This window comes from Lepidochelys olivacea (assembly GCF_965140295.1).
Source record: "Lepidochelys olivacea isolate rLepOli2 genome assembly, chromosome: 8".
NCBI classification, from domain to species: Eukaryota; Metazoa; Chordata; order Testudines; family Cheloniidae; genus Lepidochelys; species Lepidochelys olivacea.
The window spans coordinates 1,829,165-1,899,256 of record NC_140418.1 but is presented as its reverse complement, the minus strand read 5'-3'; the positions used below and the strand labels follow the sequence as shown (position 1 = coordinate 1,899,256).

The 70,092-nt window shown below is 54.4% G+C and overlaps 2 protein-coding genes across 7 annotated transcripts; one reads left to right on the top strand and one right to left on the bottom strand.

Annotated features, from left to right (window-relative positions):
* The first annotated feature begins 16,964 nt into the window (after positions 1 to 16,964).
* HRH2 (histamine receptor H2) lies at positions 16,965 to 47,478 on the top strand. Of its 6 annotated transcripts, none has more exons than XM_084636740.1 (3): positions 16,965 to 16,986; positions 29,542 to 31,216; positions 42,912 to 43,983. In XM_084636740.1, the coding sequence occupies exons 2-3, from the start codon at positions 30,111 to 30,113 to the stop codon at positions 43,096 to 43,098; spliced, it is 1,293 nt and encodes a 430-aa protein (XP_084492866.1). In that variant the 5' UTR covers positions 16,965 to 16,986; positions 29,542 to 30,110; the 3' UTR covers positions 43,099 to 43,983. The 6 variants fall into 6 exon arrangements, with proteins under 6 accessions (XP_084492866.1, XP_084492868.1, XP_084492863.1 ...); XM_084636742.1 differs by lacking the exons at positions 16,965 to 16,986; positions 42,912 to 43,983 and adding exons at positions 18,508 to 18,604; positions 47,367 to 47,478; XM_084636737.1 differs by lacking the exon at positions 16,965 to 16,986 and adding an exon at positions 18,508 to 18,604.
* On the bottom strand, positions 37,474 to 47,450 carry LOC311525026 (uncharacterized protein; the record flags this gene model as incomplete). Its single annotated transcript, XM_084636749.1, has 3 exons — positions 37,474 to 38,064; positions 46,604 to 46,696; positions 47,189 to 47,450. 3 exons carry the CDS (start codon positions 47,448 to 47,450, stop codon positions 37,841 to 37,843), a joined length of 579 nt encoding a protein of 192 aa, XP_084492875.1. The 3' UTR covers positions 37,474 to 37,840.
* Positions 47,479 to 70,092: the final 22,614 nt, after the last annotated feature.

The window sequence follows — 70,092 nt, the reverse complement described above, 5'->3', positions numbered from 1 at the left end:
CCAGGGCACGTGTGGTCCATAGACCTTTTGCTGGCCCTCTGTGCCAGGCTAAATGTGGCCTTCCGTGCACAGAACAAGTACAGCTGGAGTGGCAGTGTGAGCACCCCCATATTCTCCTGCCTCTGGGTCTGAGCCCTCACCCCACTGACTCTGAATAGTTCAGTCTCCGAGTTCCCTTCAGTGCTAAACCAGCTGACAAGCCAACCAGCTGTGCTGCAGGATGTGGACTGCGGCCAGTAGTTAGTTTCACACTGGTCACTACACTGCTGTAACCCTGGGCCAGTTCTGAACCAGCACGGTGGGAAGCGAAGGATCTTTACCAAGCTCCCGGTCCCCCGAGCCTTCTGCTTCCCCAGCCTGCACGGCAGAGCTATTCTACCGCACTGATCTCCTCCCACTCACCAGCCTCAATGTTAATAAGATCTTACCACATGATGGCAAATGGGAATTTTGCAGTTAAGCCCCTGAGAAAACCTCACTCAGATCTGGGTCGGAAGTGTGAAGCATTAAACCAGCTTGACCTCTGAACACTCCCTCTTTGTCCAGAATAACCAGCCCTTCTTCTCTGTCCTTCCCTGAGCACTCCGGACTTCTACCTAATCTCTTGTTTATACGTGATAGTGGGGTGGCACTACGGGCTGTGTCCTGCTCTGAACTCACTGGGCACGTGGCCAGAGACAGGAGCACAGAGTCAGGCCCCCTGTCTGCGTGGGTATTCCGGTCACAGAGGCTGTGTAGACACTTGTGTATTGCTTGAAATGCCCCGCTGCGGCTCTCGAGCCCATACCAGAAGCCGCTGGGAGCGCTAGGATAGACCGTGCACCAGGGTGACGAGCCTCACCCTGCACACAGCTGGTCTCTGTGAGATGGTGGTTAGCACGTCTGCATGACAGCTCCCATGGTCACTACACCCCCTGGAAACAATGCTTGCCACCCCCACCCCCCCTACGATGGATGGCGCCTCATCCCAGAGGATGCCTCCAGGGACCTGTGTCTAATGGGACTGAAAAAAGCATATTATCCAGAATCTTGTAATGGTCACTTTGGGCCGTTTTCCACATGCTGAGCAATTATAGCTCCGAGCCTGACCTGCGTAATACTCTGGGGGAAGGAAAAGGCAGATGCCGCTCTGGGGCAGGGCTCAGTGTTGAGTAGCTAAGCTCTGCAGCTAACAGAGGAGGTAACAAAGCTAGCACCCGAGGGCACATAAGGCCACGCCGGTCCCAGAGCAGGTCAGGAGATCTGCTTCCCACCCCAGATCCAGCCAAAAGCAAACCCTTCTTCCCTACATGTGCATTGTAATGTTGAATAATTCAGCAAGTTGAAACTGATCTGTGGTTTTCCTGTGCTCATTCCCATTTATAGCCAAGTCACCACGCCGATTTTACACGTTTTCACTTCTCAGCTCTCCCCGAGCCCCTGCACCATAAATAAGGGGATGATGGTCTGCAACTGAATAGACTCCATCTTGCTCTGTCTTTCTGTTCCCCACTGTCTGTGTAGACCAAAGGGGGGCAAACTATGGCCCGTGGGACCGCCCTGCCCAGCCCCTGAGCTCCCCGCCAGGGAGGCTACCCCCAGCCCCTTCTCTGCTGTCCCCCCTCCCCCGCCGCCACGCCGCCACGTGGGCAGTGGGGCCGCAAGCTCCTGCCACTCTGAGCAGCATGGTAAGGGGGCATGCGGCAGTGGGGGAGTTAGGTAGGCGGGTCCCAGGGGACAGGGAGCAGGGGGCGGTTAGCGGCGGGAGGTCCCGGGGGGCAGTCAGGGGAGAGGGAGCAGGGGAGGTTGGATGGGGCAGAGGTTCTGGGGTGGGGCGGTCAGGGGTTGGGGAACAGGGGATGTTGGATAGGGTGTGGGAGTCCTGGGGGGCCTGTTGGGAGGCAGGGGGTAGTCAGGGGACAGGGAGCAAGGGGGGATCTCGGGGGGGCGGTTTGGGGCAGGGGACAAGGAGCAGGGGGGTTTGGATGGGTCAGGGGTTCTGAGGGGGACGGGAAGTGGGTGGGGCAGATAGGGGGCGGGGGCCAGGCTGTTTGGGGGGCACAGCCTTCCTTGCCTGGCCCTCCATACAGTTTCGCACCCCAAAGTGGCTCTCGGGCCAAAAGGTTTGCTCACCCCTGGTTTAGACTGTCAACTCGTTCAGGCAGGGAAAGTCTTTGTACAGTGCCCAGCCCGATCCGCTTCTGATCTTGGCTGGGGTTGCTTGGTGCTCTCCTAAAACTACTAGCAATAATCATTCTACAGCGGTGGTGCCTTGCAGGAGCAGAGTTCAGAGGCTGGATTTAAAACAAAAAAACCCTAACCACTTCCTGCTTTTGCCTAAATGGGAACCCTGGAGCTGCTGCTGACTCAACTAAATTGATCATGTCTCAAGGGCTTGCTGCAAATAGTCAGGTCCCCACAGCCCCTCAGGACTATTCCTCGGAACTCCGCACTTCTCAAGGGCAGGCTCTCAGTCTCATTGCAACCAAACTGTCCACACCATTCTTGCTGGCACTCACGCTCCAGTCAGCAGACTACAATCTCCTCCCAGTTAGCAGGAATGGATCGCTTCTCAGCTGGCAGGAACTTTTCCTGGACTTCTCAGACTTCTTGAGAAGTGTGTCCTTGCCAATTTCACATCATGGGGAGAGCGGAGTTCACTTTGCTTTTCCAAGGGCACTGGCTTTCTTCATCCCCCACATACTGATGAGCCTCCTGCCTGAGAAGTGAGGGACAGAGTGCATGGAGAGGGTGCAGGGAAGAGAAGACCGCAGGGACTAGAGACGGTTCGCATCCAGCTTTGAGGCCAGTCCAGTGCATAGGTGGGGGACCGTACTGACTATTAGTGCTTGGATCAGGCTTCGTGACGGCAATGAGCTAATTCATCCTCACTCAGCACCACGGGGTCATAGGTCCCTTTTAGTGTCCCCTGGTGCCCAAGGGGAAAGAGCCTTCCCATGCCTCCCTGCACAGGGGGTGGGCACAGGGAGGCTGGGAAGCCCACACACTGCACATGGGTACCAGTGCCAACATGCCTGTCAACAGCGAACATATGATCTTGCAAAACATTTCCATCTTACTGAGTCAGCCTTTTCCAATGAAAAATCATTTCATCAGAAAACTCTAGGCAGGAAGTCCCAAAAATCCCCCAATGGCAAGTGAACGGAAGATTTCAACTGAGCAGCCCTTGCCCGGCCAGTGTAGGGAAGGGGGACCAGCGATGGACCTGCAGCAGGGGAGAAGAGAACTGGTGGCAAAAGGCATCACACTGCTCTCCAAACCACCATCAGACTCACTTCTCAGTCTGAAAATGGCTCTTCTTTCTAATTAAAGCTTGATCACATTTCCACTGTAACGAATAGCAGCACGCTCGCTGGCTGCGGAGAGAGCAGGGTCCAAGCCAGCCATGAGCACATCACTGGGGAATCAGGCAACAGCTGCAAATTCCAGAGCTGAACTTTTCTAAAAGCTTTGAAGATTTTGGATATGGGACTGGGTTTCAGGCCTTTTTCTAATCCAGGGGTGGCCATCGTGAGCTTGAGAAGGAGCCAGAATTTACCAATGTACATGGCCAAAGAGCCCCAGTAATAGGTCAGCAGCCCCCCATCAGCAACCCGCTCCGCTCCCAGAGCCTCCCACCCCTCCCAACCCCACCGATCAGCGCCTCCCCCTCTCTCCCGAGCAGCTGTTTCATGGCGTGCAGGAGGCTCTGGGGAGAAGCGAGGGCACGGCAGGCTCAGGGGAGGGCATGGGAAGGAGGGGTGGAGTGGGGGCAGAGCCAGGGGTTGAGCAGGGAGCACCCCCCCAGCACACTGGAAAGTTGGCGCCTGTAACTCCAGCCCCGGAGTCGGTGCCTCGACAAGGAGCCGCCCAGTAACTTGTGAAGAGCCGCGTGTGGCTCCGGAGCCCCAGGCTGGCCACCCCTGATCTAATCATTGAACTGTTTGGAGGAAAGATGCCCTCAGACTGACCTCAGGTTTCCATTTCCAGCACTATCCTGGACCAGTCAGAGGGACTCCAAGAACCACAAGTCCAGCATGCATTTCATGATCCTTTCCCGCCCTATCCCAGCAAATTTTGGGGGTAAAAATAGACCAAATCCAGCCTTGGGAAGGGCTGGTGCTGTTTATTTCTGCTTTGTCACGACAAACTTAGGACACGACATGACTTTAAAACAAAACCTGTCTGCTACTGAGCATGGAATAGAAGCCAAGACACTGTCATTAATCTACTGGCTGAGACATGGCACTGAACAGCGCTTCATACCCACAGATCCTACCAGAAAGGAAGTACCAGGGAACAAGATAAAAATATACACTCCAGTCCAAATCTGCACCTCGCATAGCCCGAGAGGAACACTGCTACCTCTATAGGCTTCCACACCCCGGCCAGGCTATTAGCAATGGGCCAGCTTCTGCCAGCTACTGTCCCCCCTGGCGAAAGGGGGAAGAATCATCCCAGCCCGATTAGAACAGGGTACGCCCCACTCTAATTCCTGAACACCTGCCTGGTTTTGTATTTGAAAGGCCCTCCTTGGAGGATGGGTGGCCGGCAAGGACCTTGGTTTCATCATCTGCAGAAAAGAGCAACCCCATCATCTTGGCTTGGGGATCGTCAGCTACTGAATAACCAGTGGCACTGCCTGTAGGAGGTGCTTGTCTTGGAAGGTGTCCCATCCACACATGGCCCAAGCCGAACCCTGTTTAGGTTGTGAAGACTGAGAAGAAAAAGAAATGCAGACAAAAAATCATGAAACTACCTATAAAGATCACTATTAAACCCTAAGAACATAAGAACAGCCAGACTGGGTCAGACCAAGGGTCCATCTAGCCCAGTAGCCTGTCCGCCGACAGTGGCCAGTTCCAGGTGCTTCAGAGGGAATGTACAGAACAGGGAATCATCAAGTGATCCATCCCCTGTTGCCCATTTCCAGCTTCTGACAAACAGAGACTAGGGACACCATCCCCGCCCATCCTGGCTAATAGCCATTGATGGACCTATCCTCCCTGAATTTATCTAGCTTTTTTTTTTTAACGCTGTTATAGTTTTGGCCTTCACAACATCCTCTGGCAAGGAGTTCCACAGGTTGACTGTGCATTGTGTGAAGAAATACTTCCTGTTTGTCTTAAACCTGCAGCCTCTTAATTTCATTTGGTGACCCCTAGTTTTTGTGTTATGAGAAAGTATAAATAACAACACTTCCTTATTTACTTTCTCCACCCCATCCATCATAATTATATAGACCTCTGTCATATCCCCCCTTAGTTGTCTCTTTTCCAAGCTGAAAAGTCCCAGTCTTATTAATCTCTCCTCATATGGAAGCCGATCCATACCCCTAATCATTTTTTGTTGCCCTTTTCTGAACCTTTTCCAATTCCAATAGATCTTTTTTGAGATGGGACGACCACATCTGCAAACAGTATTCAAGATGTGAGTGTACTATGGATTTAAATAGAGGCAACATGATATTTTCTCTCCTATTATATCTCCCTTTCTTAATGATTCCCAGCATTCTGTTTGCCGTTTTGACTGCCGCTGCACACTGAGTGGATGTTTACAGAGAACTATCCACAATGACTCCAAGATCTCTTTCCTGAGTGATAATCCTGCTCTGCTTTACCCTCCTTTATTTCTGTGTGGTGTTTTCAGCTTGCAAGCTGACTGGGGTCTTGCCCCAGAGCCAGTCAGATGCTGCAAACATGCCTTGTTTGACCATGTTCCTACTGTTAAATTGACCGAGGTCTAGGAGGCCGACCCTGGTTGGGACCTCAGCTGTTGGAATCTAGGTGAAAGTCCAGCAGATGTTACAATAACCCAGGACAATAGAAAGGCATGACCAGGAGACAGAGGCTGGAGTCACATAAACAGGAAAAGGCTCCAGGGCTCCTGATCTGATCTGATCTGACCCTGTCCCTGACCCTGACCCTCACCCGAGGGCTGTGTGGAGGTTGTGTCTTGTCAACAAGAGGGGATTAGAGCAGGAAAATGAAGGATCACAAATGGCCTGGCAGAAACGGGGCCTTGTGGGCAGGAGGGTGAGGTGCTGGCCTATTCCACACTTTTGGGACACCTTCAGAAAGAGACTCTGGGGAGCAAAAATGTGGCCAACTGAAGGAGTCCGTGGGGAAAGGCCAACAGGCCTCCGCTTTGGTCAGGAGACTTTGCCCTTCACTGGTGAGCCTCAAGGATCATCCGAGAGAGCCAAAGCTCTCCACACCAGTGGTTGCCATGCTTGCCAGCCCAGTGAGGACCCCAGGTTGAAAACCATGAGACTGTCCTCTGTCTTCCCTTCCCTCCTATGTTCCCTTCTATTGTCGTTCCCCGCCCCCCGCACCTCAATCTTCCTCCTGTATCCTTTCTCTTGCAGCTTTTGACCTGATCCTGAGACCAGCTGCATCTCCTGGCACCAGCAGGGCCGGCCCACCCCATTCTGCTCAGCCTGGGAAGGACCGGTGAGAGACAGGGACCTGTTGAGGCCAGCCAGATGATGTCCCAGACTGGGGAAGCAAGCCAGGGTCCACAGCAACAGCTGTTGTGTCTGACCTGCCAGCCCACAGCATCCGTCTCTGACTGACCAGCCACTTTGAGTCTTCGCCTTTGTCACAGTTCAGGGCAACTGCCCCTGTATTTCCCATCAGTGGTCTAGCTCTCAGGCTGCCAGCTCCTGGGTGGAGACGTAAGTCCCTCTCTCTTCATCACAGCTTCAACTCAGAACAGGCATGCTCATAACCTGGTTAGTCCACCCTCGATACAGTTCAGGACTCTTTGATCTGGAGTTTCCAGGAGTGGGTCATTTGCATTCCCCAGGTACTTCCTAGGAAATCCACTTTACAGGTAGAGATCCTTTGATGTTCCTAAGACCTTCCAAAAATTGCGTTAGTCAGTCTCCTAGAGCAGGTACATACAGACAATTCCACAAGAACACCATTGCATTTTAAATACAATGGACCCCAAAGATGCTAAACTTAATTCAGTAAAGTTTCATTTAATTCAATGAAGTTCTTTCAGGATATTGCACCTCCTCCCCCATCCCCAAACCCTTTTGTGTCTGTCTGTTAGGTGGATGAGGTGAGATCTTTTATTGGACCAACTTTTGTTGGTGAAAGAGAGAAGCTTCCAAGCCACACAGAGCTCTTCTGCAGATCTGGGAAAGGTACTTGGACTGTCACCACTAGACAGAGGTGGAACAGATAAGGAGTTATCACATGTTGCAAGAGACCAAGGTGAAGTGGCCTGTTAACATCTCTACGGTCACAGGACAAAGGGGGCCTAGTGGGTTACAGATCATTGTGATGAGCCCTAAATCCAGGGTCTTTATTAAATCCATTATTTTTGTTCTAGCAGAGTTTCTAATTTAAGCTCCCAGGGTTGTCTTTTGAAGGTGTTGTGCAGGTTTCCTTTGAGGACGAGGACTGAGTGGTCAGATATGAAGTGATCACTTTGTGAGAAGTATTCACCCCCAGGTGATGGGGTGTGTTTGTCTTTTACCATTTTTCTGAGTGAATTCATTCAAGAGTGTAGTGATGGTCTCATTTCACCCAAAAAGCAGGCGTGACCGTAAATCTTACAGCTGAGCTGAGTTAAAATCCAACGGCACAAACTAACCCTTTCTTCCCCACCCTGAAAAACTGATGAAATAAGGAACTCTAACCAACAGCCTTTCTCTGAAAAGGACTTTGATTGGTTTTGATGAAGTGTGTATTGTCTAACCCTTGGGTTCCAGTTCCAAAACGCTTTATGCCTTGTTTGGGATTCTTTTCCTTTGATGTATCCTAATCAATACATTTCCAAGCTTCGGCATGAGTTTTCTCATGTGTTTGCCATGGGACGAAGCAGGCCAAGGTCTCTGTACTTGAAACCCCGAACCTCGTTTAACTGTTCAGTGGTTGTACAGTGACAGGATCAACACCTCTGGCTCTCTCACCCCCTCATTCCACTGCACCCTTCCTAGTCACTGTTTGAGAAGACTGGTGGGATTGGGGCACTTTGTCTGCGCGGCTGAGGGGAATAGCTGTCCTTCATGCAAGGGCCCCTCCTCCCATGCAGACAAGGCTCTTCATGCTCACAGAAAAGCACTGATGTTTCATTGCTTGAAGGAGCGTTTGAAATGCACCTCCTCATCCCCCAGCCTTGTTCATCTTGGCTTCACGTGTAGCTCTCGCTCTTCTCCTCAAATTCCTGGGAGATTTTCTAGCAAAAGCCCCCGCTCTGCATCAGTGCAAAGCTGGGCCCGTAGCATGCGGTAATCAGCTAAGCCAATGGTTTTATGACCATACAGCAGGTCCCATTTCTAACTGACAACCACTGTAGGCTCCAGCCGTACTGTCATTTTGTTCACTTGGGGCATGATACCTTTGAATCACTCAGACTCCCTGCAGCGAGCAAACGATACCATCACTGGACATATTCCACACTTGATTACACTTCTCGTGCATTTCTAAGGCCAGCTTAGAGGACTGTAAGCAGCCAAGTGCTGAAGGGAAGGATAGCTTGAGTATTGCGGAGAGGAAGCTTTAGGAAGGGACAAATGGGCTTGAGAGGCCTTGGGAATTTTAGAGGCCAAATAGCTCAATTTCCCCTGTCAGCCGGTTTTACCTACACTCTGCAGAGGGTATTTTTTCAAAGTGAACCAAGTTGGATTGTTTCCAGCTGAGCCTCCTCAGCACTGGGCTCCTCGTCCTCTGACCCCAGTCTCCAAACAGAGCAAGACTTCCTTCTGGTGTGTTCGCCTCGTGTGCACCAGCAGGCTAAGGCCCCGGGGGCCCTTTCCCCTTTTTGGATCTCTCTGATAGACGCATTAGAGCAGGGCAGGAAATTCTTTCCCCAGCCTGTGAGCATCTGAGATTTCTAACTGGTTTCCCCTCCTGAACTGGGGCAAAACCTCTCACATTGTCGCAACCTGATAATCTGGAAAAAACAAACAAATATGCGGAGCCACGTCAATTGAAAAGTACCGGTTTGCTGGTTTCTGAACATTTTGAACTTGACTTTTTTTTCCCACTGTAACTAAACTGTAACTGACATTTCGAGACAAAGTTCTTTTGAAGCAGACAACAAAAGGTTTCACGTCCAAAATGTCAAAATGGGGCATTTAGACCATTTAAAAACTTCTTTTAATTTTTTTTTTTTTTGAAGTAGGCGATTTGTCAAAAGTGACTGGCAGTTTTGGTTTTGACAAGTCAACATTCTTCAGTGGGGAAAAGCAGGGTCGTTAGAACCTTCCTGACCTGTTCTAGTATCTGTGGGCACCCAGGACTAGTGCTTGGTGCTGCTAGCTCACCCGTCAGTCACGCAGGGTCTGTCTACACTGCAGTTAAATACCCACAGCTGGCCTGGGCCAGCTGACTCAGGCTCATGGAGCTCGGGCTAAGGAGCTGTCTCATGGCGGTGTAGATGTGGGCTGCAGCAAAGTGGGAGGGTCTCAGAGCTCAGGCCGCAGGCATAGCCCAAACGTCTACACCGCATTCAATCAGCCTGGGAAGCCCAAGTTAGCTGGCACGGGCCAGCCACAGTCTTCAGCTGCAGTGTAGAAAGGCCCTGAATGACCCAGTGCTGGAGTGCAGCTGGACTGGAAGGTGGTGCTGATTAAAGATCTCCTTCCCAAGCCATGGTGCTTGTTGCCCCTGGAATCCCTAATGACCGAACCCATTTTATTAGGTGATCGTCTCTCCCATTGCGGAGATGTGGCAAGACCAATCTGCAGAGGGATTATCACTACTCAACGGGTAGTGATCAATGGCTCCATGTCTAGTTGGCAGCCAGTATCAAGTGGAGTGCACCAAGGGTCGGTCCTGGGGCCGGTTTTATTCAATATCTTCATAAATGATCTGGAGGATGGTGTGGATTGCACTCTCAGCAAATTTGCGGATGATACTAAACTGGGAGGAGTGGTAGATACGCTGGAGGGGAGGGATAGGATACAGAAGGACCTAGACCAATTGGAAGATTGGGCCAAAAGGAATCTGATGAGGTTCAATAAGGATAAGTGCAGGGTCCTGCACTTAGGACGGAAGAACCCAATGCACAGCTACAGACTAGGGACCGAATGGCTAGGCAGCAGTTCTGCGGAAAAGGACCTAGGGGTGACAGTGGACGAGAAGCTGGATATGAGTCAGCAGTGTGCCCTTGTTGCCAAGAAGGCCAATGGCATTTTGGGATGTATAAGTAGGGGCATAGCGAGCAGATCGAGGGACGTGATCGTTCCCCTCTATTCGACATTGGTGAGGCCTCATCTGGAGTACTGTGTCCAGTTTTGGGCCCCACACTTCAAGAAGGATGTGGATAAATTGGAGAGAGTCCAGCGAAGGGCAACAAAAATGATTAGGGGACTGGAACACATGACTTATGAGGAGAGGCTGAGGGAGCTGGGATTGTTTAGCCTGCAGAAGAGAAGAATGAGGGGGGATTTGATAGCTGCTTTCAACTACCTGAAAGGGGGTTCCAAAGAGGATGGCTCTAGACTGTTCTCAATGGTAGCAGATGACAGAACGAGGAGTAATGGTCTCAAGTTGCAGTGGGGGAGGTTTAGATTGGATATTAGAAAAAACTTTTTCACTAAGAGGGTGGTGAAACACTGGAATGCGTTACCTAGGGAGGTGGTAGAATCTCCTTCCTTAGAGGTTTTTAAGGTCAGGCTTGACAAAGCCCTGGCTGGGATTATTTAACTGGGAATTGGTCCTGCTTTGAGCAGGGGGTTGGACTAGATGACCTTCTGGGGTCCCTTCCAACCCTGATATTCTATGATTCTATGATTCTAGGGAGGAGCGACGGCAGGGCACCGGGAGCTGTTCAGGCTACAAACTGCAGACCAGGTGCTTGTCTCCGAGGCCGCTACAGGAATACCTTGTGCTGCTCTGAGGCCGAGCCATGTGGGGACCTCCTGGTAAAGGCCGAAGCTGTTGCCTAGGGCTATCGGGAGAGGCATTTGGTCTTGAAGGGAGAATGTGCGTGATACGAAACCGCCACATGGTGTCCAATTCTCTCTGACTGATACAAGTATCAGACTTTAAAGGGGATCCGATGCTGCCCTGGAGCTATATTGCTCCCCAAAACTACACACTACAATCACTTTACTCACCACTGAAGTGCAGCCACTTCTGGATGCAACCCAGCAATTGTTTTATCGGTACACAATAACGGTACAGCATAGGAAGAGAAGATTAGCCTGTTGGTTATTCTGCCAACACTGATCTCCATTTTATTACTCCACTCTCTTGGCAGACTGTACTCCTCTCACAGTTAATGTAATGTTGTCCATTTATTTAAGAAAACGCTAGAAACATCTCAGATCTGTGCACACAACTCAAAGCGTGTGGGCTTCCTACAATAGTTTACCTAGGGAACTTTACCGCTCTCACCCTTATCTTTCTCACACCAAGTCCTTCACTTCCAACTCTCACATACACTCCTGTTCCTATCTCTTGTTGGCCTTGATCTGATTTATATTCAGTGGGAATTCTCGCATACTCACCGTGAGCATGGGCTACAGAATCCGGCCTTACATTGCAAGCTCCCAGGGCAGGGACTTGCCTGTTTAATTGTCTGTCATGCACTGTGCACACTTGGAACTAATAACTACTTGCATGTGGGGAGAAAATAATTGTCTCGATCAAAATTTGCACATGACACTGTCAGACGGTGAGTTACCACAGCCTGTGAGGACATTGGTTTCATATCGTCACTGAAAGACCGCACCTCCAGCGGCACAGTGACCCGTAACACTGCACTCAGCAGGCATCGCCAAAATCATTCCCACCCACCAGCTGGGCTCTCATTAGCAGGCTCCCAGCCAAATCCTCCTTAGCTTTGGGATCGCAGGCCTACACAGTGTAGCACCAGGCCAACAGGGTCATTCAGCCGGGCGATGGGGAAATAAATTGTTATACCGTTAACAGCATTGCCTAGATTATCTCAAGCATATTTATCAGGAATCTTCTGAGAATTTTGCAAAGCTGTCTCTCATTACTCGAATTGTTCTTGAACGGTCCCTTCTGACGCCGAGCTGTTGGGCTTTGCAGAAAGCATTCTCTCAAAAGAGAGCACACTTCTCTTTTTGTCAAACCAGCAAACATTGCCTCTAAATTAAGATCATCTGTTTCAAGCCTCCTAATTTTGATCAGTTGCATTTTCTCCAGATTAAGAGCTATGCAAGGAATAGGTGAGTAGCTGCTCCAAATTAAAAGCCACTTCTTGCTTAGCAAATTCTCTATCTGCAATAATTAATTGATCAGGGAGAATTCACAGCCCAAGGGTTTTGGACTGGTTCCAGATACTGGAAGATAGGGAGCAGAAAATATTTTGCAATTTATCACTTCGCCCGGTCAACCCTGAAGCCTGAGGCACCCCTTTGTACAAGGCCACTCTGAGAATTCTACCTGCTTATAGTGAATTCCAGCCCTGGGTTTCTTTTGCAAGCACAATTGTAATTGAATGGATACAAGATACACAATGAACATAAGATGAAACATATATGTTGCACATAGGGAAGTTATCCATAGGTGCTCAAATAAATGCAGCTAGTCACATCATTTAAGGGAAGTTTTTAAATCAGCAGGTGCAGATAACTTGCCTACAAGAGTTATAAAAGATCTGGCTCAGGAGCTCATTGGACCATTAATGCTGGTTTTCAATAAGACTTGGAACACTGGGGAAGTTCCAGAAGACTGAAAGAAAGCTAATGTTGTGCCATATTTAAAAAGGGTAAACGGGACGACCCAGGTAATTATAGGCCTGTCAGTCTGACGTTGATTCTGAGCAAGATAATGGAGCAGCTGATACATGAACCAGTTAATTAAAAATTAAAGGATGGTAATGTAATTTTAACGCCAATCAACATAGGTTTAGGGAAAATAGATCCTCTCAAATGAACGTGAGATATATATATATATTTGAGAGTACAAGTTTAGCTGGAAAAGGTAATATAGTGTTAATGTAATACATTTAGATTTCTGTAAAGCGTTTGACATGGTACCACACAAAATTTTGATTTAAAAATGAGAATGATATAAAATTAACGTATGTTGTATACAGGGTAGTTGTGGCCATGTCGGTCCCAGGATTTTAGAGAGACAAGGTGGATGAGATAATATCTTGTATTGGACCAACTTTTGTCAATGAGAGAGACACGCTTTTGAGCCACACACAGCTGACCTGAAGAAGAGCTCTGTGTGGTTTGAAGGCTTGTCTCTCCCACCAACAGAAGTTGGTCCAATAAAAGATATTCCCTCACCCTCCTTGTCTGTAAAAAATTAACATGACACATATTAAATGAATTTAAAACTGGCTGATGATTCTCTGCTTATAGTTACATTTTGAGACGTATCATCATGCGGCTGTGTTTCTACTGGGGTCCCACAGGGATTGGTTCTTGGCCCTATGCTATTTAACTTGGCTGGAGGAAAACATAAAATCATCACTACTAAAGTTTGCAGATGAAACAAAAATTGGAAGAATGGTAAATAATGTAGAGGACAGGTCACTGGATCTCTTGGTAAACTGGGTGCAAGCAAACAATATGTGTCTTAATATGTGGCTAAATGTATTCATCAGGGAGCAAAGAATGTTGGCCTTATATACAGGATGGCGGACACCCTCTTGGGAAGCAATGACAGAAAAAGAGTTTGGGGTCATGGTGGAGAACCAGCTGAACACGAGCTCCCAGTGTGACTGTGGCCAAAAGGGCAACTGCCATCCTGAGATGCATAAAAACAGGGGATCTAAATAGAAGTGGAGAGGTTATTTTACCTCTACATTTGGCACTGGTGCAACGGCTGCTGGAATCCCGGGTCCACTTCTAGTACCCACAATTCAAGAAGGATGTTGGTAAACCGGAGCGGGTTCAGAGAAGAGCCAGGAGACAGATTACAGGATTAGAAAACCTGCCTTATAGCAATTGACTCAAAGAGCTCCATCTATTTAGCTTAACAAAGAGAAGGTTAAGGGGTGAATTGATTCCAGTCTATAAGTACCTACATTGGGAACAGGTTTATGTATTGGGCTCTTCAATCTAGCAGAGAAAGACTGATCCAATGGCTAGAAGTTGAAGCTAGACAAATTCAGACTGGAAATTAGGTGTAGATTTTTAACAGGGAGGGTAAATAATCACCTGAACAATTTATCAAGGGTTGTGGTGGATTCTCTGTCACTGATCATTTTTAAATCAAGGGTTTTCCTAAAAGCTCTGCTCTAGGAATTACGGTGGGGCAGGTCTCTGGCCTGTTACGCATGAGGTCAGACTAGATGATCACCGCGGTCCCTTCTGGCCTTGGAATCCATGAATCTATGTAGTGGTACGGTTAGGATACTGATCCAAAGCCCAGCGAACTCAGTGGACAGACTCCCATTGACTTCGCTGGGGTTTATTCCCAGACCTCAGTGCACTAACTGGATAGCCCCGACCTGTCAGTTTGGTGGATCCTACCCTTCTCCCTTGTGGACATTTGCCCACGTCACAGAAACTCCTCACAGTCTGACAATGCCACAGCCAACAGCAGCTCAGCTCTGACTGGGCTCAGCAGAGCCTTTCCTTAATTCTCCCCCCGAACTCAACTGCCCTTCCAGCCCCCTCCAAGCCACGCCTGTCACTCGCGTGCCAAGCAGAACAGAATCCGCATGCTGCACAGCACAGGCCCTGGCGGGGAGCAGGGGTTATTCAGTTAACCAGCCCGTGTGATGCCTGCTTCTTGATTGAACAGTCTGGCCTTTCTTGCTGGCTCCCACGCCTAGCGGGGATGCGCCCTGCCTGCACCTTTGTAGCTGAGCTGCTGGCTAGCACTTTGTTAATCCTTTTTAGTGCTCAGCCCAGATGCTGTGGCTGGCTGGGGCTTTGCTAATGGCTTTAAAAGGAAGCAAACTCCATGAACCCAGTAAGGATAGGTAACTTTCTGTCCAGCAGCCTGAGTGTCTGATCCTTGGCGGGGTGGGGGTGGATCTGGGGCTTGGGGTGATCATAGCAGCCTCTGGTTTATGAGGAGCAATGTGGAAGATCTTCTATAACTGGGGAAAGAGGGGTTGGGGCTGATCTTTGAGCTGGCCAGAATCAGGCCTCCTCGGGTAGCAGACCTCAGCCCAGACAGCGTGAGGTTCTCCTCTAGCTGGCACTGGTCTAAAGCAGGGGTGATACACTATTGGATATGAGAGAGATCAGACTCAGGACTCCACCGGGTTGTACGGCTTATTAGAAACTCGTGAGCCATGACCCTGCCCCACGCCCAGCCAGCCGCTGCCCTGCCCTGCAGAGCCTGTCCCAGGAAGGCGGCTGGAGACGAGATTCCAGTGTCCGGTTCACCTGCTTGGTAGTGAAAAGCAGCACCAGAGCCCAGCTCCAACCACCCCTTGTAGCTAGTGAGCTGGGAACCCTGCAGCCTGTTCCCGCCCAAGAGAGCAGCCATCCGCACAAAATTGCCCAGGAACATATCCCACCCCCACATAGGCTTGTAATCCCCTCCCCCGGGCTCTAGGGTGATGCTGGGCTCGAGTGGGGCCGTGGGGCTCCTGTTTCAAGGAACAGAGCGTACTGATGAGTAAGGGAAGGAAACAGGCATCCTCAATTCATTGGTCTCATAAAGCCAGCCTGTGCCAGGCCATGAAGAGAGGCTCTCAGGAAGGTTCCCATGTCTACCTGGATACGACGGGATTTGAATGGGCTCCAGGTGAAGATACTGGCCAGGCCTTGTGTTAGCAGCAGTCGATAATATGATACAAACTCACCAGCTGCCTACTGAAGGTACAGCCCAAGCACCCTGTGTACTGTTCTTGTGGCCACATTCACCTGGTTGGCTAGCCCGGCTTGGCTGGCCAGAGTGAGCTGGTTTGGAATGAAATTCTAGATCAGTTCCAGGCTAGCCAATGACTTGCAAGCATTGATTTGCCCCACCCAGGCCAGCCCAGCCTGTTAGGACCTTCTGACCCCCGATTAAACATGGCTCCTAAACACAGTAAAAACTCCAGAGCAGACAGGACCTCAGAACTTGTAGAAAGGACCTCTCACCTGAGAAGGGACATCTAATTCCTCTAGAGACTGGCCAGTCAGACTCAGGGAAAGCTATAACAGACAACCAAGGGGCCAGGGATTGAAAAGATTGGACTACTTGGAGTAGGGAGGAAATGAACAGATACCTGAGGGACTGACAGTAATGAATGGATGCTCCTCTGAAGCCCTTCTCCTAGCACAAGAACAACCAGAAAAACAGCACACTTAAAACCGATGGAAGGAAATACTTTGCACAACACAAAGGTAGCCTGTGGAACTCCTTGTCACAAGATCATGGCAGCTGAAAACCCCATTGAGGCTAACGCTGTGGTTTACAGCTAATCCTGCTGGGAACAAATCGGGTCAACATAGCTTAAAAGGAGGGTCCTCAGCTGAAAACCAGCCATCATTAGGTCTCCCGGCATTGCAAACAGCTGTGGAGTTGAAGCAGGGCTAGGGAAGATCGAGCCTTATGGTCCTTCATCTCTGCAGGCCATTGTCACAGCCACATTATTTCACAACTCCAAGGGCATCAGGAGCTGTTACGGGACTGGGCGGGACTCGTGCCAGCAGTGACTGCCTGGCCCCCAAAGAAAAGGCAGCTTCTCAGGACTACGTGTCAGGAGGGTTCCTGGACAGGGCATTGCTCTGCCTACAACCCACACAGTGTGTCGAGCATTTTGCACTGGCCAGGGAACACTCTTCCACTGGCAAATGCTCCATGGCATTGCTGAATTCGAAATGGTTTGCAGGAGTGGATCGATTTCATCGAAATCCGATGACAGACTTTCAAAGCATTTTGATGGAGCGTTTCGACCTTAGCAAAAGAAGCGTCTCCGTCTGGCCCGTGGCTGCTGGCCTGACCCCTCGGCCAGGAGAGAGGGGCACTGCGCCCAGCATCCAGTTCAGGCCCCTTTCTCAGTGCTTCAGCTTTATTTCTTCCCAATAGAGCTCGTACAGCACATCAGTCCTCCCTTCCCTCTGCACAGGGTCTTCTGCAAGGGCCTATCGGTTTCCACTCTACAGGCCACTTCTCTGTGAGTCCCCCTGTTCCAGGGCCTCCTACAGGAGCCAGCCTGCTTCCTGTACCTCCCCCTTTTACCCACAGGCTTCCTGCCACAGCCTCTCCATTCCTGGCAGCACTTCCCCCAACAGGGCCACATGCTGGCTTTTCCAGTCCCCTGCTCCTTACCTGATCAGTCCCTGCTGGGACTCGGGAGGTAGCTGATCTGTCACAGGCGAGGCTGGGCCCAGCCTCCCTTAAATTTCTAAATGAAATTTTGTGGGAAATGTCAAATGTTTGATGGCCTGTTCCAATCTGGGATGAAAGGACATTTTGCAATGTCGACATCTCCCGCGGAACGGAGATTCTGCCCTTCGATTGGAATCCACAGCTCATGCCCAGCCCAAGGTCCCACTGTCTGCCTCACCAGCTCCCTGCAGGCAAAATCCTTCTAGTGGGTGTGACAGAGACGGGTCCCAAGGGCCTTAAACCTGGCCTAGAACTGGCCATTTGAGCGTTGGCCTGCTAAACCCAGGGTTGTGAGTTCAATCCTTGAGGGGGCCATTTAGGGACATGGGGCAAAAGTTGGGGATTGGTCCTGCTTTGAGCAGGGGGTTGGACTAGATGACCTCCTGAGGTCCCTTCCAACCCTGATCTTCTATGATAAGCATGGGTTAGAGCAGCCCTGAGGCTTCTCTAACATGCTGGGGGCCAGGCAGGCACCTGCCTACTCAGTGACGAGGAGGAGCACAAAGCCTAAAGCCACACACCCCTCTGGTTCCTGAGCTGAGCAAAGGAACAGAGGAGCTGAGAACTGGGTGTCCCACGGGGTCTTTTGCTTTGCAGCTCAGACTTGGTGATGCAATCTGTACAAAGGAATCTGGTCAGTATATTCATGTTTCCTATCTACCGCAGGCCAGGCAGTAGCATGCCTTAACCCCCCGGGGCTGCCTACAATGTGTTAAACCCCAGCATGGGGGGCTTTGCAGGTGACGCTTTTGCATGGGGATTAATAGTCTATTTCTCCAGGAAACCCCAGTCAAGCTGCCAGGCCTGGTGAAAAGGCAGGGGAAGGATCAGGCAAAGGGGCTGCATTTGAGGATTACACACTAATCACCTTAACACTCTGCTGGCACATCGCACCCTTTCCCCCTGGCACTGCCCGCTCTAATGCCCCCTTCCACCAGGGGTTCAACCCCACAGCCCCGACCTCTCCCGCTTGCACTCCAGGAGGAATTGCTTCAGCTCTCAGCAGTAGTAGGCCATTATCCTTCAGCTGGCCCAGAGGTGAGACCTGGCCCGGAGCCGCAGCTCCGCGCGGTAGGCGTGCGCCAGGAGTCTCCGGGAGCTCTGTGCTTCGGGCCGGGCAGACCCAGACCCACCTTGGACCGAGAGGGAGCCCGCTGCCTGCCCGGCGCTTGGAGATCCGCCGGCGAGGGCGCTGCTGTCACTGCTGGATGCTCAGCGGCTCGGCCCCTCTCCCCCATCACGTGGGCGGGGAAGGCGCCCTGCTCCCGGCGGAGCGCGGCTCGCTGCGCTTAGTTCAAACCTGCCGCGGAGCCGCGAGCCTGGCGAGCTCCGCGCCCCGCTCCCACCCGCCCCACGCCGGCTGCGGGGCCGGCCAGCAGCGCCCCGGGTCCGCGGGCAGCCAGGTAGGGTCTCCGCGGGGCGGGGCGCGCTGCAGCGGGGGCTGGGCTCGGTCCCGTTCGCCCCCCGAGCCCATCCCCGGGGTATCGGGGCCGCAGCGGGTCGGGGCCGGGCAAAGCCCTGGGCTCGGCCCGGGGCGGGGGGAGAGGACGGAGCCCGCCGCCGGGGACCCTGCACTTCCTTCTGGCCCCCCCCTCCGCCCGGAGAATCAGCCCCCCGGCTCCGCAGCCACCCCCCAATGTCTGGCCCAGCAGAGCCTGGTGCTCTGCACCCCTGGGTACCGCTGCCTGCGACACCCCAGAGGCGGGTCCCGCAGCCTGGACACCCCCCCCGCCTTGTGCCCCTGCCCCGGCAAGCGCCCCAAAGGTGCTTCCCAGAGCTGCACAGGAAGGGGAGCTTGCCATGGGGGTGTTAGGGTGGCATCAGCCCCGACTCTAGTTTACGGCTGGGCTGAGATTTGCCCATGGAGAAGATTAACCCCCCCCCCCTGCTACGCCCCACCTTTGAGCTGTGTCTCCCCCTGGCCACAGCAGCATTGTCCATGACAAACCGATTCTGCCCTGGGCAGAGGAGCCCTCTGAACATTCGGCTCGAACAGACACTTGGCCGGGGTTTCATCCCATGTCTTTGGGGTCCTCTGGCCCCCCGCCAGCTGGGACCCTCCTCCCCTAGAGCATTGTGCCAAGGCCAGGGTGCCCACAACAGCCCTCTGGTGAAACAAACGACGGGCCCAGGCATCCTGCTGACCTCCCCCGGGCACTGCCAGGGGTCCCTGGAGGAGGGGAGCTGCTCCAAGCCAGCAGCCACTTCTGTTCCCCCTGACGTACTCACAGGAACGGGGCAGTTTTGTTTCTGCTTTTCTTTGTGTTGTGATTGTCTGAGCACCTCGCCCTGCTCTAGCCCTGGCTCCCTGCAGTGCCTCTGGGGGCCGGGGGGGTGGCCCTGCCTATGGGGCACAGAGCTTGCCGAGGAGGGGCTTGAGCAGGTGGGGGAGAGAGAGACTTGGGAGGGGGTGTATTGCCGCTGTGCAGGTGCTCGGCAGGGGGGAGATTCCAGCGTGTCCCAGATCATCCCCCACCCCAGCTCCCTCCTCATCCTCTCTTGCCCCACTCCATTTTCCCTAGCTCACCATGCAGGAACTGCCCAGAGAGCACCGGTGGGGTGAGTGGCCATGCAGAAGGGACGTGGAGGGGAGCTGGGTTGTGGCAGGGCCATGAGCTGCACAGTGCCCATGGGGGGGTGCAGGAAAGTTGCGCTGAGCAGCGATGGGGAGACGTGGGCCAGCAGTGGAAGGGAGGGGAGCTGTCCCCTGACAAAGCCCCTCTGGCGGATTTCTGCCAAAAGGCCGCAGGTTGGGGCAGTTGAGAATGTGTGCAGCAGGGCTCAGCGTGGAGGTGACCCTGTGACATTGACCACCAGCTGGAGACAGTGGTTTCCACCCCAGCTGCATGAGATTTTGTTTTTGTTGACATCCTCTTTCAGATCGCTTGGTGGTGGTAAATTCAAGTCTTGTTCAGATGTGAGAAGGACAAAGGGTTTGGTCGGGAAGCTGGAAACAGTGCTGTCAAAGGGTTCCTGTTAGACACACGGAAAGTCACTGCTCTGGGGTCAGTTCAATCTTTCAGGCCAGAAGGGACTGTTGTGATTACCCACTCTGAGCTCCTGCAGAGCACGGGCCAGGGGACCTCACCCCCGGATTCCTGCCACCAGCCCAATCGTTTCTGGCTGAGCTAGAGCTGGTCTATTAGAAAGAGAGTTACAGAGCTCCAGGGAGGGAGTATCCGCCAGGCCCCTGGGTTATGCCCCCGGTTAATGACCCTTGCTTAAAAATGTGCAACTGACTAAGTGCAACACCAAAGACCGACCCCGCAGGTCTCTGCCCCAGGGACGGACCATCCTCCCAGGACAGGGCTATGCATTGTGCTTGAAGTCTGATTCCCCTGTCCAGTTCACCATCCCTGATCCGGCAACAGCTAACCACTAGCCTGGCAGAGCCCAGTCGGGGAGAGAACCTCTGAGTGAGCTGGAGAACTTGCCAAGGCCCTGCTGCTCTGAAAAGGGTTCCCTAAGGGAGCCTGCTGCACTCGGAAACCAAGGCTCCCCCTCTACCTCCAAACCACGCAAATGTGAGGGGCTGTTGTCTCCTTACTAACAGGCAGTGGAGTGTTTTGGTTGCTGGCTCCCAGTACCAAAAGAAAGGGGAAGGGTCAATGGGAAATCAAGACCCTGAGACTGACAGTCCCCAGGAACAATGGGGAGAGGCCAATGCTCCAGGTTAGCCTGATTAGGGTGACCAGATGTCCTGATTTTATAGGGACAGTCCCGATATTTGGGCCTTTTTTTGTATGGGCTCCTATTACCTGCTACCCCCTGTCCTGATTTTTCACACTTGCTATCTGGTCACCCTAAGCCTGATAGACAGGGCGGGCAGGCTAATGAGGGAGTCAGGAGGCCAGGAGGTCCTGTCCTCCCTGTGAGCTGGAATTGTCTGGATCAGTCAGGGTGGGGCCAAGCTAAGGAGAGAGCAGGGGCCCGAGCTGAGCCGGGGAGCAGAGCTTGGGCAGATCCAGAGGGGCCAGAAAAGCAGCCCAGGAAGCAGGTCAGGGCTGGGAGCAGCGTTACATTAGCAGCCCACAGAGCAGACCCTGTCCTGGGAGCAGAGCTGTAGCAACCAGATCCGGAGGGGCCAGAAAAGCAGCCCACGAAGCAGGTCTGTGCTGGGAGCGGAGTCACAGAAGCAGCCCACAGAGCAGACCTGTCCTGGGAGCAGAGCTGCAGCAACCAGAGCCAGAGGGGCCAGAGAAGCAGCCCAGGGGGCTGGAGGCAGAGCAGCAGCAGCAGCCATGCTGGGGCTGGAGCCATCCAGAGCTGGGTGTGGTGAGCAGCTGGGGAGAGCGAGGGGGGACCCTGGGCAGCAGGCCCAGCGCAGGGAGACGCCCCAGCCAAGAGGCTCTGCAGGCCACACTTGGGGGGGATCGTAACCCCGACGGGACAGGGGCGACACTGGGAAGAAGGGTCTTGCCAGCTAGAGCCTGAGGGCATGTGGCCACCGCCAGAGCAAGTGTCCGACCCGCAGCCTCCCTGCAGCACGGCCAGGGCCTGGGCAGGGGCCTGGGACGTGGGAGGGACAGTCTGAACTGCCCTGACATCCCAGAGATGCTGGCTGTGACGTCCCCAGGCCACAGAGCGGGGTGACGGGTTTTCCTTTAACCTTCCCCATTTTTCCCTTATTTTTTTACATGGATTGCTGTTTAATAAACTGTGTTTGCTTAGAGCTGTAGGTAATGATCAGCGGGTCAGGGAAGCATCCAGTGCAGAGAGAGCACCCAGAGTGGGGACACCCTATACCCTGCTCTAAGTGACCATGACAAGGTGGGGGGTCGAGCTCCCCAGGAATCCGGGGCCCAGCCTTGTTGGGGGTTACGAGGACTCTTGCCCACAGGAGAGTGGGAGGGGAGCCCTCGAGGTCAGGCAGGGCTCTGGGTAAAGGAAGGGGGAGCGAGGACTCAGATCGTAGTGTAGAAGCCAGGAAAGTTCCCCACAATAGTGGGACTGTCCCCTGCTTACACAAATAATACCTGACTTAGTGGCTTAAGTGCATGTGTTGTGAGCAATTCACATTTGGCAGCCTCAGCTGCATTCTTTTCTCCTTGACCCCTTCCCCCATAAAGCCACCCTGTGTGCGCAGGGCCGGGAGTGTTCAGTGACTTGTCCTGGATCAAAGGGAGAGTCATGGGGAACAGCTACAGGGTGATCACACAGCAGGGAGGGGAAGAGGCTGCCTTTCCTGTGCTGGCTTTCCTCCCTGGGGTTCACAGCTCCAAGCAGCTGCATCCTGCAAACTCCCATGTCCCTGGAGGACGGCTCAAGCTGCCTGCTCTTTGCTGGGCCCTTTGAATTGAGGAGGTGATGGCCCGGTGCTTGCAGTCCAGCTTCCCAGGTTCAAGCCAGGAGATGCGTAGGTTCTGTAGGGATGCAGAGGAGGGTTGAAATGAAAATATCCTTGGCCCAAACTCTGCCCAGGCCCCACCGCTTTCCTGGGACACCCGCTGAATTCCAGAATCTCCCTTTTCTTCTTTGGCTCTGTGTTTTCCAGTGTCGATGGGATGGGAAACAGCTGTGACCCCGCCCAGAGCAGAGACTCTCCCCATCATTCTGACAGGGAGCCCATTCTCAGGAAATTGCCCTGCGGAAGAGATTCGGGTACCCGCTGCAGGCCTGTGCTCATGCCGCAGGGTGGATGGAGCCTTCCCTTCCTCTTGCGCCTCTGTGCCAGGGCTGGGTGCAATCCAAGGCTTGGCAGTGCACAAGAACCAGTGAGTGCAGTGCCTTTCCCCTGCGCTCCTGCATGTGTTGTTGCCTACCGGGGGCCCCCAGCAGCTGTGCCTGGGACAGGTGCTTTCTACCCCATCCCTACTGCGAACATCGAGAGCCCTGAACTTTTGCATGCTTAGCTGGCATCCTGGCCCTTTGAGGCTCTCATGTAGCAGAGAGGGACACTGGCTTCCCCTAGGTTAAAGAGACCCAACTCCTTCCTGGTTGCATTGTGAAATGTGTTCTGCTCCCACTCTGATGCAGGAATGTAATTAACAAAGCAAGGAGACTCGCCTTCTTGTTTGTAATCCTGAACTAATTAGCAAAGCACCAGAGATGAACCTGTTAAAAGATGTTAACAGCCAGGTCAGCAGCCCATAGGTCCATGGAGCTGCAGCTTTAGGGCGGGTGGAGTTGAAATGTTGGTCTGGGAAGGAGGAGGTTACCCCATGCCAGCCTAATCTAGCCTCCCCAAGCCTAGGCTGGATTCCCCACATTGCTGAACTAATTACAGGCCTCTTGGATATTCAGAGTCTAACTGTTCCTTGTCAATTGTCTTCATGGCACTGATGTAATGATGGCTTCTGCACAGGTCATCCTCGGGGTTTGAACTCAGTCCCTTCAGCACCACCCTCTCCTGCTTGAGCTGAAGGAGTAAATCTGTTAGCTGCTAGCAGTAGTAGGGTATTATCCTCTAGTGGATAACGGGGTGTGACACGTACATGCTGTTTCAGTGTGGTACACTGAATTTGACTTATCCTGCCACTGCCAGTTGGTTGTTGGTAGCAGGGAAAACGAGCTTTTCCCTTGGAAAAACCTTTCGGTAGGAGCAAGCCACCCTCCTCCTCCCACCAGTCAGCAGGTAGATTGTTATTAAGAGTGCTTTGCTTCCTGCCTTAAACTTACTGCCTGCTGTTGCTATGCGCTGTTAAAAAACTGCAGCGTTCCAACCTAGAGAAGGCTGCTTTTCAGTGGCAGGTGAAGTGTTCACCGTGTATAGCTGTGTAGCGACATCCATAAAACTCTTTGGAATGGCAGGTTCTGCAGCAGCTGTGACGATGAACGTTGGTCGCTCACCAGTACAGCTGCTGAAACGTGATCAGAGATGCTCTTCCCCCACCCCAAGGGCTGAGGGTGTTGCTGCCATGCCCCTGGTGTGTCTCTGGGATGAAAGGGCTAATCTTCGCACCCAGGTTCACTCGATGCACTGAGCTCCCACTCTTGTGCCATGCAGGCCCATTCATCACCTTCTCGTACGTCTACAGAATCTTCCCTTCCACGTCTTCCCCACAGCCAGATCGTTTCCCTGGGGAAAACGGGGACGTGGCCCACGCCGAGCTGGGCCACAGGTGCAGCACGCTTGCCCTATGTGCGCCCTAGCCCAGAGCTCGTTGCTTCGGCCTCCATTTTTCCATCATGCAGCACCAGGAAATCTGTGAATTATTTACTCATCTTATCTCTCAACTCCGCCCTGTGCTTGGCTCTGGTATTTTTGACCTACTGCCAGTGCTATAAAGCATCTCTTTATGAATTTTACATTTTAATTGGATCTGTTTTGTTTTTTCCTGGCAGAGAGATTGAATTGGAGCATGAAAATTTACCTCAATCATCTCCCTGATCTAGCACGTTTAAACACCTGGAGTTACTGCTCTTGCTTCATCTCTGCAGTAACTTTCCAAGGCTTCTCCAGTAACTGGGGTTCTGGGGCCAGGTCTTTGTGCTCTCTGCATGTGCATGGATTGCAGAGAGCCTCTTCCCATTTACACTCGGTAACTCTGTCCGCTTCAGTGGAGTTACCCAGGCCTGGGTCTCTCATTCTGTCCGCAGGTGGAAGTCTGTCCAGGCCCCTGGTCGTTTCCACGTGGAACATACCCATCTGGGGAGAGAAGGAAGGAGGACGTATTGTCCTCTTCAAACCCAGTCCGTCTGAAAAGACTTGAGGAAAGGGGGTCACTGCGCAATGTGTGAGATCACACGTTCACTTTTTCTTAAGTCAGCGGATCTCGAAAAGGAGTGCACATACCCCTGGGGGTATGCAGAGGTCTTCCAGGGATACATCAACTTATCTAGAGATTTGTCTACTTTTACAACAGGCTGCATAAAAAGCAGTAGCGAAGTCAGTACAGACTAATATCTCATACAGACAATGACCTGTTCGTACTGCTCTGTGTACGATACACTGACATGTAAGCACAATATTTCTATTCCAGTAGATTTATTTTATTTTTATACAGTAAAACGAGAAAGTCAGCAATTTGTCAGTAATAGTGTGGCTGTGACACTTTTGTATTTTTATGTCTGATTTTGTAAGCAGGTGGTTCTTAGGTGAGGTGAAATTTGGGGATACGCAAGACAAATCAGTCTCCTGAAAGGGGTACCGTAGTCTGGAAAGGTTGAGAGCCACTCTCTTAAATATTCAGTGATACAAACCATTTCCTGGGAGGGAGGGAAATAGGTGAATCCTAGGGTTGGAAACTGGGAAGTCCTGAGTTCTAATCCTGATTCTGACTTCCTCTGTGGCTTTGGACAAATGGGAGCTGCTTCCTGCCTCGGTGCCTCAGTTTCCCCTTCTGGAGGGAGATAAATAATGCTGCTTGGCTGCCACTCAGGGGATTGCAAGGGTCCATTAGCTCAAGTTTCAAAGTGCTTTGGAGACAAATCCCATGATGATCAGCTGCCAAACACTCTCTTGTGTTGTAGGGGTTTATTAGTGTTATCTTTACCCTATCTATTTCTGCTCTCCAAGTGAAGGACACTTCATTGTTTAGAGATTGTCAAGCCAGCCAGACACAGACCCTTCTACTGGCTTCTCCCAGGGGACAGTTCAGTAAGAGAAGGTTGTTTTCTGTTTCACTACACCAGAGCGCAAGGAAAACATTGCTTCCTTTTCATGGTAATGGTATTTTTCAGACAGGACTCTTGTGGGGACTTATTTATAAAATAGCCACACGCCAGCAGAAATGATCTTTCATCCGAGTGTAATTCTTGTTTCATTTTTAATCATAATAGAGTTTCATAGAATCACAGAATATCAGGGTTGGAAGGGACCCCAGGAGGTCATCTAGTCCCACCCCCTGCTCAAAGCAGGACCAATCCCCAACTAAATCATCCCAGCCAGGGCTTTGTCAAGCCTGACCTTAAAAATTCCTAAGGAAGGAGATTCCACCACCTCCCTAGGTAACCCATTCCAGTGCTTCACCACCCTCCTAGTGAAAAAGTTTTTTCCTAATATCCAACCTAAATCTCCCCCACTGCAACTTGAGACCATTACTCCTTGTTCTGTCATCTGCTACCACTGAGAACAGTCTAGATCCATCCTCTTTGGAACCCCCTTTCAGGTAGTTGAAAGCAGCTATCAAATCCCCCCTCATTCTTCTCTTCCGTAGACTAAACATCCCCAGTTCCCTCAGCCTCTCCTCATAAGTCATGTGCTCCAGAGCCCTAATCATTTTTGTTGCCCTCCGCTGGACTCTCTCCAATTTATCCACATCCTTCTTGTAGTGTGGGGCCCAAAACTGGACACAGTACTCCAGATGAGGCCTCACCAATGTCGAATAGAGGGGAATGATCACGTCCCTCGATCTGCTTGCTATGCCCCTACTTATACATCCCAAAATGCCATTGGCCTTCTTGGCAACAAGGGCACACTGTTGACTCATATCCAGCTTCTCGTCCACTGTCACCCCTAGGTCCTTTTCCGCAGAACTGCTGCCTAGCCATTCGGTCCCTAGTCTGTAGCGGTGTATGGGATTCTTCCGTCCTAAGTGCAGGACTCTGCACTTGTCCTTCTTGAACCTCGTCAGATTTCTTTTGGCCCAATCCTCTAATTTGTCTAAGTCCCTCTGTATCCTGTCCCTACCCTCCAGCTTATCTACCTCTCCTCCCAGTTTAATGTCATCTGCAAACTTGCTGAGGGTGCAATCCACACCATCCTCCAGATCATTAATGAGGATATTGAACAAACCCAGCCCGAGGACCGACCCTTGGGGCACTCCACTTCATACCGGCTGCCAACTAGACATGGAGCCATTGATCACTACCCGTTGAGCCCGACAATCTAGCCAGCTTTCTATCTACCTTATAGTCCATTCATCCAGCGCATACTTCTTTAACTTGCTGGGAAGAATACTGTGGGAGACAGTGCCAAAAGCTTTGCTAAAGTCAAGGAATAACACGTCCACTGCTTTCCCCTCATCCACAGAGCCAGGTACCTCATCATAGAAGGCAATTAGATTAGTCAGGCATAACTTACCCTTGGTGAATCCAGGCTGACTGTTCCTGATCACTTTCCTCTCCTCTAAGGGCTTCAGAATTGATTCCTTGAGGACTTGCTCCATGATTTTTCCAGGGACTGAGGTGAGGCTGACTGGCCTGTAGTTCCCCGGATCCTCCTCCTTCCCTTTTTTAAAGATGGGCACTACATTAGCCTTTTTCCAGTCTTCCGGGACTTCCCCCGATCGCCATGAGTTTTCAAAGATAATGGCCAATGGCTCTGCAATCACATCCTCCAACTCCTTTAGGTCTCTCGGATGCCGCGCATCCGGCCCCATGGACCTGTGCTCGTCCAGCTTTTCTAAATCGTCCCGAACCACCTCTTTCTCCACAGAGGGCTGGTTACCTCCTCCCCATGCTGTGCTGCCCAGTGCAGTAGTCTGGGAATAGTCAGAAACTGTTTGGAAAAGACTTTACCCATTTCACTGGCAGGACTTCACTAGACCACATCACAAAACCACATGACTCTTATTAAAAGAAGTTACAGTCGTCTCTAACTATGTGCCGTTATTGCGGCATTAACGGGATTGTAAGCTGGGGGGCTTGGTTCTGCTCTTGTCGTCACGGGTGATACACCGGTGTAACTTCATTGATTCCAACAGCATGATTCCTGATTCACACCTGTGCAACTCAGAGGCAGAATCCAGCCTGCCGTGCCTTGTGCTGTGTCGCCACACCATGCGGTCGTGTCCGGGGGGAGTTTACTGCAGGCGGGTAGCCTTTGCTCAAGAGAGCTCATGATCCAGCTCGTGGGGGCTGCAAGCGAAGACTGGAGCGCGCTGGGAGAGGCGGGGTGGCCTCCTCTTGCAACACTTGGTGTTTCTCTTCAAGCCCCAGATGCTGACGTTGTGGGCTGATGGGAGAACCCCCCCTTTCGATTTTAACTAAGGCCGTTTCTTGCCCTAGTGTTCTTGGACAAAAGCTTGAAAATGTGACCCCTCAAGGCAGGAGGCAAACAACAAGGCCCCCCAGATTTAGCATTTTTAAGCCAGCCTCATGATTTCTGTGGCTTCGTTTCGGGTTGCTGAACACTAGGAGTTTTCCGAGCCTCCCGGACCTGGTGCATGGCTCCGCCCAGCGGTGTCAGCTTTTCCATGCAATATCTTCACACGCACACCTGCAAATAAGCACTTGGCTGCCCCCACTGCAGGTAACAAAACCCTCATATGCAGACTATCCATGCAGCCAGGAGCCACCTTAGCACTGCATGAGTCCATTCGCCCAGGGTGAGTCTCAGGGGAATAGTTACTTGATAGGGTTGATTAGGTTCACAGGAAATCCAATTTGTTTTTTAAGTTCACACTTATTATTCTTACTGACTGAGCCCTGCAGGGGAAGGGAAGAATGATTTGCTTGTTACAAAGAGAAGCTGATTGTTCCTGGTATGCATGGTGTGCTGGCAAGGCACAAGGAAAGAATGGAAGCGCCTCTCCCAAAGGACTTTATTGTTCTCCTCTGGACAGACTAGTTGAGGGGCACATGTAGGGCAGCAGGTGTGTGTGTGTGTGTGTGTGTGTGTTGGAGGAGGGTGCCCGGGCATCTGTCAGAGTCGCTGTTGAAAGGCTTTGCAGAAGAGCCTTCTTGGAAGCAGTGCTGGAGAGGGAGACCACTCCAAGCACAAATAGGCTACAGTTTCCTTCTCTAACGTGCCTGTCTCCTACCCAGAACTTCCCAGAAATATGCCATGCAGATCCAAGGGAATTGTTTTCAGTTAAAGAGAGGTGCTGGGTCAGGCGCTCCTAGGCGCCAGCTCAGGGCTTGGGAAGTGCAGGGAAGTTACTGGGTGGTGATGGTTCAAAGAACCAGCCAGGGACAACATCCTGGCTACTTAAAGATGAACTTTCTTGCTCAGAGCAAAACAAGAGCAAAGACCAGCCTTCCCTTAACACAAAGGTCCGTTCTGCTGCCGGCCTGGAAACCTGCCATTTAGTGCTGTGTAGGGCGGAGAGCAAGATCTGGGGTCTGGATTCCAGCCGCCAGGCCTGAGTCTCCCCTGTCTTTCGCTGATTTGATACCAGTGCAGCTCCGTTGACTTCGGATCACGGCAGCTAACAGCAGCATAAGTGAGCACTGGCTCCGGTCCCCCCACTTCCCAAGCTGCCGGCGGCGGGAGGTGTGGGTTTGGTTTCTGGTCCGTCTGTCCCTCCCTTCTCAAGGGGATTGATCTGAGTCCCCGAGAGGGACAGGTGAGCAGAGCAATGCCATGGAGTTGGCTGCAGGGGCCTCGCTTGGCACAGCCATTGATGTTCCTGGGGTGGCTGGAACCCCCAAGCAGCCATTGCTGCTTTCTGCAGCAGACCCTCTGCCATGTCCCCATTGCACTGACCGCAGGCCTGATCTTGCCCTTTCCTTCCAGAGTCTGAGCGATGAGTAGTGGCTGCAGCTCAGGGCCAGAGGCATGGACCAGCCGGAAGGAATGATGTAGAAGAATCTCCCTCCCTACCTTCTCCAGCCTGACCATGTGGACGGAACCAGGCATGGTTGAGACCCTACGTGACTCAGCGCCTCTTAATTTCTCAGAGAGGAGGAGGAGAAGAGCGAGGAAGAGGGAGAGATTGAGACTCAAAGGCAGCTGCCAGAGAGGCGCCTGGCAGCTGATGTACTGATCCCCAGCTGGTACCGATACATGGGCATGATCTATGGGCATTATTTCTGCATAGAGCCCACGTCCTCGCCTAGCTCTGGGTGCAGAGTCCCTGACTGGTTCCTGGCACCTTTACGGAGACAAAGAGCAAACAAGTGAACACAAATCTCTATGCCCAGAGCGTGGGTGCCCGACTGCGAGGCTGGTTTGAGAAGGGCTCTGGGGACATTCGTTGTGGGCTCCAGTAGGACCCTTTATCCAAACAGCTGCAGAGCGCAGACAGAACTGGGACATCATGGTAGCCCAGATGGGAGAGGACTGATTGCCCACGCCTCCTTGCCATGGATCCATGTCAGAATGGCACAGCTGCTCTGAAAGGCTTGGGCTGCAAACCACAGACAGTGCTAATTGGGATCGTGCTCACTGTACTCATTGTGGTCATCGTCTGCGGCAATGTGGTCGTCTGCCTGGCTGTCTCCTTCAACCGCAAGCTCCGCAGCCTGACAAACTGCTTCATTGTCTCCTTGGCCGTTACCGACCTGCTGCTGGGCCTCCTGGTGCTCCCCTTCTCCGCCATCTACGAGCTCACGTGCGAGTGGCACTTCGGCCCCACCTTGTGCAACATCTACATCAGCCTGGACGTCATGCTGTGCACGGCCTCCATCCTCAACCTCTTCATGATCAGCATAGACCGCTACTACGCCATCACAGCCCCGCTCCGCTACACCCAGCTGGTCACCCCTCTGCGGGTGGCCGTGGCCATGTTCGTCACATGGGTGGTCTCACTGATGGTCTCCTTCCTGCCCATCCACCTGGGCTGGAACACCAACGGCACTGGTGTGCAGAACACAGGCTTGAACAACAGCACGGAGTGCAAGCTGGCGGTCAACGCCGTGTACGGGCTGGTGGACGCCTTGCTCACCTTCTACCTTCCCTTGGTCATTATGTGCATCATGTACTACCGGATATTCCGAATCGCCAGGGAGCAAGCCAAGAGGATCAACCAGGCCACCTGCTGCAAGGCCGTCAGCCCTGCGCTGCTCACTGTGAAAGAGCACAAGGCCACCGTGACGCTAGCAGCCGTGCTGGGGGCATTCATCATCTCCTGGTTCCCTTATTTCACGGTGTTCACTTACCGAGGAATGGAGGGGGACAAGGTGGATGAGACGTCCCAGTCCATAGTTTTATGGCTGGGCTATGCCAACTCAGCCCTGAACCCCATCTTGTACGCTGCTCTGAACAGGGACTTCCGGACAGCCTACCAGCGCCTGTTCCACTGTCGAAGGGTGGGGCCCCTCTCCAGGAGCACTCCCCTCACCTCCACACATCTGCCCCACTCCAGGGGGAGAGCCCGCAAGCAAGCACTGAGCGTGCAGGAAGATAAGCCTCTGAGGATGCTGGTGAGGAACGGGAAGGAGAACTCACTCGCTCAAGAAGCCATGGAAAGGTAATGCTGCTTCCTCATGTTGGTTTGGTGGGGAGGTCCGGGATGGGGCAGGGGAGAGCAGGGACAGGAACATCACATGGCTTCAGCTTTATGTCCAAACTAGTTCTGGGCTTAGACTTGATTCTGCAATGCCCAAAGCACAGGGTACATACCCAGTAGGCTTGGATGCACAGTATGGCACAGGTAACAGCAGGGAGAGAACTCACTTCCCCTTGCTCTGCTAGCACGTGAGCGACAAGAGAATAGTCCCTTTGTAGTGTGCAGTATAGGGCCATGGACACGCAGCTAGGCAGTTCTGATTCCACCCACCAGAGGACAGTGGTAATAGCCAATTTGTTACAAGAGCAAATGTGAAATGACCCCTTCAGTCCCTCTGCCCCTTCCCGCAAGCATGTGAAGTTGGATAATAGGCTGGAGAAGATGGGGAGGATGGGGGCTAATAGGAACTAGCCAGGATTAGCTCAAGAGCCGTGTTTAGCTCCAGGGGGGGTGGACAGCTGGCTGCATGTTCCCTTGCAGCCCTTTTGTTTGTTGCCTCTGGTACATTTCAGCTCTCTTCATGCTCTGCATCTTAAAGCAGGAGTGGCAGCAGCATCTACCGCTGTGGTTAGAGCATGAACACTGGTGCCTCAAGCAGCGCAGCGGGACAGAGGGAGAGTGTATCTCCAGGGCAGAGACATCCTGCAGCACCTCCTTCAATTCTGGGACAAGGATTTGGAAGAGAATTGGGCTTTTCCACAGAACGGGGAGCCCAGAGCATGGCCATCCGAGTCCCTACCTGTAGGGCAAGGACGAAGCTGGCATGTTCACAGCAGATGTATAAAGAAGTTAGAGCAAACATAGAATAGTCTCGCGGGGAGGTTGCAATGTGACCCTGTGCTTGAGAACCCCAAAACAGAGAGTGAGGAAACAGGCTGCTCCCTAAAACAGAGAAGCACAACTCCCCCCACCTTGCTTTACGCTGGGTCTTTCCACCCTCGCTGTCTGCTGCTGGAATTGGGCCACCCAGCTCCCGTGCCTTTCTCAGAGCCCCCTGCCTGCAAGCAGGGCCAGGAGATCCCTCAGCCTTACTTTGATACCACGTTCCAATGTACCCCAGCAGCTGATGCTAATAATGCAAGAGGCAACCATATAGGGTGACCAGACAGCAAGTGTGAAAAATGGGGACGGGGGTGGGGGGTAATAGGCACCTATATAAGACAAAGCCCCAAATATCAGAACTGTCCCTATAAAATCGGGACACCGGGTCACCCTAAAACCATAGCACCTGCCAGCTAAGGTGCTCACCAGTAAAAATACCATTTGCACATTACAGTGCCGTCTGCTGGAGGCTCTCGATGTACTTTACTGACACTCTGAATGAGCCTCGCAGGGAGGGGGTGAGTTCTCCTCTGCACGTTCAGGTCTGGCTACCCTTCAAATGCTACAGCCGCTGCCATGCGTCAGCGTAGACAGGAGCTACGCCAAAAGATGGGGGTGTCACGGGCTCTTGTTTCCGATAAGCTGCTTTAACCACAAGCCCGCAGTGCTCCACGTGCAGGTTTCTATTGCTGGTGAGTTCAATCCACAAGCGAGTTCTGCTTATGTTTCCAAGAAGAGTCCAGTACAAGCTAAACTTAAGGCGGGGTGCGTTGGCTTTTCTTTTGGTTAATATGCAAATGTTCATGCAAATTAGGCCATTTCTCAGCATCTCTGACTCGGAGCCCCATCCCGTACACTGACCGCCATCACTTCCACATTGATCCGGACGAGCAGTGGAAGGGGGGGCCTGAGGCAGCGGTGCCTGGAAAGTCCTAAGGTTGCTGCAACCAGGAGAGGCTAGGGCAGGTTACCTTGTGAGGCTTCACCAATGTGCTGGGCAGAGCCACAGTTGTGAGCTCTGAACCAGGCCCTGCCAGCTCCTCTGTTCCCCAGAGCCCGGGGAGGGGAGTCTAAGGGATGGAGGGAGCGCTGATCTTCCCACTCCTGTGAAAGAGAGAAAAAGGAAAGAATGCAGCTTGTTTTCCTTCCTCGCTGCGAGTGATTCCTGCTCCTTGCAGGCCTTTCATCTGACCCCTGAGCTGCAGCCCGATAAGCGGCTCAGAAACGTTCCACCCAGCAGATAGCGCGTACGCTCCCCGCCGCCTTTCCTGGGAGCGCCAACAAAGGGCCGATTCTTGGCTTTATCCTGGCTGGCGCTGGTGGTGGAGAAGCAAGGAGCAGGTTTCCTAGCCCATGGCTGGAGAGTATCACTCCGGGGCCGCGCCCTGCCCCAGCCTCTGCCAGGAGTGATGCTGCTCACCCCTGTCCCAGAGTGCTCCATACATGTCCTCAAGCACCTGCTGAAGGTACAAAAGGCTGGACCCAGCATGGTAGCCTTGCAAAGAGACCCTGGAGGAGCAGCTGGCCCAAGCACCAGTGCCTCATTGCTGAGACCCCAGGGCCCACTGCACCTGCTGTGATTGTAGGACATCCCCTTCCCACCGCCAGGCTCAGCCCAGTGCGTCCGTGCTCTCCTCTGGTCCCAACTGATGCAGGCTCTTGCCTACAGCAAGCTCAACCTTGAGACGTCTGGAGTGGGGATCTGCACCGGGTCTCCACTGCTATGTAGTCAAAGTTCTGCAGCCTGACCTGCTTTACAGGGCTGGTTCTGGTGAGTGCCGGTTCTGAAAGGCCTTCTTCCGCCAAGCAGAACTGGGAGAGGAAACTCTGCTTCCAGGCAAGGAGCACGCTGTTTATTTGTAATAGCTTCGTGATTTTAATTCGCTTGTTAATTGTAACTTTGATCGGTGCTTTTCCCTGGTACGATTTGGGCAGAGCCCTCTGCAGTGCTGAGAGCAGGAGAGGGAAGGCAGGGCAGAGAGTCACAGACCTCACAGCCAGGGGGAAGGGAGGTCCTCTTCCACCTGCAGTTGGTTATTGGGAAGTCACCTCCAAGGAGGAGCTGGAGGAGAAAGGTCAAGGCTCGCTCCTTTCCATGGCCTTTTGAAAGCTGTGGGAGCAGCCAACTCCCATTTCCCCTACTCCTGCCTGTCTCCTTTGCAGATACCGGATCCCAGCCACCCTCTGTCTGGCCTAGTGGCCTTGCTCTGGGCCGTGGAGGCAGGCAGGTCTGGGTCTCTCTGCATTCATGGCTCTCCATTGTGCACTAAGATAATTATTGATAGCGAGGGTGAAAGGGGAGGAGCTATTCAGCATCTCTCAACCCTTCATTCCAGGAGATCAAGTAGATCTCATCACAGAGGGAAATAGGATTTGAAGCTTTTCCATTGTTGAATTCTCTTGGAGCAGGATGGGGAGGAGTTTTCACTCCTGCTCAGGTAGCCGGGAGGCCTCGATGCCAGGAAGCTGTCTGGGCTGGATGGCTACAGACAGATCTGAAAGGGGATCAGGATTGGAAAATTCTGGCTACATTTTCTTTTGAAAATGAAGGTACCTGTTTAACACACATGCTTACGTGTGTTTACACGCAGAGAGAGCGAGAGCACTGATTTCAATTACACATACATTCCCCTAGCCAGCATTTGGCCTGAGCGTGATGGGAACTAGCCCCAGTTGTAGGCAGAAGCGCAACAAAGGGATTGCTAAAAGAAAAGGAGCTGAGATGCCAGAAATCCCAATTTTCCAGCCAAAAGAGGAGGGCAGGGATAAAGATACCCAAGTACCCTTGGGAAAGCAAAGTGAACTCTGCTCTCCCTATGGTGTGAGATTGGCAAGGACTCACTTCTCAGGAAATTTTACTGGGCTAAGAAAAGCTCCTGCCAGCTGGGAGGAGATTGGTTCCTGCTAACTGGAGCTGCCAGAGAGGCAGGGAATGGATAGTGCTGGTTTATTTGCACGGGGAGATGCTGCTCTTGAAACATGTGGAGGGTGTAGGACTAGCCTGGCTGGCTCTGAGACCTGACCTCGATCCCTGGTAAATTTCAGTGAGGCAGCAGCAGACTCAGGTTTCCTGCATCACGATGCAAAGGCTGGGTGTGAGCTCAGCTGCAGCCGGGTCGTGGTACTGTAGAGTTATTAATTATTATTTTGTGTCTGACCAGAGCATCGTGAGAGGCCCCAGTGAGATCACAGCTCCAAGGTGCCAGGTTCTGGGAAGACATGGAGTGAGAGACAGGCCCTGCCCTGAAGAGTTTAACAAAGTATCATTATCCCCATTGTATAGATGGGGAAGTGAGGCACAGTGAGATTTGGTGATTCACCAGGAGAGTCTTTGGCAGAGGCAGGGACTAAGCCTAGGGCCCCTGAGTCCCGGTCCAGCCCCCTGACAGACTCTCCCCTGAAGTAACATATTCTGGCCTGGTCTTCTCGAGTCTCTCTCCGGGTTATCCCCACAAGAGAGAAGAAAAGTGTCACCATGAAAGCACCAGCTTGAAACTGACAGAGCAGCACTACGGCCATCCGCCATCCCAGGGAGAGCCCAGAGCCTGTTTGAAATGCACCATCGACCTCAAACAAGCTGCTGCCGGGCGAGTGAAGTGGTGCGATCGATGTGAAACCACAAGAGGAGGAGCTGAGCCCAGACTCAACCTGCAGCTCGCTGCACGGGAGAGCACTAGTCACGCTGGGTTTTCTCTTTTTCCCCCATCCCAGGAGGGGTTCCCTTGAGCCCCACTCACCCATCCAGGGGCCTTCTCCACCTCCCCCTTACTGACAAAGAGGCTGCCTGGCTCTCTGGCGGTGGGAGGAATGGACGGGGGGGGCTGGTTCTCCCCTCGTTTCTCCCCACCCGTAGCAGGAGCAGCGGGCCCCATCCGTGGCAGTACCTCCGTGTGGAAGGGGGTGAGCTCAGGAGCAGGGCTGGAGCCTCCAGAGCCCCAGCTCAGCACCCTACTGAGTCCTGCACTGCAGGCCCCACTGGGTCTCGCCGGGGGGTGCTCTAAGCTCGGGCGCAGCCCTGTGCTCCAGTCCAAATCTCCCATCCCCCACCTGCCCCAATGACGCCGCGGGCTGGGCCAGTACTGGGGCACTTGTTTTGGTACATGCTAAGGCTGCAGGGCAGACAGGCTAGGGGCAGCCCATGAGGGGCCCTGACAGGGACCCCCCCCCAGCTCCACGGGTGGTAGAAAAGCCAGGGGGCGGGGCGGGGAGAGCTGTTTGCAGAGCTAGGGCCAATGGGCTGGGATTTCTTGGCACATTCTGTCGCAATGGGGCGTGGCCCCCTCCCTCAGTATGGTCCCATCTCTACCAGGCATGGGGGGCGAACTGAGGATCAAAAGAAAACCCAGCAGTAGACCGGCAAATGGCACCAAGTGCCAGTAACAGTGAGCACGGGAGCCCCAAGGAGCCGAGGTCTCCTAGGAGGACGCTGCAGAGAGGGCCAGTTATTAGCTGTGTTGGTGCCCCCTTCGAAGGGGATGTGGGTCTTTCCGTCCTCGAGCTGGGAGCCTGCTTCTTCCCAAGGGAGGGAATTCCATGGTGACAGACACCCGTGCCCCACTGCACCGGAGGGAGATGCTCCAGCAGAGCGTGAACGCTGCAAACGTCTCCCCGTCTCGGGGGGCTGCACTGCAGCGCCTGGCCTGGGAGAGGGGTGCAGAGCAGGGACCAGCACCCCTGCAGGCACCCTCCCCACACCTTCTGTATTGCACGGATGTTCAAAAGCCGGGTGGCAATGTCTTGGTCTAGAAAGCACGGCCTGCACTGGAAACTGCACACTAAAGCCCCAGCAGCTGCAGCCCCAGGGTCATTCTGAATGGTCACCAATGGTCGAAACCAGTAGTCCCCAAACGTCTTCGGCCTGCCCCCCCCTTACCCCTAATGGAATCTGTCCGCACCCCCTGGGACCTGTGGTCAGGAGTGTGGTTGGGGGCCAGGGCTGCAGCTGGGAGTGGGGCCACAGTCAGGGCCAGGAGCTAAGGTCGGGGGCTGGAGGCAGGACAGGAGCCAGGCCAGAGCTGGGGACTGGCCTTGGCCCCACCACACCCCACTAGGAGGGCGCACCCCCACAGTTTGGAGACCACTGGTCTAAACAGATGCAACTCTGCTGACTTCAGTGGCATAGATAAATTCAAGAACTAGATAAATTCCTGGAGGATAGGTCCATCAGTGGCTATTAGCCAGGATGGGCAGGGAGGGTGTCCCTAGCCTCTGTTTGCCAGAAGCTGGGAATGGGCGACAGGGGACGGATCACTGGACGATTCCCTGTTCTGTTCATTCCCTCTGGGGCCCCTGGCACTGGCCACTGTCGGCAGACGGGACACTGGCCTAGATGGACCCTTGGTCTGACCCCGTCTGGCCGTTCTTAGCTTGGGTGCAGCAGAGAGCAGAGTGCAGTGTTAGCAAAGGGGCCACTTTCCATGACCTTGTAGCCGCAGCTGGTCTGTTCTAACTGGGACAGGGCTGAGGAGCTAATCATCCTATTTATCTGAACACGGAAATACAGATACCAGGATTGGTCCAAAGCTGAATTCAAAACTAGATGGTTTCATTTTGCCCTGCCCGTAGTGCACTCCCCCTGCAGTCTGCTGGATTCTTTGTCACAGCTGAGCATTAGCAGGAGAGACCAACATCTGTGATACTCTGTTAAACTCAGAACCTCCCAAAATAAGAGAGACCCCTTTTCCCAAGGGGTCAGCCCCCCACAACTCCCAGTCTGGCACCTAAAGAAAAGGAGCTCAGCTGATTGGAGCTGCTGGGGCTGAATTATTTGGACACTCTGCTGTGTTCAGTGCAGGGCCCGGGATCGGCTCTCTGGAAAATCAGTCTCAAGTGGGCGTGCTGGGTACTGCTGGAAACGTGGCCCATTGGCCTACGGTAGGGCAGAGATCGAGAATGGATCAGCAAATGCTGCACGTGTTCTCCGACAATGATGCCATTCAATGGGATGCCACCACTGGCAACAGAGAGTTCAAATCTGGCCGCTCCATCTGCAAACAGAGAGAGAAGGGGGAAGGCGACACAAATCACTCGAGCCCTGGAGAGATTTCCAGGAGACGAGAGGGGAAGGATTGGGATGGCTAGAGAGGAGCTGACTAAAAGGCGACATGACTCAGATATGGAAGATGATGAGTGGGACAGAGGAGGGACCTCCTCCTCACCTCTCACTAAACACCGAGGAAAGGAAAGGGAGCTCATTTAAAACTGGGCAGAGGAAATGCTCTTCCGTTTGCACAGCTCATCATTCACTTGGAACTCCCTGCCACTAGAATCTAGCAAGGCGAAAGCTTAACTGCTTCGGACAAGGCCTGGACATTTCTATCGCTCGCAGGACATCCACAGTGATATGCGCGAGGTTAAAAATGTATAAAAGGTTTAAATGTCAACCAGGAATGGAGAGAGGCCAGGTAGCAAACAGCCCAGCCACACTAGCGAATGGCAGCCTCCCACACCCACCAACACGCAGTCAGACCCCTGCCCCCTCCCTGCAGCAGGCCAGGCCAGCGTGCTCGGTGGCACTCGGGGGATGTGGTGACCTGTGAGACGTGGGAGAGAAATGCTCCTTCACTGGGGAAATAACCACATTACCGGCCACAAATGGGGCTGGTTTGAGTTGCCCAGCAGTCACTGTCATCCTGGTTCCTCTCCAGCCTGCTCCACTCTCTCCCGGCGCCAGGTGATGCAAACCAGAGCGCCGGGGGCCCTTCTGGCTCTGGTGCCGCAGAGACACGGGCGAGTAAGAGGCAGCAGCCCGGAGCCTCGGCGGAACACCGAGTGTTGCCGAGTGACTGAGTGATTTTTTTTATTTTTTGTCTTTAATTGAATCCTCTCCAGCGCTGGAGTTTTTCCCTGAGTCTTGGCCAGCCCGCTGCTGTAGGCTCCGCTCTGGGACACGCACTCAGCCTTTGATTCCTGGCTGCCCTCCTCCAACAGCCAACGAGGACAAACATTAGAAGGTCACAGTTAGATTTGCCACAGGGGGAAGCCTAAAGGCAGAGGTGGGGGCCACTGGGTGAGTACCTGGACAGCGATGCGCAGTGGGTGAGCTTGGAAAGGGCTAACACGTGCTCTCCCGTGTGCTTTCAGTTGCGTTTTCTCCCTTCCCCCAACTGGCCCACACCCCCCACTGCTCTGCGTGCCAGGGGCTAGTCTAGCCGGGCTAGAAAGCAGGAGGGGAGCTAAGCTGTGTTGAGTCTGGGGCTGGCGGGCTCTGCCTCTGCATATGAAAGGGGAGAAGAGCACAGGCCCCTTCCTCCCGGAGATCTATTCCTGGCTCGTCTCTGTGGACGGGTTAGTGTAGATCAGCACCCGGTGGAACTGGTTGACAGGCCAGATGAATCAGTTTCACGTACTTCCATCTCCTGGTAACAGGCCTAGAGTGGATCTCTTTGCCAACGACACCAGGGCACAGCTGCCCCTCTCAGCCACTGACAAACCTGCAACTCCCGCCTGCACTGGAAGAGTCTTCAGCCATTTCCAGCAGGCTGATTACTTTCCACTGACTATCCAATGGGCCTGCACCAGGCTATTCTGCCTCATTTCCAGGGCTAACCCCGGTTGGATAATGGGACCTGATGCTGTCAACCCCAGAAGTGGCTGCATTAAGAAATCACACTGCGGAACACTTGGGATGATTGCCTTTCTCCAAGCCCATTCCAGCCACATAAAGATACCAGAAGCTCTGGCACAATGGTTTTAGGAACCACGCCAGCACAGCGGGCTGGCTGCATTTTGCCGTCATTAGCCCTTCTCCCGTGCTCCCCGGCTGTGGGGTGAGGGTTTACAGCTGGCCCCTGTGGTTCTGTGCGTGCTGATGCCTGTAAACGCCGCGGAAAGCGGGGCTGGGTCACACATGGAAAACAAGACATTTGCAGCAGGAGACTTTCTTTACCCTCCATTGGAAAAGCTGGGCAGGGCTCCGGCAGCTAAGGTCACAGTCACCTCTGCCAGCTGTCCCACACGGCCGCCTGCTGATAATGCGGCCTCTGCTTTATTGACTGTGTCGCGGGGCAAACAACGGGGTCACCTGTCTGCTGAGAGCTAGATCTGGTGGTTCTGCTGGCTCCACACCAGGCCCCTGTAACCTTGGGCATGGTCACACTGTGCCAGGGGACCGGGCTTTGATTCCCAAGGGACGGTGCAGCTGGCCTGGTGACGGGCTCCCTCCCTGTGCTAGCAAGCCAAGCAGGCTGGGCAAGTGCAGTGCCCGAGGCTCTTAGGGCTTTGCCACAAGGACCACTGGTCCGCAGGGCACCTGGGGAATCACGGAACGGCTGCTGGATATGCGGGGGCAGCTAGCTGAGTGTAGCTTTAGCGTGTCAAGGCCACACGCGCCCAGAGGCCCACGCACAGCAGGGACAGGCTAGCGCTGAAAATTGCTGCAAATCGCCAACCCCACGCTCTGGCTAGGAGGCCGGCTGGGCAGTTCCTGAGGCCTCTGCTCAGCCCCTCCAGCCGATTCCCACCTCCGCCAGGAGCGGGGCACTCTGCTGACTGTTTGAAAGCTAGCGCCTGCTCCCTCGAGGGGGAGGACAGCACTGAGTGCTCGGGGAACAACAGGCTCGAGGGAGTCACCCGAGCACACCTGGAGTCCAGCAATCAGCTTGAAGCTCCATAATTGCAGGAGACATCTCTGGCAGGAAGCCGATTCCAGCTCTGCAGCTTCCGCCCTTGGGCTTTGCTGGATCTTAACCCAAAATAAATTTCCAGCAATTTTCCGTCCATCTTTTGCTGCTGGCTTCCTCCTCCCTAGCCTTCTGTTCTCTCTCTCCCTTCCCAGGGGAGCCTGTCACCCAGAGCCTGGCAGACGCACGGCAGAGAACATGGGCACTAGCTGCAGGAGACATACCCCAAAGTGCCCAGCCTGGGAGAAGGAGACTGTTGATTATGGCCTGAGTGGGTAGAACAAATCCACTCCATCTCTCCCCCCAGACTATGCTATAGTGCCAAGCACAGGCTGAAAAGGGGGAGGATGGTATTTGGCATCTCTCTAAGGCCTTTTGTGGGAGGATAGCGCTGAAAGTGTCATTAATTATCACCATTTTACAGAGGGGAAACTGAGGCATGGAGCGGTTCAGTGATTTTTCTCAAGGCCACACACTGAATCAGTGACAGAGCTAGGATGAGGTTACAGATGTCTCGAGTTCCCATCTCTGGTTCTTACCACTAGGCGACACTCCCCCTGTTGAGTTGCTCAGTGCAATGTAACAGAACGGGACATGGCACGCAGCTGGGAAATGCCAAGGCAAAGCAGGCCAATGGTCCGACCGACCGTGTAGACTCCTCTCCCTGACAAAGCCCCAGGCCAAATGCTGCCAGGGAGGTGTCAAGCCCATTTGCACAATCCTAGGCTACAGGGCGTAATATGCTCAGCCCTGACACATGAGGCTGGGTCTCCCTGAGCAGTCCCCTCCCACCCTGTTAGTGCACATGCCAGAGTCATTCAGATCTGCTCTTCGAAACCCTCTAGACTCAATTCCTAATAGGTCTCTCCCTGCAGTACATGGAAAGCAGCTGAGCCACTGGAAGGTGGCTGTTTTGTACTTCCCCGCTCCGTGTAGCAAGTGCCTGGTCTGACTTCTGGGGGTGAGGCCAAGCTACCAGCCCTCCCTCCGTAGACCTGGAACCGACATGAACTCATCACGCTGAAAGGAAGGAGATCTTAGACCTGAGCGGGAGCAGATCTGAGCTCCTCACTTGGCCAAGGATTTCCTCTCCGAGCGGAGCGGGCGACGAAGGGAAGTGCCACATGTACTCACACCAATCTGAAACCTGCCTTGGGCGGAGCCCAGTCTGGAGCTCGACAGCAGGAGCCCCCCCGTGAGTCGCAGCTGGCACCAGCTTGCGTATTTGATTTCGGCCAGCTATTCGCAGGGGCTTGTTTGGAAACCTCCGTCACCCAGCCAGGGAACAGGAACAGCGCCCTGTGACGTTCCGCTCTTAGCCAGCCCAGGGCAAACGTTGGCGTTCAAATCCGGAATCTGCGCCAGGATCCGTAGAGCTGGAAAGTCCCGGCTCACTTAGAACGACAGAGGCCCAGGGGACAGAAAAAGAAGCAAAGTTCAGTGAATCCGTAATTCCTGGCACAGTGGCCAGATGATGGTGCCGGGTCACTCCCACACCTTCCCAGGGGGGTCAAAATGCAATGGTAACACTCGGCACACGCATCACTCTTCCCGCCCTGAACTGTGCTCCTGATGGTGTCCCCAGCCTGGGCCCCCCTCCGCTGCTGCAAGGCAGGAGCGTGGGAATGGCCAGGGAGGTCAGCGAGTCTCATAAGGGGGTACAGCCATTCCTCTGGCCCCAGCACCCAAAGCACCGACTCCGAAAGCTGGGATTTCCCTACACACACACCCCAAACTCCCCCATTTCCCCCCACCGTGGTCAACTAGATACAGTGTTGCCAATTGAATCCTTTTCCAACCCCCGACCCCACAAATTTGAACACCCCTAGAGGCAGCCGGAGAGGGGACACCCCGGAGGGACCATTTTCAGGGGCCTGGGGATGGTAACTTGCTGTTGTTCGTGTGTGATGCTGAGGGTCCTGCCTGGTTCTTTATGTCCATGCATCCCTGGTCCCCGCTGCTGTCCCATGGCTTCGGATGGGTGAGTGAAGCTGCCAGGAGCTCTAATACATGCTGTGCTCAGAACTTGCCCTTGGCTTTTCCTGCACTCGCTGCCCTTTCCCCAAGGTTTCCTGCAACCTCCCCTTCAATTTGAACCGAGGAAAGGGGCTCTGGGAATGGGGGCAGACAGGGGAGCTAGGAGGTAAAACTAAACACCGGCCGTAGCATGTGTCAGGCTGCTCTAGTGAGATCCACCCTTGTTCCCTCCCCAGGAGTCCCACCCCATCCTGTGGCTCGACCTCCTCCACCATCCTGTCCTGCTGGAGAGGCCTCTGGCTGGCCAAGTTCCTTCCCAAGAGGGACATGTGGATCCCAGGGTGTGAGGAGCCGGCGACAGAGCTGCAGAAGAGGGTGAAGCCCCCAGCGTCCCCGAGGGTCGTTTACTGTCTTTTCTCCTGAGCCAGGATGGATGGACCAGCGGAGTGCTGAATGCCATCAATACCGGACAAGCCCTGCTCAGGACCCAGAGACGCAGCCGAGCACCACATCCAGCATCTCGCTCTCCACAGGCGGATCACTGGGGGCTGTTTGCAAACCCAGCGACATGGATCTGTAACACAATCCACCATTCTGTGTGGGTGTGCTCCTGTGTGGGCATGGCTGTGTGTGTGCAGAGGGGTATGTCTGTACGCACCCCGTGTGGGCACAGCTGTGTGTGTGTGCACACGTGCACGGCTCTGTGCTCACGCACAAACCCGCCTGTGCACTAGGGTGCAGGCAGAAGGAAGGGCTCACGCCCGCCTCCTCCCCACGCAGGCTGGATCCATCTGATCCCTGGTTCTTGTTCCCACCCCAAATGTGGGGCAGAGTGGCAGGAGAGGAGGGGAAGAGAGACCCTACCCCCGTTGCATGTGCCCCAGCAAAGCGGGCTCTGGGGGCCAGCACGGGCTCTCCCTGCCCGCATCAGCGCACTGTCCTTGTCTCCTGATGTCTGCGTTAATTCCCCTTGTCTAATTCGAATGTCCCTTTCTCCCAAGCACCCTGAACAGCTGCACGTGTCCCAGGTCTCCCCACGGCCTAACCCCCTGGTGTCCTGGCTTCACACACCCAGCCAAGCGAGGAGTGTGGGTCGGAGGAGAACACAGAGGCAGGACGAGAGCCCCAGGAAGTGGATCCCAGAGCAGAAGGCCTGGAGCTGGGGGGCAGAGAGATTAAAGGGTCAGCGGGGGCGAGGGGCGTGACTCCATTGCACGGTACTGGGACATCAGCTCTGCTCGTGGGTTTTGCTGTGTCCACAGCAGCCCAGCCGGGTATCTCTGAAGTGCTGGCCCAGACGGGGCTGAGTCCCAGGGGGATTGGGGTGGGGGGGTTTCAAGAGGCAGCCGGCAAAGGGCCAATCTGGACAGTGCCTGAGATGACAGATCTGGGGCAGGGAGCTCGTGGTGGCAACACGTGATTGTTTCTTTGCCTCTGGGTGTCGTTTATCAGCTCTGTCCTCGCCTGGCCTGCCCAGCGTTCAGGTCCTCTCAGGGCCCTTCCCGGGGGACTGAGAACTGGGCCTCCCACTCCAAGGCCTTCTGCTCAGTCCTCGCTCCGGCAAGGGCCCCAGCGCGATGAAGGGGACATACATGCTGCTGCATGCCCAGCTCCCTGCGTCTGCTTTTGGACGGAGTATGCAGGGCTGGTGGTAACTGTGACCTGGGGAGACCCGGCTTCTCCCCCTCCCCTTCTGCACCCCGGCCTGAGTCTAGAACTTGTAGGGGCCTCTTGTCTTCTGGGCTGCGTGAGCCGGGAGGGGTCAGTGCCCCGCACCGGGGGGCAGTGGTGGGATGTTACACCTGACAGTTCACCACACCAGGGCCGCACTAACAAATGCAGCCAGAGGCCCCAGGCGAGGTGTCGGCTCGTGCCCTCCTTGGCTTTGTTCACTCGGCCAGGTCCATCCAGTGTTTAGACCCTGGGCTGTCCGTGGGTACATGCTGTGCTGGAGAAGGCTGCTGTTTGTTGTTTATGGCTCTAATCCCCCCAGGTGCCCCGTGCACAGGGAGACGCTTCCACTGCCAGCTGACCTGGATTGCAAAACCAGGGCAGCTGTGCGGTAATCGAGCTTCCCAGGCCAGGCGTCTGCGGAGCTGCCCTGGCTGTCAGCAGGATACTGTTAAAGGGTATTCCTCCCCCCCTCCCCCTGCCCCAAAAAACCAAACCCATCTCATGCTGGGCCAGGCACCCGGTCTCCCAGCCAGGCCCGGCAACGACAACCTTGCATTTGACTCCCAAACGAGCCACTCTGTGGGGCTGGACGAGCGAAGGCCTGGGGCAGGGCACTGCTGGCCATGCTGGGCATGGAGGGGAAGGGGAACGTCTACACCTGCTTAGAAAGAGGGGAAGGCTTGGGATCAGGGGGCTGGGGGAGTGATTGACAGCTGTCACTCTGATGTGCTTGATCAGGAAAGGTCAATATATATTTTTTTATTAAATTAAAAAATTGGGGGGGGCATTAAATTATTTACATCTGGGGAAACGACCCTCTCCCCAGAACGGCACCCCCTGCCCCTTGCTCTCTGCCTCTCCTTCTCCCCACCCGACCCCCCTCACCCAGCTAGCCGCAGCTAGGTCAGCCTGGGAGCTCGCAAGGGCAGGGACTGTGTTGGATCAATTCAATGAGATGTTGTGAGCTGGACACACGGTGCGGAAGAGTAAGGAGGAGCCAGACGCTTGGGGCTGGGCCAGGGCGGGTACAACCCCCTGGGATGGGGTGTTTGGGGCTGGACCCCCTGTGTCCCCCCCGTGCAGGCGGCGCTATATGACGATGCCGTCTCTGGTTCCCCGGCTCGGGCACCGTTTCCCCTTGTCTCTGTTTGGTGAGATGCTGTTCATCGCTCCTGATAGCCTGAGACCTGGTGTCTAGGCAGCACCATGTGCAACCTCGGCAGCGAGGCCTCTACCTGGCGCCCTAGGGCCGTGCCAACCCTCCTCCCCGGCTGCGGGGATTTTCCAGCTCAGTCCCAGGGTGAGGTGCATCCTGAAGGGCTCCTGGCGCAAAACCCGGCCCTGCTGAGCCGATGGGTGTTGGCTGAGCAGGGCCCGAGCAACAAGCCAGGCCCGCAACGTGGTCTCAAGGGTAGAACGCCTCCCCCTTTGCTCTCTACCTGTGCGAGCCCCAGGGGGCTGAAAACCCTTGCTTCCCCCGTGTGCTCCTGTGTGCTTGTGTGTGTGGAAGGCATTGTCCTTGGGCCAGCGTTAGTCCCTGCATCCGTCTCAAGGCCGGGCCTGCATGGCAACAAGCCACAGGCCGGAGAGCCAGCGTGAGGGGGAACCCCTGGGGACTACCTCTCCGCTCCATGTTAGGAAGAGAGGCCCCTTTCCAATGAATAAAGCTGATCGCTCCTGTCCTGCAGTGAGTGCTGATGTCGGATCCTTCCCCTGCGGGGCTGAGGGGGGCTCCCGGCTCTCAGGTGAGCCTCAGGCGGGTGGCGGTTGTTAGAAGAGGGGATGGTGCAGCCAAGGCTAAAGCAGAGTTCCCAACTGGCTGTAGCATCAGCCATTCCCACCCTGGGCCTTTTCCGCCTGCTTTCTGGAAATGGTCCCTGTGGGTGCCCGGGAAATGGGCTCTTGCGAGGACCCCAATGGCTGGGAGGAGGCTCCCAGGGCGTGTGTCAGTTATTGGGCTGCTCTCCCCTGCGGAGACGTGTGGGCCCCTGACCCGTCCTGTGGCAGAACAGGGATGTCACCACCCAAGCCAGGCCTGGCGCCCGGGCTCTGGACAGGGTGCGGCGCAGCGTGTGGCAGTGAGGATGCGACTGCCTTGTGGGGTCTGGGCATCTCCCTGCAGGAGCACGCACGCTCTTCCTGTGCCCAGCCGCTGGGCGGGGTGAGCAGGACTCTCCCTGCCCCGCAGCTCGGCAGCAACTCCCCATTTCACTCCCAGGGCTCCTGGGGCATGCGAGGGTCGGTCCCAGCTTACCTGCCGCAAGCCAGGCGACTTGTGTCTGCTCCGGCCCCAGCACGCCCCAGGCAGGGCTCATGTCCAGCCGCTCGCTGCCGGAAGGAGAGAAGTCTGCAAAACAGAAAGGGAGAACGTCTGCTAACACGCTGCTACTCTGAAGCCTGTCTCTGACTTGTCAGCTCACAATTAGCACCTTGGGCCTGGGAACAGCATAGGCCAGAAGGGCCAGAAGCAGCCACTAAGTTTAGGGGTCTCAGTTTGGGGGATTCCCAGCTGGAGACCCCTGGAGGCTGCTTTTCAGGGAGACGGAGCAGCCACAGGTCCAGCTGGTGTCACAGGGCTAGCTCCTTGGCACATTCCAGTGGCACCCAGGGGCCAGAAAGCAACCCCAGCAGGGCACCTGAGGGTTCCCCAGGCAGAGGGGAATCACTGGGTAGCATGAAGCCAGCCCTGAGGCCGTCAGCCCCTGGCAGCGCTGGTACGGGGCAGTGCTGAACTGGCATATGCTTCCCACCCCCGAGTGCCACGCCCAGCCCAGCTCAGCCGGATCTGGGGCTTGCGGGCAGCTGGAGTCAATGGCACAGCTCCCTCACCTAGACTCACCTCCCGTAGTGAGCGACCAAAATCTGCTCCCTTCCCCCACGGCCCCGACATGCTGTCGACGGGGACAAGGTTCTTTTCCTCCTGACGGCCATTTCCAAGCGGAACTGGGGGGAATAACAATGGTGGTGACTCTCCGCTGAGTCAGACTTAGTTGCTCTCGTGTCCTTCCTCCCACTAGCTCCCTGCCAGCCGGCGCCGGCCGCCGATGATGCCTGGCAACGCTGCTGGATGGGACGTCTGGGCTCCTCCGCCTCCTCCTCATACAGAGCCGCCGTTTCTCCCAGTTCAGCGCAGACCTCGAAACATCTTGCAGGGGGCAGAGGGCTGCAAAAGCTGGGGAGGGGGCCAGGGTTTTAAGGGCCGGCCCAGCCAGACTCTAACGGGTAATGCCACATCACACGCCTAAGGAGTCCCGAAGAGAGAAGGAAACTCACTGCAAAGCTCTGTGTCGCGTCTGGCTCTCCCCGGCCAATAAAAGCCAGAACCTCACCCACCTTGTCCCTGCACAATTCGGGGAGCTGGGGAGCACAGCGGGAAGCAGGAGCACAGTGCGAGAGCGCCACCTGCCTGCTGCCCCGGCACAGCCGATTCAGGCATCAGGCGGCCTCTCTCCTCCTGGCCCCGGGCCCTGGGCCTGGGTTCTGAAAGCTGCCCCAGGCTGCCCAGCTCCCCCCATGAGGATCAAGGGACCCTGAAAACTCCTCCCCCGAGCCACCAGCCTAGCACAGAGTTCAGCTCTAGCCAGGCAGAGTTCAAAGGGCTCCCGCTTCCCAGTGGGAAACTGTTTGCACGTCCTGGGGGGAAAATTGAGATTGCCAACAGAATTCCAGTCCTAAATCAGGACAAAAGAATCCCAAGCTCAGAAATTTCTGTGAACCAATAAGCTGAAAAAAAATCTGTTGGGGTCAAGCTAAAGCTTCTGTCTCAACATTTTTGAAATGTTTCGTTTCAATTTTTTTTTTTTTTCGTTTTTTGCTTCAATTTCTAAACCCAAAGTTATCGTGAAACAAAGAAACCCCCAAATTTTTCACTTTAGCCATTTCAAAGCTTCTCCTCCCCCTCACATTTTTCAGAATGACCCTTTTCCACAGACAGTTTTAGTTTCAACAAATTAGCGTTTTTCTGACCAAAAAAAGTTTTATCAACAAATCCCCAAGTAGCTGTCCTGCACGGCTGCTCTGCACCGGGCGTGTCACTTGCACCTGGGCAAAGCCTGGCTAGGACACACCTGTGCTGCTCTGGGAGCATTTTGCACACTGCACAGGGGTAAACGACACACAAGATGCGGTGCTGGGTGCATACGGTCCAAAGACATAAATCAGCCCTGCTCAGCCCAGACGCAGCCTGCCGCTGTGCTGAGCCAGCCCCCAGCACTGCATGGTTACTACAGCAGCAAAGCCAACGTTTGCTATGGAGATTTTTGTTGCATCAAAACCCCAATTTTCCATGGGGAAAAAGGGTTAGGAAGGAAAAGGCCAGCCCAGCCCTAACTGTCCTTAGTGTTTGCTTTGTCTCTGGAATGGTTTCCTAGCATTCATCTGTCCCCGAGCCCAGAGCTGGCCCCTGCACTTTGCAGACAAATGCCCCAGGGAGCTCATAGCGCAAACTAAATTGAAACCAGCATGAAGCTGACAGCCAACGGGGTGGGGAGGGGGGAGATGGAAGGGCCAGGGTTACCTTTGCAACACATGGGAGCCATGGGGAGGGCGCTGGTATAACCTCTTGCTAGGTCCTTTTACCCACCTGTCACAGTGTGACTGGCCCCACCTAGGGCTGGGGGTCAGGTGCTGGCTGAAGAACAGCTGGTCCAGCAAGAGCTCAATGGGGCGAGGAAGTTACTGGGAGTGGGTAGGCGCCTAGAGCAGGAGAAAGAATCCAGCTCCTAGGTGACTTCCAGGCAGACGGCCTAGAGAGAAGTGTGGGGTGTAAGAAGGCGCCTGCTGGGGTCCCTGGGTCAGAGCTCGAGCTTGGCGGGCGCCGGCGGAGATGGCTGATGGAAAAGCTCTGGGAGCCGGGGCCCTCGCTGGGGCTTTATTTTGGTGTTCTCTGCCGCGGGGCAGCTCGGGGGTGGCTGAGAGACGGGCTGTGCGAGGAGATAGGGCCAGGCCAGGAAGCCCAGTGGGAGCTGTCTGCAGTGAAAGCCCCACTCTGGCCCTCTACACGCCGTGGGCTGGAGCCACATGTGGCTGCCAGTCTCCCACGCACATGCCAATTTTACGCCCCGCCTTACTTGGTGGAGCTGAGGGCACTAATCCTTGCAGGGGCATTCGGCACAGCAGGACTGAACTGGGGAGAGAAGAGCTGAAACTGCCCTACACTCTTCCTCTGGGATCCCTCACATCCCCGGGCACAGCACCACCTTGCAACCGAGGACCTGCAGGGATCCCCTAGGACAGAACTGCACCCCCAAGGGCTTTGCACAGAGGTGCCCCAACCCACTGCAATGGGCCCCCAAACGTTTGCGAGGATCTCCATTCTCTGGGCAAAGCAGCAAGGGCTGGAACCGGAAGCGCCCATGTAACACCGACAGACCCTGGTCGTTGGCGGGCGGGATCAGACCTGGGACTCGAGCTCAGTGTGGGAGCCTCAACTGGCTGTTAGCTACGACTGTAGAACAGACTCACCAGTCTCGGTGCCGCTAGATGGGACAACACCACACCCAGGAGGAGTGTGGGTTACACCCGCAGCAGCCGTGCTGATCCCAGCCCTTGGAGAACAGCTCACTGGAACAAGCACAAACCCCCCCAACTCTGCCACCTATGATAACAATTAGAGACTTATCTAATTGCAAAAATAATTGCAACTGAAGTGTTTAATTACCAGCCTAAGCATGCAGAGCTGCTCCCAATCTCTCAGATAAGGGATTGGTTTTGGTTTTTGATTATTACATTACAGCCTGGGGGGAGGAGATTCGCTAATTAAGGTCTTGGAGAACAGCTACCAATTTTGAAATACTGCTTTTAATTTTAATACTCCCCAGGCTGGAAGGGGGGTGGGGGGACGAGCTCCTTCATGCGGAACATCTGCGCCAGCCACTGTCTGCCCATCTGCCCTCCTGGCTTCCTCCCAAGAGCCAAACGTCCGGCTGCATTCATGCCTCCTGCTCACTGCTCAGTGCGTAGCCATCGGCCCACCTGCCGGCCACTCTCCTCGTCGCCATCAGGAGGGCGCTGTGGCTGGGTTAGCGTGGTGCCGGCAGGAGGGAGCAGAGTCACCCCGAATAACCCTGATGGCGCTGTTCCCATGCGGGGAGCTCAGAGCAAGCCGGCCCTGGAAGCTGGCCTTGGAGGTCAAGAAAAGTACCAAGTGCCGTGGCTCCGAGCAGAGCGCAAGCACCTGGCCTTCGGCGGCCTGTGCTCCCTAACGCCAGCCCTGCTCACAAGAGTGGCCCGACACCAGAGGCCAGCCAGGCTCCCGGGTGGGAAGCGAGAGAGAAACTGAGCCTCAAGCGCACCATTCCCATGCCATGCTGGTGGGCACGGGGGAGGCGGACAGACGGGGAGGAGTGACGGGAGCCCCTTTGGCCAGCGCTGTTAGGGGCCTCCGAAAAGATTTAAGACCCTGACATTTGTTTCCAAGCGTTGGCCTCTTTGAAGGAGAGCTCCACCACAGCTCCCTTCCGGCAGCCGGACCTGCCACGGGGCCAGCCCCAGGGCGCTTCATGGAACATGATCCTGGCACTGCTGGGGGGTCGGAGATGAGTCTGGGGGCTGAGCAGCTTGGGAGCTCTGAAATCTCTGCCAAGCAATGAGTATGGTATGTGTGGCTGGCATGGGCAGTATGGCACACATGGCATTATGGTCCGCACCGGCTGTATGGCAGTCATAGGCTATATGGCATGTAGGCTATAATGAGCCTGGCTTTGGTGGGACCCAATGGAGAGGACCAATTCAGGACGAATTGCTTCAGGCAGGGCAGTTATAGCCCAAGGCTGGGGTTCCTTTGCACACCAAGGCAAACCCAACCAGCCAGACAGAGAGGACTTTGGTCTCCCCCCACTGGCTAACCATAAGTCACACAAGCAATTCCCTTAGACACTCCAGTTTCCCAGTATCACCACCAGTGTCACTTGTTATGGGGATGACTGGTTATGAAAACTAATACCCCAGTAAAAGAAAAAAGGTTCCCTCGATCCCAAAGGGCCAAGCTCCAGACCCAGGACAATGTACAAGTTAGATCTTACCCACCAAGCACACTATTGCCAATCCTTTAGAATCTAAAATCTGAAGGTTCATTTATAAAAGGAAAAAGACAGATGAGAGCTAGAATTGGTTACATGGAATCAATTACATACAGGGATGGCAAAGTTCTTGGTTCAGGCTTGTATCAGAGATGGAATAAACGGCAGGTTCAAATCAAGCCTCTGGAGAACATCCACAGCTGGGATGGGTCACTCAGTCCTTTGTTCAGAGCTTCAGTTTGTAGCAAAGTCCCTCCAGAGGTATGAAGCAGGATTAAAGACAAGATGGAGGAGTTTCCGGGGCCTTTAATATCCTCTGCCATGTGGCTTGTGCTTCCTTTGTCTCACATACAAGCTGCCCAGCCATGGCTTGAAAGCCTTAGAGTTCTGTCCATAGGCAGGCAGGTCCCTGCATGCCTGGCTGAGTCACAAGGCATATCTGCCTTCTCTCAGTGGGTCAGTTGTATAGCTGATGGTCCTTAATGGGCCATCAAGCAGGCTAGGCAGAGCTGATGCCAAATTGTCTGGTGTATCACCCAGAAGCAGAGCACACGTTTGAAATACAGACAGCATAGAGCCAACACTTATAACTCTAAACAAAAATGATACACACATACAGACAGCATAATCCTAACCAGCCAACCATAACCTTGTCGTAGACACCTCATTTGACCCCCTTTATACAAGATTTGGTGCCACTACAGGACCTTGGTTGCAACAATGATCTATATGGTCACAGGTTATGTCAGTACCTCACATAGGGCATATATGGTTGGCATTGCCTTATGGTATATACAGGCTTTATGGTTGGCATGGGCAGTGTGGAATGTATGAACTATATGGCATGTATGGGAAACTGCTCCTCCTCTGGGCATTGGGCTCGAGGCCTTTTTGTTTCCTTTTGTTAAAATAAAAATAGCAACAGAAGAAAGCTCCATGGAGGGGGGGGGGATAAATTTGTGGGTTTCAGCCCATCATGTGCCAACAGGGCATATACCTGCAAATCAGGACTGGCAACACCCAGCATTCAAGAATCATGCGCCGAGCCTGAAAAATCATGATTGCCAGAAGCTCGGAGTGGACAACAGGGGTTGGTCACTGGATAAGTGCCCTGTCCGGTTCATTCCCACTGAAGCACCTGGCCCCAGCCGCTGCTGGGCGACGGGATACTGAGCTAGATGGGCCACTGGGATGGCCCGGTGGGGAGGGAGCTGGTGTGGTTACCAGTCTGCCTATTGCATTTTCCACTCCGTGCATCTGATGAAGTGAGCTTTAGCCCACAAAAGCTTATGCCCAAGTAAATTTGTTAGTCTCTAAGGTGCCACAAGTCCTCCTCATTGTTTTTCCAAGGATAAGGAGTTATTTCTTTCTCCCTTAGAATGCTAGGCAGGAGCTAAGCCGAGGTCATCGCTCGGCTCCAGCCCCGGCCTGGGACCGAGCAAACCCAAGCTCCGCTGGCCAGGTGTTTGCCATGCAGTTTGCATTTCTGACACTTAGACCTTCCCCTTCCAGCGCCGGTGCGAGGCAGCGCACAGTGCGAGCCACTAGGGGGCAGAAGCGTGCAAGAAACACAACCCTTGGAACAATTAACTTTGCCTCCCCAGGGCCAGCTGGGGAGAAGCCCAAGGAGAAAAGCCCCTCGCCATGGTCCGATGTCTCGGCTTCTTGCCACATGCAGGGCTTTGGAACTGCCCGGCCTGGGCAGTTCCTGGAGAGTCCATCCCGACTCAGCACGGGCTGGACAGGCCACTAGTTCACGTCCCGGCTGCCCCTGGCAAAGCTGGCCTCAGCGAGTAGACCTGCCAGCCTGAGCATATGAACCACGGAGCCCCGGCGCCCTGTCCCTCCCCTCGGCTTTTGCACAGGGACAGGAGCGTAGTGGCTAATAGTCCAAGGCGGTCCGTATATGAGGCCTGAGCAGAGGCAGATCTCAGCAGGGAGAGGCCCGGGAGTCGTCCAGAGGAACCACAGACGGCGCTTTGGAAAGTTTTGGCTCCAGACGTGTGTAGCGGGCTCTGAGCATTGTAGCGTGGAGTCCAGGCTGGAACGCTCACCCTGATGTTCAGAGCAAAGCGGCTGCACCGCCCCCCCCCACCCCCCCAGCACAGAGCCCAGTACTGCAGGCCTTAGCACCTGCCCCAGCTGTAGGTCTTGGCATCGGCAGCACGGCTCCTGGCAGGGGCCCTGTCAGTGCAGCTCACAGTGCCAGGCCTAGCAGCAGGGAACGTTTCTGGGCCCTGGCCCTGTTGGTACGGATGCCTGTGACCCTGTCCTCTATACACAAGGCAATGCCGCCGTCCCTGGCATGGACAAACAGGGGAGGAGAAGGAGGTGGGAGGTGATTTTATCTCTGTGAACTGGATCCTGGAACGCTGCATCCAGCTCTGGTGCCCACATTTTTTAAAGGGTGCAGGAAAGAGCCACAGACATTGCTCAAGGACTGGAGACAATGCTGGACAGTGATTCACAGAGCCCAGGCTGGTTAGTTGATCAGCTGGAGAGGTGCCTTGGCTACAGTGTACCAGGACCCTCCTGGGGAGAAAGTAGTGGGCACTGAAGGGCTGCTTAACTGCGTGGGAAAAGGCAGAACAAGAGCTAGTGGCTGGGAGCGGAAGCCAGACAAATTCTGCTCTGAAAGGAGGCAGGCATTTTTCAGGGTGAGGGCAGTGCTTAATTTGTAACTCTCACAACGGATGCGCCAAGCCCAGACGTGCCAGGGCTATGAACTGCCAAATCTCAAGGTGCCACCCCAGGGCTCAGCCCTGGCACAGATTAAGCACTGGGTGAGGGTGATTCACCATTGAACAAACTCCCCAGGGAAGTGGTAGGTTCTCCATGTCTGGACAGTGCCACATCCAGACAGGCTGCCCTGCTGGAAGGTTAAGGTGACCAGAGCTCCTGATTTTATAGGGACAGTCCCGATATTTGGCGCTTTTTCTTATCTAGGCCCCTATTACCCCTCACACCCTGTCCCGATTTTTCACACTTGCTGTCGGGTCACCCTATGGAAGGTACTGCAGTCAAACACAAGTTACTGGGCTCAATCTGTGGGGAATGGATGGCAAACAAAGGCCTGACTAGCTAGCCTGAAACGCTGTGAATGAACGGATACCCTCCCTGATAACTGACTGGCTCTATGGGGCCCAATCCTCCACTGCCAGGAAGCAGGGACCCGGCGTTTTTAGCTGGCCCTGAGTGGGGAGCATGGTGGGGCTGGCAAGAGATGGGCACAGATGCACTGGAAGTTTTCCAGAGCAATCAGGTCAGCAGGGAGGTTAGTGACAGACAATGCAGCCAGGGCATGTCTGCAAATGAGGGTGAGGTAAGGAGCCCTGCTTAGGAGTGAGAGGCATGGGAGAACTTGGTTGTCTCTCCCACGAGGCAGCAGCTGCTCTGCATGGCCCCAGCCTGGAAGCCAGTCGGATACTTGGGGCTGGGGGCCAGGGCCCTTTGTGCAGACTAACAGGGACCATTCACAAGCATCATCTTCCTGACCTCCAAATCCTTTCGCGTCCCCTTCCCCACCCCAAAACTCTGCTCCACTCCTCTGGCCCCACTGACTCCACCGGGACTCTACCAGGCTGGCTGCAGCCAGTGGTGAAAACGGTTTGACCCTCTGGACACTAAAGATCCAGCAGCTTGCATGCCTGCCCTGCCAGCCTGGGGCTCTTTTCCTCTCCCAGACCTGGGCCTTGGGAGAACCATTTCCAAAAGCTAATTTTAAAAAGTCCCCCTGTCCAGCTCGCTGCTGGAACTTTATTAAGATCATTTTTGACAAGCGGGTTCCACGCATGGCACATTCTGCAAGGTAGCCGAAGCCCCGGGGTCTCCTGGGGACCAGGACGTCTGGAGCGCACCTGGACGAGGGAGGGGGGTTAATCTGGTATGTTGAAGCCGTCTTGAAAGTCAAGTGGACGAAAGCCCGCCGGTCTGAGCCCCGTGGTGTTTCCAGTCCCCCTCGCATTCGCCTCTGGGCCGCTCCATGCAATCGGAGAGTTTTCTTAGCAACAGCAAGGCCTCGAGACAGCTGGAAGTGAATGCTTTCTGCAGCCGAATGGCAATCATTCCCGGAGTGACCCAGTGGAAGGGCTTCTCCAGTCAGGTATTCGCCGCTCCAGCACCTCACTGACCCAGTAATCCAGCACTCCCGGCTCCAGAGGCCTCTACACGCAGTACCCACCCACCGCTGCGAAACCGAACAGGGAGCAGGCCCTGGGGGGTCTCAGGAGAGTGGAAGTGAGCCAAGCAGCCACGGAACAGCAGGGAGACTCCGTCCTGGAGAGAGGGTGACTTCTGGGAGTTTAGAAAAGTGTCTGAAAGCAGGAAAAGGTCTTGATCTGAAAGCTTCAGACACGTTGTAGCCAGTGCCTCCCGAGAGCCTGTCCGCCCCCGCTCCCTGTCTGTGACCAGAGGCAGCAGGAGAGGGCTGGGATGAAGGGCATATGCCATGCAAGCGAGCCGCTAACTGGAGAAGACAGGAGAACTGAAGAGTTCATCTCCGGCAGTCTCACACAGAGGATTTGCTGCATGCAGAAAAGACGCCATCTGGCTTTGAGCATCCCCTCTCCCCAGCATCACTCGCCCTGGCAGCCCCAGGGGGCCATGCACAGACAGGTGTGCCTTCGCCCAGGGTCTGGGTCTCACACAAAGGTTTTGTAACTTGTGGTCCTGGCGAGACCACGCTGCCAGCTCTCCAGGGGCAGCAGAGAAGAGAGCTAGGAGGTGCTGCCAGTCCGAGATGCCAGCCGTTGCGAGGTGCTGTGTTTCATGGTGACTTAGGCACCGGGGCTAGGATTCCATTTAACAGAGGGCGCCGGGCACCGTCCCAGCGATGCGCTAAGAAAGCAGCCCCCGCGCCCATGACAAGTCCACCGTTCCATGCCCTTTGCAGTGCTGTAGCCGTGTTGGCCATGCGGTGACCTCTCTAGCTGGCTGCTTTCCCCCGAGCCACTGCCGGGCTCCCGTTCCCTTCCACAACAGCTGATCCACACAGAGATGAGCTAGGCTGCCCACTCCAGAGGCTGTGGACTCCTGGGGCTCCCACCACAAAAGGTGGCACTTCAGGAAGTACCGCCCCATGAATGACATCACTCTGACGGCCAATCACTGCAGGCGACATCCTTCAGAACGGCTGCCCCGGGTTGCTGGTCTGAGACGAAGTGCTACACGTAATGTCCATGGGCTCTGTGCGCTGTGTCACCCATGTGGTGCATATGGGAGACGTGTCCCACTGCCTGGTCAGCTGCTCGGGTTCTGAGTCCATTGGTGGGCGGTGACCGCTCGCCCAGGCCCAGCCAGGGAGGTTTATGGGTAAAGCCAGGCTAGCACCCAGCACCAGCAAAAATAGGCCCAAAGCTCGTCGTAAATGGCATAAGGAAATATATTGTCCCCCTGCAACGAAGAGAAAAGAAGGCAAATATCAGTGATGAATCTTCTGCCTTTCAGTGTGATTGATGGTTGTAATCAGCGCCGGGCAGCTGACGGGAATGCCAGGAGGATGGGACATTTGTCATCTGAAGGGTGCTAACCAGAGACACTCGCAGCAAAAGGCAGAGACAGCCGGGCTGGGCAATGTTTCGCAACCCCCTGGCAGGCGCATTGGCTTGTTGAAGAACTTGGGCCAGGGGAGTGAGAGAGGCACAGAGGGAATGGAGGAGGGAGAGGACTTGCCCCTTTGGAGCAGGGCAAAGTGACTCGGGAGTCTTGATTCAATTCATGTAAAATTAGCCAGTGAGGATGGGTCCCAACCAGGTTAGGGGGGTGTTTAAAACCCACGCGCCAGGTCAGGTGGGACCCCCAGGGCACTGGCCAGCCAAATACACTGGAATCAGGGTTAGCTGAAGCCACGTGTGAAATGTGGCCCCTTCACCTGGATCGAAGTCCCCGCAGGTGGGCCAGAGAGACAAGCTGTGGAGATAAGAGAACCCCCAGACAGGCAGGAGAATGGAGAATGGGGAGAGAAGGAGACCCAGGCAGAATCCAGAGTCCCTGGGAACGTGGCCATTCTCCATCCCTGGTCGGGGGAGTGTCCCTCACACCCTGGCCACAGTGGGTGACATTGTCCCATGTCAATAACTGCACCTATCTGTCTCCCACAGCTGTGCCGAGCCTTCGCTCCCACACCCTAGTGTATTACATGGGGGAAAGCCCACGTGAGCAGCTGCTGAGCCCACATCACCAGCACAAGCTCAGGCTTCCCCTCTGAGATCCAGTCTCTGCATGGGGTAGGGCAGGTCTCCAAACCATTAGGACTTCTGGGGTGGTCCTGCAGCTGGGGACCCGATGGCAGGCTATGTGCTGGCCCAGAAGAGAGGACTGTGCCCTGGCTGGATGCTGAGGGCTCTGCTCCTTGGCCCTTCCCTGCAGGGTCACTTACCCAGGGGGTTTGCTATCTGCCTGCAGTAGCTGCTGTCCATGGGGTCTGTGGGTGCTGTCAGTTCTCGGTGCCCGGCTCCGTCCCGTGATGAGTATCTCACACACTGTGGGAGTGTAACGCCCTGGCCAATGCGTGTTCTGCCTCCCTCTCTCTGCATGATCCATTGTTCCAGCCCTTGCCCGCAGAGTCTGGCTCTGCAGCGATTTACATGTAGTGCTCTGCAGGGCACCAGGGCCTCAGACAGTTTGGGTCCCAATGTGCTGGGCTGGGATGCTCCTCCCCTGCACCTTTCCCCATGTTCTGGGCAATCTGATGGACCACATGCTCATCAAAACCTCCAGATGCAACTACATGGCCAAAGCCCATTGTCCCTGGGGTGCACGAAGCTGGGCTGGGCTCTGCCAGGGAATCGACTTTGCCCCAGGCACCAGCAGGGAGAGGGGGATTTGAATCTGAAATCTTACAAGTAGCTACCAGGGGGTCAGTTTATTTCCCTGCCTCCTTCTTCCAGCAGCGCCCGAATCATTCCTGTTGGGGTCGGATAGCTATAGACTGACAATGGGATGAATGAAGCCTAGGCTCTGCCCGCCCCCCACGCCCCCCGCAGGATTGGCTCTGTGATGACTTGCTTCCTGGAGTACATACAAGAGCCTCTGCGGAGCCATCTGAATTTTGCTTGCTCTCACCTGGACTGGGGTGGGCTGCAGGGACCTCCCTACCCAGGGGGCTCTGCGGAAAGGGGAGGGGGCGGTGGCATCCTCCCAAGGGTTGCAGTAAAACAAAGACCTCACTGCTTTGGGGCTGCCCTGTGCGTTTCTGCTGGCCAGACAGCTGGCTGGCCAGGGACCTGCAAGGAGCCACCTCACACGTTGCCAAAGGCATCCTTCTTTCCCTGTCCTTTCCTCCTGTCAGCTCCCCTCCCTTCCCGCGGCCCTGCAGCAGCCCCGGCTTTGATTAAAACTCTGCCACCAGCAGCCCTCTCCTTCCTAAGCGCAGGCGTGTGCCCCCTCCCGACACCCACGTTCACTAGCGCTACTCACGCCTGGGCGGGCACACCTGCCACGCACCCTTCCCGGCTCATGCTGGCCTGTCCCCCCCACCTCACTCTCACACACACTCACAGAGCCAGCAGCCTCCGTCCACACTCACTCACTCACACGCTGTCTCGCACAGGCTTTTCTCTTGCACTTTCCCTTGGCTCAGTTCATGAGCCTTTGAGAGCGAGCTGAGCGGTGCCAATGTGTGTGGAAAAGGACAGCCCGGGTCCCCTGACACGCACATCGGCTCCCTCGCCCACTGGGCATTCACACTCACGCTGTACCACGGCCAGGAGCCCGCCCCCGCCGGTCCACCTCGCGCTGCACTGGGGCCTAGACCCTGGCACCGGCTGCTCTGGACTCGCTCCGGCTACGGCCTGCACTGATGTGAGCTGCCATCACGCCCAGCGAGAGGCCTGGGCTCCCTCTCCCTGCCCTGGGGGAAGGATGTGCTCAGAGCCCCCCCTCTGCCATTAGCGCACCCATCCCCATCATAGGATACAACAGCCCTTCCCCACAGCACCTGTCCAGCCGCTGGCCCCCAGGGTGAGGATGGTCTCCAGGGCTGAGGGGGGGCAGAAGCTCCCACACACAGAAACTTCAGCTTTGGTTCCTGATGGGACTGGCACTGGCTTTCCCCACCCCCATCTCCTTTAGGGGTACTTGGAGAGCGGGTCCCAAACTCCCCCAGAGCCGCCTGCTTCTCTCCTTCCTTTGTTTTTCTGCTTTGGCTGGAGCAGCACCAGCCGACACAGTGTGACAAAGCCACCGTGGGTCACAGTTCCTGCGGGAGTCCCTGCATCTCACCAGCGCAATGTCCCAGCCCTGGGGAGGGTCCCACCAGCTGAGGGTCCCAGCCCTGAGTGAAACCTCACCTCCCTCTCCTTCGCAGGACCTGACCTTACCGGGTCCTGGGCCCACAGACGCACTTCGACACAGCACCAGGCAGGGGAACAGAGCTGTTACAGGAGACTTACCCCCCTCCTGCGCTAAAACACAGGCAGGGCTAATTCAGAGCGAAATGCTGAATCGTCCCCCTTGGCCCTAACGCCAGCCCCAGAAATCTCTGCACAAATCTGTCTTTTGGGCCTGGCGGGCGATCGGCGGGACAGTGGGGTGGCAGATCCGTCAGGAGCATCACACAGGCAGGGACCCAGCACACTGGCGCTGGGGCACATGGCAGGTTTGGAGTCAGTTTGCTGCCATGTCGTTTTGTGTCATCTCTCAGAGACTTGCTCTCCCCCACCACCATGCTAAGCCACTGCACCAGTGAAGCAAATCCGCTCCTGGGGCTTGGCAAGGAAAGCAGCTCCAGGATCGGCGGGGGTGGAGGGGGGGTGTTTGCACTGGGGATTTTATCTGCTCCTAAATCCTGCTTTGCAAAGCAGCCCCTTGATCATTTTATGCTCAGCTCCTGGCCTGGCGCTTTTAACAAGGGGTCTGAGAGCTCTGTCCCCCTGCTGAGTTCAGCAATGTCCCACTCCCCAAAATACACCCCGGGGCTCACTGCAATCCTCATCAATGACTTTCTGCCATCACCACAATGACCCAAAGCATCTCTGGGCATGTCCTGGGTGACCCCTGTTCCAAAGGTGGCTCGTTTACACAGCAGGGTAAAGTGCCTCACTAAACTGGTGCAGAATGCCGATTCGGTGCCACGGAGATGCTTTGCAAATTTGGGTGGGTTTCGCCAAATTCTTTCAGGCACAGAAGAAAATAAATTGTTGTGCAAAAGTCAACACGGTTTCTGTAAAGGGAGATCATGTCTTACTAATCTATTAGAGTTCTTTGAGGGGGTCAACAAACATGTGGACAAGGGGGATCCAGTGGACATAGTGTACTTAGATTTCCAGAAAGCCTTTGACAAGGTCCCTCACCAGAGGCTCTTATGTAAATTAAGTTGTCATGGGATAAGAGGGAAGATCCTTTCATGGATTGAGAACTAGTTAAAAGACAGGGAACAAAGGGTAGGAATAAATGATAAATTTTCAGAACGGAGGAGAGGGGTAACTAGTGGTGTTCCCCAAGGGTCAGTCCTAGGACTAATCCTATTCAACTTATTCATAAATGATCTGGAGAAAGGGGTAAACAGTGAGGTGGCAAAGTTTGCAGATGATACTAAACTGCTGGAGATAGTTAAGACCAAAGCAGACTGTGAAGAACTTCGAAAAGATCTCACAAAACTAAGTGATTGGGCAACAAAATGGCAAATGAAATTTAATGTGGATAAATGTCAAGTAATGCACATTTGAAAAAATAACCCCAACTATACATACGATATGATGGGGGCTAATTTAGCTACAACCGATCAGGAGAAAGATCTTGGAGTCATCGTTGATAGTTCTCTGAAGACGTCCACACACTGTGCAGCGGCAGGCGAAAAAGCAAATGGGATGTTAGGACTCATTAAAAAAGGGACAGAGAAGAAGATGGAGAATATCTTATTGCCCTTATATAAATCCATGGTACGCCCACATCTTGAATACTGCTGTCACGGAGTCCCCAGGCGATACTCTGGAACTGCTCCCCATGAAGCCAGTCAGGACTCTGGGGAAGTCTCCTCTCTGGGAGCAGCCTGTCTGCAGGACACACAGCTCACACAGCTTCCACCTTCCTGGGTCTGACCTCGGAGCATTCAGCATCCTCTGCCCTTCCGTGCGCTTCCCACAGCCAGTCTGCCGAGGCGGGGTCCTGGGGAAGCAGGAGGATCCTGCCCCCCAACTCCGCAGTCAGACGTGACTCTCAGCCAGCCAGTGAAACAGGTTTATTAGATGACAGGAACATGGTCTAACACAGAGCTTGTAGGTGCAGAGAACTGGACCCCTCAGCTGGGTCCATTTTGGGGGGCCGTGAGCCAGACAACCCCGTCTGCCCTTCACTCCATGTTTCCAGCCAGCCCCAAACTGAAGCTCCCTCCAGCCCCTCCTCCTCAGGGCTTTCCCCTTTCCGGGGCCAGGAGGTCACCTGATTCCTTTCTTCTCCAACCCTTTAGCTCTCACCTTGCAGGGGGGAAGGGCTAGGCCATCAGTTTCCAGGAAACAGGGTGTCGGCCATTGTCTGTGTCCAGACCCCTGCACACACCTGCCCTCTAGGGCTCTGCAATGATCATACACCCTTACCCCACCATCTAGAGACTTAAGAACTGCATAGGGGAAACTGAGGCACCCCCACACTATTCAGAGGAAACATTAAGAACAGTCCCACTTCGTCACATCTCTCCCCCCTTCGAGATCGAACTGAGCGGGGTCACTTTAGCCGGTGACCTGGGGAAGTTCGAAGCCACCAACGTTCCCATGGATGCCCCAGCATCTCTCCCATTCCTTGGTAGGAGTTACACCAGGCCCTTCCAGTTTCACGCCCTCCCTTAGGTTGGGGGTGGTCGATAGCACTCGCAGGCCGCATGTGGGAAGGTTTATGAGGCCCGTGCCCTTTGGCCACCCCAAAACCCCAAGGGGTCAAACTGGGATTGGGTCTTCTCCCCAACAAGCTGGCCAAACACAGCCACTTGGTTATCGGACTGTTTAACTTTCTTAACAGCTTTCACTTCATCTGAGACCTTCTCAAAGCTATCCACACTGGATCTTTCAACAGGAAAGTCAGTGGATCCATTCACAACAGAAAATTCTGGCTGTTAGGAACTGAAACTTTCTTGATTAAATCACTTTCACATCCTTCAGTTGCAGTAAACTGCTTGCAAAGACTCCATGAGGATTCCTTTCCCGAGAGCTTTTCTATGCAACAATTCACCCCTCACAGAAATTCTGCTCTTACCCTCTTCACCTAGGGCTTTCTCTAGAGGAACACTTTCCTGAGCAACAACAGACTCTTTCTGGGTCTCCCTTACATCCAGAATCACCTCTGGCCCATCCGGCGGATTCCTACACAATCCCCTTTCAGGCAAACTTACAGACTTCCTAGATAAAAGGTCAGAAGCATTCTCCTTCCCTTTGCCACACACAAGTTCAGGAATCTTTTCCTTCTTGCTGCAGGTTTCCACACCCTCAGTAGGTAACACAATCAAATCACCTCCATGCTCTCCTTGTGCCCTGGCTAGGATCTCACCCTGGTTAGAGAGAGTTGCTCCACCCTTTCCCAACAACACACGAGCAACAGGCAAAATACAAGCACCAGAATTGTCTGGTCTCTGGGATTTTACATAGACACTAACTGGATGCAACCTAGTTACGGGGCCATTCTCCCGAGCAGACACAAATTTAGGACCCTTTCCTTCCTGGGCTTTAGCTGAATCCAGAACCAGCTCTGAGACAACTGCACTCCCCTCAACCAGCACAGGCTGAAAGGCCCCTTCTGTCTGCTCCACCGACAAAGAGCCAGAGACACTTTCTCCTTTCCCAGACACGCAGCTTGGGATCTCATTCCCCTGGTCCCAGCACACAAGGCTGGTCACAGACAACTGCTTGGAGATCGGGGTAGCTCCCTCCATAGGCAAGTCAATACCCCTGACAGACACAGACACATTTCCTTCCCTGTCACAATTCTCCAGCCAGGTACCAGGTAAGGTCCAGGGACACTCATCTTCCACTCTCCTCGCCTTCCCACCCTGCTGACTAGACACAGCCATCAGCTCACAAGGCTGCCTGGGCTCATCCAAACTTTCCTTACCAAGCACCTTGCCACTCCCAACAGATCCCCTGCCCTGCCTGTGTCTCCCCCAACTCAGCTGGGGTCTCAGCTCCCACTGTGCTCAGCACTCCCCTTGCTGTCCCAGTGGGGGTAGGCAGCGAGCTTGCTGCTTTCCTCACTGCATCAGAGCCAGCGTGAGCCCCCTCTCCGGTGTGCAAGGGGGGCGGGGAGCCCCAGGGGTCTGGTTCCAGGCAGGCAGGTACCCTGAGCCTAGCAGCTCTCCCCGCTGCCAGCCAGGTCATCTGCATTTTCACTGACCATTTCCCTCTCCGCCGATTGGTTCCCTGGATTCAAATTCAAACCCTCGGCAGTTACAGGAGCAGGGCCTGGATCCTGTCCCAAAGAGACACAGTCACCCCACAACAGGGTCTTGCAGCTGGTATCCTGGAGAACCCCAACAGCCAGCCAGCCCGACCCCTCCTGGGTCTGCACAGGAATCTGGGCCATAGGCAGGGCGAGGGACTTCGTCCCTGGGACCCTCACCCAGCTCACACAGCCCCTCAGCCTCTGAGGCTGCACCACCCAGGGCCTGACAACAGTTCTCTTTGTCCCAGGATCTTACCACCCCAGGAATGTCTCCCCATTGACCATCACCTTCCGCTCCCACTGGGGGTCTGAGGGGCCTGGGCCCAGGAGACTCCACACAGACATAGAGGTTGGGGTCAGGAGTGGGAGCCTGTCCACCTCCCCACCCATTTGGCTGAGGGAGTCTATGGCCTTGGGACCCAGCAAGGGAGCTAGACACCGGGGCTTTTCCGCAGGATCCCCCTGGTTCAAATCGCCAGCCTGCTCAAAGGCAGTGAGGTGGCATCCACATCCCCCCCCCCTTAACCAGGGGCAGCAATTTAGTCTCGAGGTTCCCTGCGGAACTGGCCCCCCGGGGTCTATCCCCACTCACCCCGGGGAGGTCCCCTAGGCCTCTCCACTCCCCCACCGCCAGTTCATGCTGCTGCAGCTTCTGCAGCTCTTTCTCGGGCTCTCGCTGTCTCTCACAGTCCTCTTGCTCCCTCGGACTCAGCTCCAATCCCGTCCGTCTCCAAACCCCTGATGGGGAACCCGATCGTGAAGACCCTCGTCTGGTCGGGGGCAAAGTCTTGGCTGCCACTCCAGCTGCTCCCAGATCCTGCTATAGCCCCATTTGGGGTCAGGAATCTGTTCCTTAGAGCGGTCATCCTCCTCCAGCTGCAGGATGAACTGTGCCTTGGTGAACTTTCCAGTGTGAAACCCTCTCTTTCTGCACAGGGTTACAATGTCCTTCTTCAGGAGACGGTCACTCCGCTCTTCCCAAGTTGTTGTGGACTCACAGGCCTGTGTGCTCTCAGCTCCCCACGGTTTCCAGGGAGAACCCCTCGTGTGCCAGCCCTTCTCGAGGTCACTACCTCTCTGCCAGGGTCGAGTGGCAGACTCCTCCACCCCTTGGACCGCTCTTGGACTGCTCGCTGCAATCCCCCGGGGGACCTTTTACTGCAAAAGTCCTTCTCTCTGGTCACACACTCCCAGGGGTTGACCGCCACCTGAAACCGTCTCTCTCTGAATCTTCAGCACGCCTGGTCCCCGTCAATCCCCCTTCATTTTACTGCTCCCCAGTCACTTACTGCAGGAAGCGCCATCCACGGGGTGCAGTACATCCCACCGCTGCCACCAGCTGTCACGGAGTCCCCGGGCGATGCTCTGGAACTGCTCCCTACGAAGCCAGTCAGGACTCTGGGGAAGTCTCCTTTCTGTGATCAGCCTGTGTGTGAACACACAGTTCACACAGCTTCCAGCTTCCTGGGTCTGACCTCGGAGAATTCAGCCTCCTCTGCCCCTCCCTGCGCTTCCCACTGCAAGTCTGCTCAGGCGGGGTCCTGGGGAAGCCAGAGGGTCCTGCCCCCCAACTCCACAGTCAGACGGGACTCTCAGCCAGCCAGTAAAACAGAAGGTTTATTAGATGACAGGAACATGGTCTAACAAAGAGCTTGTAGGTGCAGAGAACCGGACCCCTCAGCTGGGTCCATTTTGGGGGGCCGTGAGCCAGACAACCCCATCTGCCCTTCACTCCATGTCTCCAGCCAGCCCCAAACTGAAGCTCCCTCCAGCCCCTCCTCCTCTGGGCTTTGTCCCTTTCCTGGGCCAGGAGGTCACCGGATTCCTTTGTTCTCTAACCCTTTAGATCTCACCTCGCAGGGGGGAAGGGCCCAGGCCATCAGTTGCCAGGAAACAGGGTGTCGGCCATTGTCTGTGTCCAGACCCCTGCACACACCTGCCCTCTAGGGCTCTGCAATGATCATACACCCTTACCCCACCCCCTAGAGACTTAAGACTGCATAGGGGAAACTGAGGCACCCCCACACTATTCAGAGGAAACATTAAGAACAGTCCCACTTCTCCACAACTGCGTACAGATATGGACCCCTCATCTCAAAAAAGATATACTGGCATTAGAAAAGGTTCAGAAAAGAGCAACTAAAATGATTAGGGGTGTGACGTTATGAGTGTAATATAATATCTCATTGAAAGGTGACACAGGGCCAGAAAGAGTTAATTAACTCACAGACTGACCTGATCCATGGCCGGACTTTAAAGACTGGTTAGGAAGAGATGTAAATCAATAGAGCTTTGAAATGTATCCTGTATTGTTAGAGATAGAAGGGTAGATGTTTGTTGAGGTCTTGTGATATCAGCAAACAAGTCTCATTTATGGCTACAGCTTTGATTCAAAGATCAAAAGAGGAATATTAACATTTAGGAAGACACTGGAGGGCCATAGTATTATTGTAAATATGTCTCTTTGAAGGTTGTGGTAACCGGTGTCTGAACTGCTCAATGGATGAATGACCCTGTGCTAATTGCCAGGATGTTTGGGAGAAGGAAGCTTGAGCCGATTGTTTTCTCTGGCCAAAAGGCTGCTGGAAATGTATAAAAACCCTGGAGACACGATCCTTCTTCATCTCCAATCGGCTTTGGGTTTCAAGAGGGGGAAACCTTAAGCCATAAGGATTGAGATCCCCAGCCACTAACTGGAGTCACCCTGAAGATCGACATTGGACTGTAACCTCTGGACTATTTCTAAAAGGACTTCTGGCAACTACAAGCTCAGCTCTGCTCTGTATCTGAACCTCAAGAATTGAATTCAAGTCTGTCTGTATATTGCTCGTTCAACCAACTCTCTCTCTCTCTTTTCTTTTTTAATAAATTTTAGTTTAGTTAATAAGAATTGACTGTAAGCGTGTATTCGGGGTAAGATCGAAGTTATAGTTGGACCTGCGTGTGGGGCTTGGTCCTTTGGGGTCAGGAGAACCTTTTATTTTATATGATGAAATAAGATTTTCAGAATTTATCATCCTATGTTTGACAGGTGTGTCTGGATGGAGGCCTGTGGCTGGCACTTTAAGGGAATTGCATTATTTGGACGTCTGAGTAACCAGGGAGTACTATAGAAGCTGTTTTGGGCTGGCTGGGTAAATCTAAGTGTTGGAATATCCACCAGCCTTTGGGGTTTGTCTGCCCCGTTCTGTTTGCAGTTCACCCTGATTGAGTGACCTCAGCTGGCTCCCACAGGCAGCACCGTTACAAGGGGTTTGGAACGGGTCCCATATAAGAAGAGATTAAAGAGGCTGTGACTTTTCAGCTTGGAAAAGAGGAAACTAAGGCGAGATATGATAGAGGTTTATAAAATCATGAGCGGTGTGGAGAAAGTGAAAAAGGAAAAGCTATTTACTTGTTCCCATAATATAAAAACTAGGGGCCACCAAATGAAATTAATGGACAGCAGGTTTAAAACAAATAAAGGAAGTTCTTCTTCACACAGTGCAAGGTCAACCTGTGGAACTCCTTGCTTGAGGAGGTTGTGAAGGCTACGACTTATAACAGAGTTTAAAAGAGAACTTGCTAAATTCATGGAGGCTATGTCCATTAATGGCTATTAGCCAGGATGGGGAAGGAATGGTGTCCCTAGCCTCTGTTTGTCAGAGAGTAGAGATGGATGGCAGGAGAGAGATCACTAGATCATTACCTGTTAGGTTCACTCCCTCTGGGGCACCTGGCATTGGCCACTGTCGGCAGACAGGATACTGGGCTGGATGGACCTTTGGTCTGACCCAGTATGGCCGTTCTTATGTTCTTAATTTTAAAAAATCTGAAAAATTGAAACATTTTGAGTCTGGGGCTCAAAGTGACATTTTGTTTCAAACATTTTATTGGGGAAAGAATATAGATGTGAATAAATGTTCAACACAAGACAAGGAGTTTACAGTCAAAAGAAATGGTTCATTTGACCCCAAATGGGCTTTGGTGGGGTGGGCAGGGGGTTGAGTTTTTGATTCATCAAAAGTTTCAAAAAATGAGGTTTTCGGTTAGACTGGAAATGATATTTTTCCGGATTAGTCGGATTTGCCAGCAAACTGGAAAATCGATTATCTGCCCAGTGTCAGGGTGCTTGTGTCTGTCCAACCTGCTTGGTCAGATCCTAGGTGAGAGTCCCGGCTACTCCCAGCAGCCAACTCTTACCCCCCCTCCCCCTCCCCCACTCACACCTCCCCCACCATTTGTTCTCCAGCTGGGATCTGTGCCCAGCTTCCCTGCTGCGGGAGGGAGACCCATCTCCCCCTGAGGCACGGGGCATGAGGGGTCAGTGTCCTGGCAATTGGGTTTGCCATTGTAGTCTTGGATGCTCCAGTGATATGGGGTCGGCCTTTTCAACACCCCACCCTGGTTCAGACAGTGGGCAAATGGCCACCTATGTCTTTTAGCCTCCCTGAGAGCAAACTGCCCTTTCCCCACACTGAGCAGCCTTGAGAAATACAGGGGAAACTAAAAAAAGAACAGGAGGACTTGTGGCACTTTAGAGACTAACAGATTTATTTGAGCATGAGCTTTCATGAGCTACAGCTCACTTCATCGGATGCACACATAGGATTCATATAAATATTACAGAAAATTCTCACTTCATCACACCCAACTCTACTCATTTAACTGCCTTAAAAGAATTGCTTTGGCCACATTCACTGCCGGCTTGGCTCTTTGCGGAGTGACTCTGGAGTGACCGCAGTTCACACCCCAATGCTCCAAGTGAGGGGGCTCGGGAAGCTGCCCTGCCACGCGGCGAATCCAGTGGGTTTGCGTCCCCTCTCGCTCACGGCACAGCTGCAGTCCCGTTGATGTCAGGGGCGCTATTTCTGGCTTACACCCCTGGGAGAGGAGACACAGTGACCACGCAGTGTCTTAGCAGTACAGGGCGGAGGAATCTGTCGGTCAAGACGACACCTCTGGGCAGTCCCCGGGGCCCAGCGCTGATGCTGGCATGGCTGTCGCTATGTCAGTTCAGCCAGACGTCAATACAGTGGGTTAGCGAGCCACAAACACTGAGTCCTGGGGCACTTGTGGCCTGACAGCTCATGGGGAGAGACCCACTCAGCAAGGGGGAAAGGTGGCCGGAGTCGACTGATGAGTCCATGTGAGCCAGTGCTCCCAGGAAGTCTCTTGTGGTGTTTGCCCAGACGTAGGAGGTGACCCCAGAGAGCGGAGAGGGGGCGGGGGAGGGCTGCAGGAGTCAAGGCGGGGTATTGCCAGGGCTTAATCTGTGCCAGGGCTTGCCAGGGCTGAGCCTAAGCTTGGCAGTTCAAAGCCCCAGCATCTCTGGACTTGCTGCGTCCGTTATGAACGTAAAACAATGGCTGGAGCCCTGGCCCCTCTTTCCTTACAAACTGGATATTACGAGCTCACGGACCAGCGCACAGGCTGCGCAGAGGAAGACGGATGATGTGGTAGAAGAAAGAAGCTGCCTGATTTGATGAGGGTCCTGGGAGGAAGCTTTTCCATCCTCCCAGCCTGCTGAAGTTAGTTATGGTCCCAAAGCCAGTCCCTGCTAGGACGACGGGCCCATGAAATGACACCAATACCTGGGAGCAGGGCCACCAGCAGCTCGCTGCCTTCCCGAGAGAACCACGTTCTGACTATCCCTGGGCTCTTGGAAGGGGAGTGGAGCCTTTGGAGGGAGGGGTTCTCCTGTTGGTGCAGCTAATCCACCGCCCCGAGACTGGCAGAAGAATTCCTCCATCCACCTAGCGTTGTCTACACCAGGGCTAGGTCGGCTCAAGTACATCGCTCAGGGCCGGGGGGTTCACATCTATGAGTGACATAGCCGCCGGGTCAAGCTAACTGTCAGTGTAGACCAGGCCTGAGGAGAAGGGACCCGGGGTTGTGCTAACACGGGTACCTATCTCCGGAGCTTTGAACGTAACAAGCCTCCCTCCCCTCCCCAAAGTCTCCCTCTGCGGAGGCTGCGGAGCTGCTGTTTGCCTTCCAGTGCTCTGAGCCCGCCAGACACCCCTTCTGACAGATCAGCGCACAGATTAACAAGCAAACAGCAGCGGACCCCAGAGCCAGAGCGGCTGCAGAAGGGAACAGTAATCCCGTGAAGCCCAGAGGGAGCGCGGCGACTTCTGCTGATGAAGCATAGCACCAGCGCGGGGGATTCATTTCCCCACAGGGTGAATTTACCCTTGCGCTGCCCTCGCTCTGCAGAGCTCCGGAGCAGCCAACTTCGTTCTTCCTCCCCCTCCTCTCTCCAGGCTCTTCCTGGGCATTCAAAAAATAAAGGAGATGAGCAGCTGCCTCTACTAACACCTGGATTTCTCCTTGTTCTCCCATCCCCCAGCTGCTTTGCTTTGCCACAACTCCGCCAGCC

Bases quoted from the DNA above. Each gene is read 5' to 3' on its own strand.
- HRH2 (XM_084636740.1), top strand. From the start codon at position 30,111: ATGGATCCATGTCAGAATGGCACAGCTGCTCTGAAAGGCTTGGGCTGC. The intron at 31,217-42,911 runs GTAATGCTGCTT...TTCCCTCCCCAG, and splicing joins GCTCAAGAAGCCATGGAAAG to GAGTCCCACCCCATCCTGTG.